This window comes from Lactuca sativa, chromosome 9, assembly GCF_002870075.4.
Source record: "Lactuca sativa cultivar Salinas chromosome 9, Lsat_Salinas_v11, whole genome shotgun sequence".
In the NCBI taxonomy this organism is placed as follows: domain Eukaryota; kingdom Viridiplantae; phylum Streptophyta; class Magnoliopsida; order Asterales; family Asteraceae; genus Lactuca; species Lactuca sativa.
Genome location: NC_056631.2, coordinates 159,809,829 through 159,881,917, shown reverse-complemented (window position 1 = coordinate 159,881,917; position 72,089 = coordinate 159,809,829). Strand labels below are relative to the sequence as shown.

At 35.8% G+C, this 72,089-nt stretch overlaps 2 protein-coding genes across 2 annotated transcripts; one reads left to right on the top strand and one right to left on the bottom strand.

Annotated features, from left to right (window-relative positions):
• The first annotated feature begins 21,066 nt into the window (after positions 1-21,066).
• Positions 21,067-26,368, top strand: LOC111888200 (enhancer of mRNA-decapping protein 4). Its single transcript, XM_023884343.3, has 11 exons — positions 21,067-22,104; positions 22,187-22,236; positions 22,308-22,464; positions 22,546-22,764; positions 22,873-23,001; positions 23,085-24,836; positions 24,915-25,034; positions 25,121-25,291; positions 25,382-25,546; positions 25,639-25,764; positions 25,837-26,368. The coding sequence occupies exons 1-11, from the start codon at positions 21,325-21,327 to the stop codon at positions 26,140-26,142; spliced, it is 3,975 nt and encodes a 1,324-aa protein (XP_023740111.1). The 5' UTR covers positions 21,067-21,324; the 3' UTR covers positions 26,143-26,368.
• Positions 26,369-48,202: 21,834 nt separating this feature from the next.
• Positions 48,203-48,640, bottom strand: LOC111888104 (chaperone protein dnaJ 11, chloroplastic). Its single transcript, XM_023884212.2, has one exon. It carries the CDS (start codon positions 48,638-48,640, stop codon positions 48,203-48,205), a length of 438 nt encoding a protein of 145 aa, XP_023739980.2.
• Between the last annotated feature and the right edge of the window lie 23,449 nt (positions 48,641-72,089).

The window sequence follows — 72,089 nt, the reverse complement described above, 5'->3', positions numbered from 1 at the left end:
AGCTTGTGGATAACCTGTCTTTTTACCCTTTTTACTTGGTATAGCCGGTTTGAGTCTCTCTCTCAGTCAAAGTCAACAGATTTGCCTCTTTTCTTGTTTAAGAGCACCATGGCAGAAATGGGATGTTCATTATGATTACTTTGTGCTATCTGTTTCAAACCCATTGTCATCTTCATCTTATCATCATATTCATCAACATCTTCGACTGTAACTTCATCTTCATGATTATCATCAGTTTTTTTTGTAACACCCCGAGTTCAGAAGAGCAGGTTCAGAGTTCTTGGTGTAATTAAGGAAGATCGACTCGACGAGTCTATGGATAGACTCGGCGAGTCGAGTTGCGATTTGGTCACGTGCTAAGTGACCGACTCGGCAAGTCGGCGGCTAGACTCGACGAGTCGGTGCTGGAATGAGAAACCCTATTTTCAGGGTTTGCACCATATTTAAGGAACCTTAAGCCCCACCCCCATCCTCTTTAGCACCCCCCCCCCCTTGATGTCCAGAAGCTTTCCCCATCGTTTCCAAACCCAAATTTGAGAGTGAGAGGGATTTAAGTGTGTTGTGGAGCTTGGAGAAGAAGGATACTTAAAGCAAGAGTTGGTGGGATCATAAAGGAGCGAAGTGGATTGGATTTCCTTGCTTGTTGGCATCAGATTAAAGGTAAAAAGCTGTTGCCTTGACTTTGTTGTGCCAAGATTGTTCATGAATGAAGTTTTAGGGCCAAATTGTCATATATGAGTCTCTTTTCGAGTATTGGGTTCAGATCTGTGGTTGCTACTACAGATCTAGACTGGTCTTGACTCATGAATCTAGAAAGTGATAGCTTTGGGGCTTGATTGAGAGTGTCCTTGCCTTAAACCTTCATTTTAGCTTGATTAGAGCTTGTTGAGCCTTGCATGCATGTAAAGTTGGAAACTTTACGTGTGGGTCTGGCCCTAGAAGTCCAGATCTATGTATTGGAAGCAATGGAATGGCATGTGATCGTCTGAATGAAGATATTATGTGCGGACTCGGCGAGTCTAGGAGATGACTCAGCGAGTCGGGCTAGATATCAGACTTGAGTCGCATAGTAACTTGGCGAGTCACATGGGTAGACTCGGCGAGATGTATGATGATGGGCAGGAACTCGATGAGTTGGAAGAACAACTCGACGAGTCTGTTGAAGATTGCTTGGGACTCGGCGAGTCTGTTCTTGGACTCGGTGAGTCTGTTCTTGGACTCGGCAAGTCTGGTCGTGGAACCCTAACCTTTTCTGGTTGAGCTGTGAATCAGTGAGTCAAGGGATGACTCGGTGAGTTGAGCAGGAAGGGACTTAGAGCTTGTTGGACTCAACGAGTCTTGGGGTAACTCAATGAGTTGACTCGGCGAGTAAGGTCAACCAGGAAGGTTGAATTTGACTGAGGACTTTGACTTTGACTTGGATGAAGGGTTGACCAGTTTGACTTTCAAGGGTATTTTGGTAATTATTGGTGTTTTTTGGTTTTGGTTATTTGGCATTGATCAGTGGTGGAGTTCGTGCTGGTGGTCGGAGCAGCGAGGTCTTATTTCTTCAAGTCGACAGTTGCAGGTGAGTTATCCTCACTAGATCGACAGGGTCTAAGGCACCAAAGCCGGCCCTTTATCGGATGAGAATTTGGGTAGTTGTTTGTTATGTTATTGCTTTGCTATGTCTGCATCCTGGTAGTTAGGATGGTATATGTTAGAGACCTGGTTAAGCTCGGTATCCTAATATATAGGGTGATGCTATGTTAGAAACTTGGTTAAGGTTGATATCCTGGTATATAGGATGATGTTATGTTAGTGATCGGTTAGGTCAGTATCCTAGTTAGAATGTTGCTATGTTATGTGATCTGTTAGATCGGTTGATTAGTTGTGAATTGCTATATGATTATATGTTTATGTGCACATGGTTGTTGGACTGGGGTTGGGTTGAGGCGGGTCCTGCTTTGTGCTGTAGGCCAACATACCCAGGGCGGACCGGTTAGACCGAAGGCCCGGCGAGCGGTCCAGATAGGCTGCAGGCCCCAAGGGTTATAAACGAACAGTGTAATAAAACATCTGTAATATCATATCATGTCAAAACCAAAGTAGAAATAACCCAAGGTGTTATCATAAAATAATATCAGAGTGTAATCCCAAAGATCTCATATGCGGAAAACCATAGTGTGATGCGTTGCGATCGAGCCAGCTCCTTTCCTTTAAACACGAAGTACCTGAAACCAAAACTGAAAACCGTAAGCACAAAGCTTAGTGAGTTCCCCCATCATACCACATACCATACAATCACATAGCATACATACTGTCGGGCAATTCTGGGGTGCCCGACCTACCCGTGTCAAGCCATTCTAGGGTGCTGACCTACCAGTGTCAAGCCATTCTGGGGTGCTGACCTACCCGTCGGTTCTAACAACCGACCCTCGGGGACTATTCCACCCCCTACTGCTACTATCACATATATCATAACATAAACATACTATCAGACATATCTGGGGTGCCTGAACTACCCTTCGGTCCTAACAACCGAACACGGGGACTGGTCCCCTCATACTACCTCTATCGCATATAACATAACAAGCCAGCATGCAAACATATCATCACATACTGTCAGACGTATCTGGGGTGTCTGACTACCCTTCGGTCCTAACAACCGAACTCGACTACTATCACATACAACATATCATGCTAGCATATAACATATCAGGTAGTAGCAAACCCAGATGATATCACAAAGACAATCATCTATCATACGTCTCCTACTGGTGGGTCGGCATTTTGGCCTTAGACCCACCGCTACTGGAAGGTAACTCACCTCACACTGCTGAAGTCCCGAAGACACAATCCCACACTTGCCGAAGTCCCGCAGACTCGACCCCAGCTGCTGGCTGACAGATTCCCAAACTATCAACACCAAAATAACACCTAATTAATAATTGGGTCTCAATACATAACCGTACATACATTCTTTGGGTAATTACTACATTACCCCTCGCTTGGCTTATTCAAGCCCAAGGCCCAATCCGTAGGCCCAAGGTCAATTAGGAATCAAAGCCAAACACATGGCCCAATTTTCCAAATTGGGCCTAGGCCTATACATGGTCTCATTTTGAGGCCCAACATCATATACTCATTAAGGCCCAAACTATGGCCCATCTATGGCCCAATTTTCTAAATTGGGCCCAAGCCCCTTACTTGGGCCTTACCCTAGGCCCATTAAATTGCTCTAGACCATTTGCTTGATCTTAGATAGCCCATTTGATATCCCAATCATTAAGGCCCAACAGAAAGGCCCAACCATAAACCCAAATGAAATTAGGGTTTCACATAAAATGATGATTAGGGTTAAGTTTCCTACTTAACCCATTAAGCACTTAATCCATTAAGTCCGATATTGCTTAGATTAGTCTTTGCCAATGATTATTATTTAATATCTCCAGTTATTAAATAATTCCCGTGTGTCCCGATTAATTCCCCCTAATTAGGGTTTCCAACCCAATACTAGTCCATTAATTAATTTGTTGGGCTTTTAAATCAATTAGGGCTTTATTGGGCCTATTAAGCCCACTAGAATATCATTAAGCTCATTAGGGTTTTTTTAGGGTCCATTAAGGTTTTATTGGGTCCAATAGAGTCCATTAAGCTTTATTGGGCCCATTAAGGTTTTAGTCCTTTGTCCAATCATCCAAACAAGTCCAAACACTATCAAAGCACACCGCCACCCGACACGGCGGCCGGTGGCGGCAGGAGGCGGCAGCCACCACCCTATGGTGGTGGTTTGAGTTTCTTTTCATTATTTTTCTTTTCGGTTACATTTTACAATGCTAACACCCCAAATAATCACACACATACACACACACACACTAATACAAGTACATAAACAACAACCTAATGGCGGCCGACGGTGGCGTGTGGTGGCAGCCACCATGGCTGGCGGCCATGGTGGGCATTCTTTTCCATTTTCCGACCAAGATAAACCACACAAAACACACACGTGACTGGGAGCACACACCCTCAATTTTTCTTCTAGCAAAACGAACCCAGCCACCCACCTAAGGTGAGTGGCGACGGCAGTGGCGTAACAGCGGCTCTATGGCGGTAGAGAAGGAGCAGCGGCAACGCTCATCGTCGAAGGGCAGCAGCATCAGCAACGTTCATCATGGCGGCGGTGCAAGGTGGCCTTGAGGAAGGCAGGAGGCTCATCGTCTTCAACAGCCGCCAACAGCGGGGCATCGGCTAGGGTTGCGATCTCGACAACCGAATCACGTCGGAGCAGCATCCTTGTCTTCGTCGGCCGCTAGAACGTAGCGGCGGCTTAATCCGGCTCCAATGGCGGCTATGAGGCTGATGACTAACACCGGTGACAACGGGGTCAGCTGATGGCGATAGCGAGATGGAGTCTCGATCGGTCGGCAAGGCAGGAGGTCGGGTAATTGCTTGGTGGCCGCTAGCTTGCCGAAGAACGGACCAGGTGGGGGAAAAAGGAACGACTGTCGGAGGTTGAAGATGAAGAGTATGAATGGAGGCGGCTGAAAGATGAAGGTTTAGGGTTTGCCGAGACATATAAACCCGCTCCATCTAAAAGTTTCCCATATTGACAATAACAGTCCCTCCCTTCATATTTTCTTTCAAAGCGGAGCTAATATTTACCATTCAAACCCTGAATACATAAATCTCTTTCATAATAAGTCTGGATTTTACACTTTTAACCCCAAATCTCTTAAAGTGTGACAATTAGCTCTATGAGACCATCATTTGATATATAATTATTTATTTTAGGGCTACTAATCGCTCATTAATTTATTTATTTAATTAATAAATAAACGGGTGTTACATAAACTATTAGCAATACCGTATCCCTGATAACGATGCTAGAGTATTAGGTGTATCATTTACACCCACAAATAAATAAATTTCACTACTTAGTTGCTCTAAAGGATAACACACGGAAGAAATGTCGAATCTACATAGGTACAACCTAATTCCTCTTTGCATGAGAAACATACTAGTCATAACGGAAATAATAAGACGAGGTTTTTGTTTTGAATAAAGTTGATAAAAATAAAATTGCAGTGAATAAAAATGCATAAAAATAAGCGAGACGAGGTTTTTGTTTTGAATAAAGCTAATAAAAATAAAATTGCAGTGAATAAAAATGCATAAAAATAAGCTTTAGAAAATTCAATAATAAAATATGTTTAAGTTTTTCTATGACTCTCCTAATTATGTAGTTAATCCATATATGGTTATTTAATAAACATTCTATTTAAGCTCGTACTAAAAAAATCTATTAGCATGCTCCAACAAAGTTTTCTTTTACCAAGTTATTTAACCAAAACAATTTTTTAAGTTAAGATAACTTTTTATCACCCTAATCAAATAAGCTCAATTAAATAAAAAAAATAACCATTAAGATCCATGTAAAATTTCTAGAAATATCCAATACTTCTCATAAGTTTGGAACTAGGGATAAGCATATGGACCGGGGAACCAGTCCCGAAACCGAAATCCGATGGAACCGGTCGGGCCGGGACCGATACTATATTTTTGTCAATTTTTGGACCCGGGACTCGGTAAGAACCGATCGTTGGAACAGGCCCAAAACCGGGAACCGGACCAGATAACTTTTTTGCCGTTTGGACTTCTGATTTGGACGTAAACCCCGAATCGACATAGATAAAAAAAACGATCTTTAAAAAAATCCCACAGTAGTAGGCATAAACCCCGAGTTGGCGACTCCAACTCTCCAAGTCACGAAGCCTGTTGCAATCTTTTAGTAGAGAAAGAAGAACTACTGCTATAGAGGTTCCCTATTATTGAAGTGTTTGTTTCCGGTTATTGATCGATTCCCACTTCCCAATAAGTTCTTCAGTTTTTTGAGTTTGAATTAAGAGTCTTAGAAATTTAGAGACGCATACATGATACATTTATGGTTTTGTCCACGTAAATATCAATATATAAAAATAAGTTAATTGAGAATCATAAATTTGTACTATCCGGGCAATGCAACCGGCATTAACTTAATAGATACGAATCTCATATCATTGAAATAAACTTGTTAGTGAGCATTGATGCTTATTAGATCAAAGAAAGTAATGGTTTAATTCTTATAATTATCACCTAATGTCACGAACCCTACCAATCGATCTTCAGTTCTTCATGTCGATCATCAAAATCTCAAAGGAATCCAAGCATCGATCATCCCTTATACGATTCCAAGCATCTCCAATGTTCCATCGTTCTTCATCATCAATTATCATCTTCTCAATTCTCAAGTCGACATCTTCATATTTTGCTTTAATGATTCGAAATATGGATGCTCATGAAGATCAAGTAAGATTATACATTTGTATTTCATGTTTTAAGTTCCATTTAGCAATGTACTTTGTACTTTATAGACGTACATGTGAGATTTTTGTTAGATTAGTTTATAGTATGAATGTAAGATTGTCAAAACTAAGAATTTGTTTAGTTATATAAGTAATGTGCTATATTGACAATGTAGGATTTGAATAGTTTACCAAATGTACCATCGTCAAGATACTGAAACTCGGATGTTCATGATGCCAAAAATAAAGATGGTAATCTGGCTAATTGGATTGGAAAAGACTTTGATGACCAAGTAAGATTAGCTCATTAGCAATATTTACTTTTTTAGCATTTTGTCCAAATTTTGAAAGTTGCATAACTTACTCAATTTAGCTTGTTTTGACCTGAATCTTTTTTCCTACATGTAGATTAGAATTTGTAGTTAAATTTAGACTATAAAAGCACTTGATTTGGTGAAAATTTGAATGAGTTACAATCCCCGCAAGGAATGGTGTCAAATCAGAATTTTTTTTATGTTATAGCAATTAAACGTAATCTGAATTTGTTGTTCAAATGTGTATAAATCACTCAATTTAACTCTTTTTTGACCTGAATCTTTTTCCTACATGTAGATTAGGTTTTGTAGTTAAGTTTAGACTATAAAAACGCTTGATTTAGTTAAATATTGAATGAGTTACAAGTCCCGCAAGGAAGGGTGTCAAATAAGAATTTTTTATGTTACAACAATTAAACGTAATATGACTTTGTTGTTCAAATGCGCATTTAACTTGTTTTGACCTGAATCTTTCTCCTACGTGTTGATTAGGTTTTGTAGTTAAGTTAGACTATAAAAACGTTTGATTTGGTTAAAAATTGAATGAGTTACAAGCCCCGCAAGGAAGGGTGTCAAATCAGAAAAAAAAATCAGCAATTAAACTTAATGTGACTTATTATATGTTTTATTTTGTGAATGTAGGATTATGGAGAAGATTCTAAAGAAGATTGTATAGAAGAAACACCGGCATGGAATGTTATACCAAGTGACGAATCAGACCAAGAAGAGGAGCCACAAGAACATCAACCTTCAAAAAAACAAAAATTTGCAACCCCACAAAGACGAAGACAACAAAAAAAAAACCAACACTGCCAAAAAAACCAACACAAGAAAAATACCCAACAAAACCAAAACCCAAAAACAAAAAAATGACTCATAGAAAACGAGGTGTTCATAGAATTTGTAAACGCCCTCAATGGTAGGTTGAAATTGCATTCAAGGCATAAAATTTCTCGTGATGTTTTGTCTTATTTAATGAAGAGGCAGAAGTTGTAAAAACATTTGAGCAACCCCAAAATAGCCATTTGCTTGACAACCGACACGTGACATCCTCGTGTCAAAAGATAAATTATATGGTTGTCACGGCCCACTTCATTACCGAAGATTTTGTCATGCACAAAAGGGTAGTCAACTTTAGAGAGGTTGATACTCACAAAGCTGAAGACATGGCCCGGGAGTTGCTAATTTGCATAAACGAGTGGGGATGAAGAATGTCATGACGATGACCGTTGATAATGCCAAGACAAATGAAGCGGCAATCAACATCATTGTGAAAGAACTGTCGGGTATTTACGAGAATGACAAACATTTTCACATTAGGTGTATGACTCATATCATAAACCTAGTTGTGAAAATAGGGTTAAAACATGAAGTTTATCATGTAAAAAGCATACAGGATGCGGTGAAATACATTAGAGCCTCCCCGCAACGGATCAAGACCTTTAAACAAGCCATGAAGGATGCGGCTGTAGAAAGTCAAAGGTTTTTGTGTGGTGAAACTCCAACAAGGTGGAACTCTACCTTTGAATTGCTAAGATCAGCATACGATGTGAAAGACGCATTTCTCGAATATAGTCATCAAGGTAAATAAAATCAAATATGTTTCAGCACTAAAAATTAGCAATATTTACTTTTGTTTATTGTTGCAGCAACATACATGAAACTTTGATTGTATTTTCTTTGTTCTTTTTTGATAAATCCAATGTTTCAGAAAAAGTGTGGAAAGGATACCATCGCATTCAGACTTTGAGATGATTAAAAAGATGATAGAGTTCCTTGAGAAGTTTAAGAAGAAAACTGAAAAAGTTTCATGTTCAACAAAGCCTATCTTCCATACGTATACCCAGGAGATCCTAGACATAGAGCAACATCTTAGGAAACATGAAACCAACCCGGATTTTTTGTTTATGGTACCAAATATGAAAGATAAATATGACAAATATTGGGGTGATTATGACACTATAAGTGATTATGTCTTCTTTGCGACATTGTTAGATCCTCAATGCAAGTCAAAGTTTATGAAAGTTGTTTTTACCCAGATGCTTAAAGCCAAGAACAAAGATAATAAGATGTCCATTGATGAGATAGAATCGAAAGCACGTGCTAAGGTTATTGATATCGAATGCAAATTGGACAAGTTTTTCAAGACATACTTGGAAAGGTCAAACATGACCTCATCATCTCAACAAGAAACTCCCAAAGAAGTTGTTAATTTTGATGACGAAAACAAATTCTTTGGAAGCTATATGACCTCAGGAAGTTTCCCCTCAACTTCATCAGAAAGTCAATTGCAACGATACTTAAACGAGGACACAATCGGATTTGACAAATGATATGATATCCTCACATGGTGGAAAAATAACGCGGTGCGGTTCCTGATCGTTGCTTGAATGGCAAGAGGTATCGACCTTCTTTTGCTCTAATTTTAATTTTTAATTTATAAATTCATGTCGTGTATTATACACTAATTTGTTTCTTAATAGATATTTTGGGGATGCAAATTTCCACCGTAGCATCCGAATCCACATTCAGTAACGGTCATCGAGTAATTACCGACTACCGTACTAATTTGTCCGCTGTGATTGTGGAGCCATTGATATGCACTCAAGATTGGCTAGTAGCTTGCCTATATGTGACTACGACGAAGTGCACAATGTGTTAGCTGACGATGACCTCGCTATTGGTAATACACTAATATATGTTACATCTTATTTTTAACATCTTATTAGTAATTGTTACATTTTATTAAGTAATAACATTTTTCTTTTGTATTATATATAGACATTGTGGATGCTATACATAACTTGAAGCTAACAGGGAAGAGATCGGGGAATTAGTTAAAATGTCAAACAGATGTTGGAATCCACATATTAGACTTTGTTTTTTTTTTTTGTTGGGGAAACTTGAAAGTATATTTTGAATGTTGAAAGTGTATTTTGAATGTTGGATAGTTAATAATGGTGCAATGGTTGTTTGAGAAAAGTGACTCATTTAAATTCTAGCATACCAAATACAAGATTGATCAAGTAAATTACAAAACATCAAACATATAATTAATTAATAATAATTATGTTCAAAATTACCTTGATGGTGCAGTGATCGAACTACTTTATAAGAAAAAAGGGTTAGAAACTTATAATACATGCAAAAGATCATTTATAAAGATAAATCATACTTCCATGTATAATCGAAGTACTTAATGATATCCCAGTTAGGGATTTAAATAACAAAATGACAATACTTGTGGCTATAAATGTTTTTTATAACGGGACACATAAGGTAGCTGAGATCACATGCTACATTGCATGAAATGTAGTAAGCTTAGTGCTGCAACATGTAAGAAAATATTAACTCATTCTTTCTTTCTTTTTTCTTTTTTTTTTAAGAAAAAAAACTAATAAAAATCCATATTTTTATAAAGAAACTATCAAGTCAACCTGTTGTTTGGCAAAGTTTTCAAAACATTAGAAACTGAGAATACATGCAAAAGATCATTTATAAAGATAAATCATAACCGTTTTGCATTCATGTTATTGATAAGTCAATTACGTCTTCAATTTTGACGTAAGTTATAGACAATCAACTTTTGACCTTCGAGCTTATAATCACATTCAATAATCGGGCATAAACCGAAACCGTAACCCAAAAATATGTTTCTATTTCTCAAAGACCAATTCCAAAATCGAAAACCCGGCAAAAACCGGACCCGGAACCGGAACCAGTAGAACTGTCGAGCCGGTTTGGTTCTTGATTTTGGCCGAATCCGGTTCCGGTTCGAGTCTGGGTCGGGCCGGTTCCAGCCGATTCGGTCCATTCACTCATGCCAATGTGATATTTGTTACTTATTACCACTTTATTAAAACAATTATAGACTTTAATAACTAATAAAGTAGAATGAATTGATACTAATTCAGATGATCAATCTAAATTGAACTACAATCAAACATTAATGAAGTACAAAATTGAAACCACTAGATAAAATCACAAATTAGAAACCAAATATAATGATTAATTGCATAAAAAGTATCTTTGTGGCAAAGTAAAAAAACCAAAACTATTGTTGCAAAAGTTCAAAAGGCAAAAGTTTACTATTCATATGTAGTTTGGTTTTTACTATTGTGTTGTTAATCACCTTTAATATGAAAAAAAAATATTGATACTTAGAACTTGTATAGGGACATAAACACAACAAGTCCTTCAAATATAACCGATGATGGATCAAAGTTACCCCAAATAAATTTGATCCAAATTGAAACTAGACATTCAAATGGGCGACATACGTCAAACCGCTTCATCTTTGGGATAAAAGTTTCAGCGAGCTAACAAAGTTTCACCTACGATATCTACTTTGCCATCGATTCAAAATTGTTCTTAGATTTTGGTGATGGATTCACGTTCTTATTGATCAATGATAATTCAACGATAATAAATGGTTCACGTTCATAGCAGTGATATCTTGCAGTTGTAATAATTCTTATTTAAAGATTATGAAAAACCATGCCCCGCAACCGAAACGGAGCTTATATCTAGTGAAGAAAGAAAATCACAAGATTTATAGTGAAACTAATCATTGATTATCTGTTGTGATTCCATTTATGGTCGTGCTTCCGTTTTGTGTGTGGAGGAGGAAGAAGAAAAACAATGATTTCATGTTGAGATGATATAAATGGGATTGAGCATTTGAAGATTCTTTTAGAATGCACGCCTATAAATTAATAATTACGTTATGGACACAAATATCATTTTCTTTTAAAATCTATTGATGTATCAAAAGGATATGTGAAATTATCGACTTCCTTACAAGATTATTTTATTAAAACAAGAAATTTCCCACTTCCCTTTTCATAGGGGAGATGTAACATTCAGTCTGGAGGTATATTTTATTTTTAATTTAAAGTTTGATTTTGGGGTCGCCACGACGTGGGGAAGATCACCACGGCGTGGCAAGGTACTTTTGGTCGCGGGTCACTTTTGACTCGCCATGACGTGGCAAGTAAGGCCAAGCGTGGCCGCCTCTAACGTCCTAAACCCTAATTTTTTTGGGTTTTACACCCTATTTAAAGGAATGATGAGGTTATGGTTTGCTCACCCTCAACCTTCACCACCCTCTTTAGTCCAGAAGAAACCCTAATTCCTTTCCTCTATTGTTGAAGCTTTCTTGAGTGAATTTAAGAGACTTTGAAGGAAAAAACAAGGAGTAAACCAAGGATCAGGAATAAAGCCCTATCCACCTTCCTAACTCGAATTTGGACCCTTGTAAGTGTTCAAGGCTTCACCTTTTTCATGATAAGATGTTAGATCTTGAAATATGTCCCATTTTTTTCTTAATATTGTTAGTTGGGGTGGTAAAAGTTCATAAAGGTTGCAACTTTATGCATATCTGGATCATTTGGAGTAATTCATGGTTTAGATCTAAAGTTTGGATGGTTGTTTGATCCATACATAAGATTTTGGTCATAAACCCCCATTTTGACTAAGTTGAGTCCAAGACATGCAGTGGACATTGTTAGGTGCATTTTATGCACCGATTTTGCACCTTTATTCCACACCATTTCATTGCATTTAGGCTTAATTCCATGCATTTTACATGCTTTTGGGATATTCCATGGTTTTATTTCACTCGCATAGTTTTATGATATTTTAAGGACTCATGGAGGTGGGATCTCACTTAGAAGGTAATTAGAAGGTGTGAATAAGATTCCATGACCTTCAGATCATGGAGGTAGAAGTTGCAGAAAATTGAAGAATCCCCGTAGTCAGAGATTTCCACAACCGTGGAAATTTAGCCTTTCATTTCCACGGGTCATGGAAACGAGCCTGTTCCAGCAGCATACTTTGAAGCCTTGTCCAATTCAAACATCTAACTTTCTTTATTTCGACAGGCCGTGGAAATGCCAGTGTAATTTACACGGGCCATGGGAACGTGGACGTTGGTTTAGTGGCAGTTTCTCATCTTTTCTAAAAGGAAGTAACCGACTTCTATTTTCAGTATGTCGATTTTGGGAGTACTTGGGGCGAATTTACGGAGACTTGTGAAGTTGATTAACACTTGGGAACATTTTATTTCATTTTGTAATCATTTTAGTTTCATTTTCTAGACTTGTGATCTTGTTCTAGTCATGTGTGGCTAGAACCCTAGATTCTCTAACTTTATGTTTTGACTCTTTAGTTGTGATTTCAATCATATGACTTGATGTTTGCTTTCAATTTCTATCTAGTGAATTTGATTTTGTTTCAATTGAATGTTTGATTCTAATTGTGATTCTTATTGGCCATTTGAATTAGGTTTAAATCAATCAAGTTATCTAAATTGCAAAATCTGTAATTGTTTTGTAAATTAGACACGTAACAAGCACTAAATTGATTTCCATTGAATGAATTTAGTGTAAGTCTTATTCACGTACTCTTACGCTCTCGAGCCTATGAGGAGTATTGGGTGTTGTTGGGAACATTCACATAAACCTTATTGCAACCTTTTGATTTCTATCTAAGAGCTCGTATATACTTAAATTAGAATGTTAGGTTATTTTCAAAGAGCTTGTTTTGAATTTGACAACTTGGTGTATGGGAAGTGTTAGAGCTTGTTAACACTTTCAAGTACCAACTTAGGTAGAATTAGATAAATATCATGTCATCTTGGAATCACATTGCTAAGTCATCATACATAGAGTTGGAGTCCTCACAAATCATGAATTTGTTTCATTTAATCGATCATTTACTTATTGCTTTATTCTTTTGTTTAAATCATTGCATATATATATATATATATATATATATATATATATATATATATATATATATATATATATATATATATATATATAAACCCCACACTTTTGTGATCATTTTTGTACCTTATGCAAAAAGGTATAAGAATTTATTCTGTGTCTCTTAGATCGAACCTACTTACCTTGTATTACATTTTTAGTGCAAAGTAGCAGTGTTTGTGGAGTTATTTTGTACCCCTTTATTTTTTAGGCTTGACACGCCGAACAAATTGGCGTCGTTACCGGGGACACGGTGTTACTAATTGTTTATGCCTATATATTTTCGTACATGTCACACCCTGAACCAGACGGTGGAAACGTCCGAGGGCTGCCGTGACTTAATTGAATACCATAACATTGAATATATATGAAGCATAACATCATTCGTCACCATGCATTAATATAGTACAACTGATAAGGTTTACACTGAGTACAATGTTTTAGCATTACATTCCCAAAAATAAATTGTTTGGTACATAGATAAACAAACGACAAGCCATCACTGAGTACGTTTTCCTTTGGTTCACTTGTTACCTGAGAATACAAGTATTTTGAAAAACGTCAACATATGAAATGTTGGTGAGTTCATAAGCGGTATTTGAAAAGCAACGTTTTGTATTATTTTGAAAACCACCAGGAAATCCGATATTTTCTGAAAAGAGTTTCTAAAAAAAAAGTTTGTGAAGATCCATAAGTATGCTTGTTGGTTTCTATAGTTGTAAAAAGTGTTCATTAAACTTGTGTACATTTCGAAATTGTATGTATTGAAAAACCCTAGGAAAACCCGATGTTTTCCTAATACTTTGAATTCCATGTAGTTGTAGAACCATCGCGGCGTGTGAAGTCATTGATTCCAGGCGACGTCGGATTATAGCGCATGGTGAATTGCTATAAACACGCGTTACACAAACGACTAGTTTACAACTATACTAACGATCCCGTAGGCGTCGTCCGTACTATTCACGTAATCCAACCGCCCTGACTTCTTGTAGTCCCACATCCGAAGAGAAAGAGGGCACGAAGACCTCGATAACTCCGTTAGTCGGCTGGGAAAAAAAAGAGTGCGAAGGGCCCTTGACCCGACTCGCATTTTAATAACCGACTTTACTAGCAGTACCAAAGGACCCTTGGGGACCAATAGTATAAAAGCCATTGAAAGTCCTTTTACGTTGTGTTGGATCATGTAAGACTCAACAACTCGTAAGGTTGAAGTCTTCGGGCCTAAAGATCAAGCCATTGGGCTAGCTAGGCCCAACAAACAAGATTTTACACTTTGGGGCCCAAAGATGGTGCGTCGACGTCTGTGCACTCTCACGTGTGTATTGAATTCCCAAATTTTCCGTGTACGAATCGAGTTGTCGTCGTGTTAGTAGTTTCGGGTTTGTTATTGATTCGAGACCGAATCAATTCGTTAGATAACGATTTTTGGTGTTGATGTGTATTGTAATTCGTCGGTAGTCGCAGTGCCAATATTTGATCACAACGGATGTATCGAATTAGCATTGAAATTTTTCTGTTTTCAACCCCTCTTTATTTTGTAAATTTACTTTTTCAACCCTTTGCATAAATAAATTTCCGGTTTAGTCCTTAAACTATTTTTCTTGGCATTTTAACATCAAAACTTATTGGAATTGATATTTTTCAGCACATTTTTAGTTGAAAACAGTTTTAGTCCCTGAAAATACAGTTTTCTCGGTTGAAACCTTCCTTTTTTCGCAATTTTACACTTTTGGCCCAAATTGGAAAATTTTTGCAACTTTGGTCCTTTTTAATTATGAAAAGCATTTTTAACCTTAGAAAAGGACTTGGGACACTAGTAGTCCACTGTTTTACAGAAAAACACAGTTTTGGCCCTTCAAAACAGAAAATTTCGCATATTGGGCCTTATTGGGCCAAAAATGTCATTTTTAGCCCATTAAGCTTGAAATTTATATTTTTAACCCTCCAAAAGAGTATATTTCCAAAAAATACTTCATTGAAACTGTTTTGACTCTTCTCATCCATCAGAATACGTAATATGTCATTTTGGGCCCTTTAACTTTATTTTTTTTTTTTTAACATTTTGTGTCCAAAAAATGAGTTTTTAGCCCAAAGGAGATGTTATTAAGCCACTTAGCAATTTTTCTTGGAATACTTTGTATGTAATAATAAAGTTTATACTAGTATCATTTAACATAAAATATATCTCGATTTTTAGGAGTTTATGGCTAGATCCAACATCATAAACACACAAAAACACACATATAAGCATAGAAATCATACAAGACATACGAAACACATATAGATCTACACTTTCACTTGTATTCCCCCCCCCCCCCCCCAAAAAAAAAAAAAAAAACTTATAAAACAGAAAAATAGGGAGTATGAAGCTCACCTTAGGGTGTAGTTTCGGTTTTTGAAGAAAAGATGGAAGAAAACTTGGTGATTTTTGGCCCTAGCTCCCCTTGATGAAGATCTCGAGTTTATGGAGTTTTCTAGGAGTATGATCACCAAAGAAACTTGTTTAGAATAAGTGATCTTATATGAGAAGGGAGTTTTGTAACTTAGACATGGAAAAACTTACCAAAGGATGATGATTATCTTGTAAAATCCTCTTGAACACAAGAAAAATTTCGAGATTTTGAATGGAGAGGAAGAGAGAAGTCTTGAGTGATTTAGATAGATTTTTGTGAGATGTGTATGTGTGTGTGTAAACTCTCGGCCAAAGGAAAGGAAAAAGAGAGAAAAGAGAAGTGAGTGAAGTGATATGTGCATGGAAACATGTGTTTGTGCATGGAGATCCATGAGAGAATAAAGAGGTGGCAATGAAAGTCAAACCTTCTTCATTTCTTCTTGGATTTGGGCCTTGGGCTGAGAATTTTGAAGGAAAAGGAAAATTTGGGCTTTTATGCCCTCTAGCCCATGTAGAAGTTAGGTTGGATGAGTTTTAACCTAAAAGAAATATAATATGATTTTTACACTTTGTTGGACTAGTTTAGGTTATTCATGGTTCAAAACTCTTAACTTATTTCATTCTAGGCCCAATATGGCCCATAATGTTGAAATAAATTAATGTGGGTCCAATTAGAGCCCAATTAAGGGTTCTAAGCCCATGATAGTCAAATTGGAAGCTTATTGGTCCATTGAGTCCAATAAGGAAGTCCTAGTCCAAAATGGACCTAAACAAGAACTTCTAGGGTTTCCAATTGCTTGTTGACTATTTGTAGTATTTGTATGATGTATTTGATTGAAGTTTTTGATGTCATAATAATAGGTATCACACATGCTCTTAAGTTTTTGATTCAACATTTTACTTAGGTATAGTGATTATAAGACACAAAATTTCTAGTTGTGACAGTACAGGTACACCATTGCCAATTGACTCGGAGATAAAGAAGACTGTAAAGAGGTTACGGAAGCAAGCTAAGTTTTACAAGTGGCAACCGGGTTCAGGTACTTCTTCATCATCTACCCCTCCGGTCATCAACATTTTGGAGGACATACCCCTCTCAAGTGTGACAGGAACCGAAACAAAAACCCTCTCACCCTTACCTCAACAATCCTCATCTAGAAATACTACTCCACCCTCTTCAACTACTCACAACGTCCCAGACTCCGCACCCATATAAACCTCAATTCCTACTTCTACCATGGGAGACCAAGGAAGAAATGTAGGTAACCCACCCGAGCAAACCCTTCGTCAATGGGCGAGACAAGAGGTTACTTAACAAAATCTTTGCATCACATATCCTAAAACCACAATCACCATCGTCTCATCCCCAAAAATATTTTATTTCTATCCCAATTTCAATATTTTTTACATCTCATATAGAAAAATTATTCTATGTCTGTTTTTGATCCAATCCAAGGCAACCTAATCTTCTGAAAACAGTTAAGTTGGTAAGTGAGTCGTATGCCTTGAGATTAGACTTACTCGTTTTTCATTAAAATCTGAAAGCAGTCCAATCACACACGATCACGTCTCCCGGAGCTACTCGTGCCAAACAGAAGATGATGAGGTTGTCAACATTGAATCATAATAATAGGTATAACTTAGCCCTTGGACTTGAATTTGAACTTATGACATCGGGACTGACTGTTAACTAATTTGACTGGTGTAAGTGGTTTGAAACATGAGAGTAAGATCATAATTTGTTCCATATGCTAACCCAATACCGGAACAAGTGTTGTAACTTTTGATTTTGTTGAGGTGTGTTAGGGAGTGGCTAAAATTCTTGTTTTTAATGTTATATATCTTTGTGGGTTTAATGCCAAGTTATCTCAAGGCACGACATATATATTCTCAACTATGCTGCAAAAATAAGGTTAATTGGGTTAGATCTCTTTCAAGCTTGTCTTGGTTATTTCATCAGTCTTCAAAAGTTTGTGCGTTTGATTTTTGCTCGCTTCTTTTCTTCCTCCCAATTTGTACTTTTGTTTTTTTCTTTCTTGGGGACAATAAAGGTTTAAGCTTGGGGAGATTTGTTAGGTGCATTTTAGGCACCTATTTTGCAGCTTTATTCCACACCATTGCATTGCATTTAGGCTTAACTCCATGCATTTTACATGTTTTCGGGATATTCCATGATTTTATTTCACTCGCACACTTTTATGATATTTCAGGGACTCTTGGATGTGGGATCTCACTTAGGGAGGTAACTAGAAGGTGCAGACAAGATTCCACGACTATGTAACAAGCACTAAACTGATTTCCATTGAATGAATTTAGTGTAAATCTTATTCGCATACTCTTACGCTCCCGAATCTGTGAGGAGTATTGAGTGTTGTTGGGAACATTAACATAAACCTTATTGCAACCTTTTGATTTTTATCTAAGAGTTTGTTTAGACTTAAATTAGGAGGTTAGGTTATTTTCAAAGAGCTTGTTTTGAATTGACAACTTGGTGAATGAGAAGTGTTAGAGCTTGTTAACACTTTCAAGTACCAACTTAGGTAGAATTGGATAAATATCATGTCATCTTGGAATCGCATTGCTAAGTCATCATACATAGAGTTGGAGTCCTCACATATCATGAATTTGTTTCATTTAATCGATCATTTACAATTGCTTTATTCTTTTTTTAAATCATTGCATATAAAACCCCCACTTTTGTGATCATATTTGCACCTTATGCAAAAAGGTATAAGAATTTGTTTCGTGTCTTTGTGGATCGAACCTGCTTACCTTGTATTACATTTTTAGTGCAAAGTAGAAGCGTTTGTGGAGTCATTTTGTACCAATTTATTTGTAGGGCTTGACACGCCTAACAAACATGCATGTCTAAAAAACACTAATATTTAAGTTGGTTTTAGTGTTATAAGCCCTTCTGGAGCATTTGGATATGACACTTGAGGAATTAAGTGCTTCTTGGTTAAGCCCATGCCATTATTATGCCTTTTGGACCTAAGACTTGAGATATAGATCTCTAGAGGGTCTCAAGGGATAAAGGTGGAAACTTTATCCATTTGGACAATAGAAATGATCAGATTTGGAAATTGGAACCTTTTGAGATTGGAGGATTTGGCTTAACCCATTAATACACTTTGAACCTAGTGCCACGATGTGGCTTAGGTTGCCACGGTGTGGCGATTGGGGAAAACACATATGTTTTGTCGTGTAAGGGCCATGACGTTCGTGGCCAAGGGTGGCCACGACGCGGAGAGTCAACTTTGACTTTTAACTTGCGTTGACTTTTGGTCAAACCCTTAGTTTTAGAAGGAAAGCTAAGGGTGTACTCTGTATGTCTGTATAGGTGGTTTATAACACATGTATTCCCGACGGTAGGAGCAGTAGCAGTTGATAATCGTTTGTTAGTGAGTCTTATAATAGTGTTTGGCGGGTCGAAAGCACCAATGCCGACCCATTGATTACTGTTTATAGGATGCTAGTTGTTTGTGTGACTCTTGCATGTATTGTTTGTGTTTTATGTATACCGAGAGGGGCCTGATGCCATGCAAGGCCTAATGAATGTGTTGGGTGGGGCCCATCGCAAGTTATTGACAGATTTGTACCGGGTGGGGACCGATGAATGTCAGACGAGGCCTATTGTACGTATGGTATGTGGTATTTTGGGGAACTCACTAAGCTTTATGCTTATGGTTTAAGTTTACTTGCAGTTACTTCTGGTTTGAAGGGGAAGGGTTCGACCTGATCGCAACACATCCACCATCCACCCGTGTTCAATATTTTTATGATTTTGGGATTGTACTCTGATAAATACTTTCACATTAACATACTTTTGATAACTTGATATGAATACTTGATGGTGTTTGGTTGAATTAAAAACGAAATTTTTACTCTTGATTTTTGGTTGTTATAGACGCATGCGAGCTTTTGCTTACTATGTTCTAGTCACAAAAAAGGAAAATAATATTAGTCATCATTTTATCGTTTTGTCTGTATGTTTTCTAAGGGGACCAAACTTGCTACATACAAAAGTCTAGGGACCTAACCTACACACATGGAAGTATATAAAAGTTGAAAGGGTGGAAATTATTGTTGTTCAAATTTGAGGGGGTAAAAGTGATATTTTACAAATTAAAATGTGGAAAATGCCATTATACAAAGTAAATGGTAGAAAAAATATCGTTTTACAAAATAAGGGCGAGGAAATTACCAATGTACGAAATTATAGGGACTAAATCTGCAAACATAATAAACTTTTGTGACCAAAATATGAAATAAGAAAGTAGCTTTGTGGCAAAAGTCTAAAAACCAAAACTACTGTGACAAAAGTTAAAAAGAAAAAACTTTACTATTCATACATAGGTTGGTTTTTGTGTTAATCTCTTTTAATATGACAAAAATCGGTACTCATAACCTGCATAGAAACATAAACAAAAGTTCTTTGTATGTAATCGATGATTTAATCAAAGTAACCCCGAATGAGATTAATGCAAATTGAACCAGTTTAAAGGGGCGATATACGTCAAACTACTTCATCTTTAGGATAAAAGCTCCAAAGAGTTAACAAATATTCACCAACGATTTCTCCTTTGCCATCGACCAAAAATTATTTTAAGATTTTTGTGATGGATTCACGTTCTTGTTGTTCAAGGATAATTCAACGACAATAAATGGCTCTTGTTGATGGGGTTGCTGATAAATGTATATGCTCGTTAGTAATCCATTTGTTGTAGTGTAGTTTGATACAAACAATATTTGAGATCCAAGAAACTTTATAGGAGATATCTTGGGATTCCGATTTAAAGATCATGAAAAATATGGCCTGCCACCGGTAATATGCCCATATCCGATGAAGGAAAACAAAATGACATGAGTTGTGATGAAACTAATCGTTTGATTATACGTTATGATTCTATTTGTGGTTGTGTTTCCCTTTTTGTGTGTGGTAGAAAAAGAAAAAAAACTATGATTTCATGTTGGGATGAAAAAAATAGAACCGGAAGATTCTTGCCGACCTTTGAATTATTAATTACACTATCGACTATCGATACAATTGCCAATTTCTTTTAAAATCTATAGATGTGTTAAAAAGAGTGATGGAATTATCAATTCCCTTATAAACAAAGGTGATTATTTTATTACAAGTATTTCAATATCCCAAAACTTTAATGGTTAAAGTGACTTGGTTTGTAAATTACAACGAGTTGATAATTGTTAGGACTTAGGACTATTAACTAAAGGACTAAAAGTGTATTTGTCAATAGTTCCGATCAAGAGAAAATTATTAAGAAATAAACCTTCTTCTTCCTCTTCTTCTTCATGGGCCTGGTCTCCCAAAAGTCGTACCGTCAACCTCCCATAATCTCACTCAACAACAGCGCACACATAGAAGAGAGTGTTCAACCAAATCCAATCCATTTCCCCTTTCGATTGACATCAAAATCCCTAAACCCCTCTTCCAATTTCGTATTCAGATCTGAATCTGCACATTTTCATTCGATTTAAGAACAAACTTTTACTGGGTGTGGTGATTCATGGCTTCCCCTGGAAACCAGAACCAACAACCAGGCGGAGGACCATTCGATGTTCAAAGATTCTTCAACCCTTCTTCTTCCCCACCACCAATCACAACAAACCCTAATACCACCTTCCAAAACCCTAACATCCCTTATCCTCCACCGTCCTCAGCCGCCTCGTATCCTCCACCCACCGTCAGCGGCGCGCTTTACTCATACTCTCCTCAAACCAACCCTCTTTACCACCCTCAATTCCATATCCCATCACCCCCTTTTCAACCGGACAACCCCATGCCTTCCTCTAACTTACAACACCAGCGATCCGTTCCTTATCCTACACCCCCTCTCCAACCCCCTAGCCCTAATAACAACCCTAACCCTAACCATGGTGCCCGATTGATGGCTCTTTTAAGCGCTCCGCCACCAACCACCATCGATACCTCGTCACAATCACCCATGCCTATGCCTCAACCTACTAATCCTATGCTTCCGTCATCGTTGGTTCCTACATTGCATTCTGGTTCCGGTCCATTGCGGATGCCTAGCAGTAAACTCCCAAAGGGTCGTCATTTGAGCGGTGATCGTGTTTTATATGATATAGATGTTAGGTTGCCGGGAGAGGTTCAACCTCAACTTGAGGTCACTCCCATTACTAAGTATGGGTCTGATCCTGGTCTCGTCGTGGGTCGTCAGATTGCTGTTAACAAGACCTATATATGTTATGGTTTGAAACTGGGAGCAATCAGGGTTCTTAATATAAACACCGCTTTAAGATCACTGCTTAAAGGTCTTGCTCAGGTTTGTTACTCTCTTTTCTAGTTTAGTATAATCCTACTTCCAATATGTTCATTGATCCAATTAAACAATCTGTCCTTCTCAGAGGGTTACAGATATGGTTTTCTTCGCCGAGGATGTTCATCTTCTAGCTAGGTAAGAACTTTCTTAATGCGCATAACTTCTTTTGTTCTATGTTTGGGTTATAACAAGACTATCTTATCCAGTGCTAGTATAGATGGACGTGTTTATGTGTGGAAGATTACAGAGGGCACAGATGAAGAGGATAAGCCACAGATCACCGGGAAGATAGTTGTTGCCATTCAGATTGTAGGAGAAGGTGAATCTGTTCATCCCAGAGTTTGTTGGCACTGTCACAAACAAGTAAATCCTTTTCCCATCTTGCTTATGTGCTTTCACAGATTACAAAAAACTTAACTTGATGCATGATTTCATGTGTTGCAGGAAGTTCTTGTTGTAGGAATTGGAAAACGTGTGTTGCGAATTGATACTACAAAGGTCGGGAGAGGTGAAGTGTACTCTGCAGAAGAACCTCTCAAATGCCCTGTTGATAAATTGATTAATGGAGTTCAGTTTGTTGGTAGTCATGATGGAGAAGTGACTGATTTATCAATGTGTCAATGGATGACTACCCGTTTGGTTTCTGCTTCAGTAGATGGAACTGTTAGTTAACATCTCAACATTCATTTTCATAATTTCATTCCCTTGACATATACATATTACATAATCACAACTAAACAAGTCATTTTTCTTTAAAATTTTGTTAAACAGATAAAGATTTGGGATGATCGCAAGTCCTCTCCAATTGCAGTTTTGAGGCCTCATGATGGTCTACCTGTCAACTCTGTCACATTCTTAACTGCTCCTCAACGCCCAGATCACATCATACTTATCACAGGGGTAATAATTTCTGACCAAAGTTTCAAACTTTTTCCTTTTCTTTGACATGTTTTATTCATTCTGATATCTGGATACAATCACAGGGTCCATTGAATCGAGAAATAAAAATATGGGCTTCTGACAGTGAAGAAGGATGGTTGCTTCCAAGTGATGCTGACTCATGGCATTGTTCACAGACATTGGAATTGAAGAGTTCATCCGAGGCTAGAGTTGAAAATGCATTCTTTAATCAAGTGGTTGCATTATCTCAAGCAGGACTTCTCTTACTAGCAAATGCAAAGAAAAATGCTATTTATGTTGTCCACTTGGAATATGGTCTCAATCCAGAAGCTACTCACATGGATTACATTGCAGAGTTTACAGTAACAATGCCAATATTAAGCTTCACAGGTACTAGTGATTTGTTACCTCATGGAGAACAAATTGTTCAGGTTTACTGTGTCCAAACACAAGCCATTCAGCAATATGCTTTGGACATGTCTCAATGCTTACCCCCTCCAGTCGATAGTGTTGCTGCTTCTGTTGCATATGAGAGATCAGATTCAACTGTTTCACGTGATGCAATTGCACCAAATGCTGAAGTGTTAACTGGTTTGGAAGCTTCAGCTTCTGGAAATAAGACTGAAATACCCCTCCCTGTTTCTGTATCAAACTCTGATGGGAGTTCTATTTTGAGACAACCCTCAACTTCTTCTTTACCTGAAGTTCCTCTTTCAGTTGAACCACCTCCTGTTGCATCAAGTCCTACTTTGTCAAGAAAACTTTCAGATTTGAAAAGTCCAGTCAGCATCCATGATGAGCCAAAAGTTATTGAATACTCAGTGGATGCTGCTCATTCAAACATATCTAATGACTCGATAATTGATGAAAGTAAAGATGGTGGGAAGTTTAAGCATCCAACTCATTTGGTAACTCCTGCTGAATTAATGGCGACATTGTCCTCTGAAATAAGTCATGTTTCTGAGCAAAAGAATGACGTGGATGCAAACATACAGGATGTGATTCTAAACCCTGATTCACAAAATGCTGAGGTGGAAGTCCAGGTTGTTGGTGAAACTGGAAAAAGTCAAAACCTTGAACCTGAGCTTCATGCTTTTGCTTCAGAGCAAATGGAGAAATCTTTTTCATCACAGGCATCAGATTTTCGGCGTGTGGAAACATACTTTGATAATCCTGGAGAAAGTCAAACAGTTGGTCAAGGTCAAACTTCAGGTGGACTTGAAGAAGTTGGTCAAGATGCAAAAATTGATCTTTCAGGACAAAGTGAGACAGTGATAGTGACACCTCCCCAAGTGACTTCATCTTCTGGAAAAGGAAAAAAACAAAAGGGAAAGAATGTTCAAGGATCAAACTCAAGTCCATTAAATGTTTATAATTCAACAGATTCTTCTAATGATCCAGGAATCAGTTCTTCAAGTGTTCCCTCTGTTGAAGCCATACTTTCACAACTTAATTCCATGCAAGAAACCATCACTCAGGTGTTACTCAACCAAAAGGAAATCCAAAAACAGACTCCAGGAATGGTGACATCATCAATCACAAAAGAAGGTAGAAAAATCGAGGCATCCATAGGAAAAAGCATGGAGAAAACTTATAAGACTAATTATGATGCTCTTTGGGTCAAAACACAAGAAGAGTTTGCAAAACAGGAAAAGTCAAACCGAGATCGAAGTCAACAAATCTCAGCTTTGGTTACAAATGGCTACAAGGAGTTACTTGTAACATGGGAGAAAATGTTGAAGAAAGAAACATCTGCACTTGTGACAGCTGTTGTTCGTGCAGTTTCTCCAGTTATTGAGAAAACAGTCGCTTCAGCCATCACAGAGGCTTTTCAGGTGACAGACATTAAAGGTTTTTCTTTTTTAAAACATTTCAAATTATAGAAATCTGATTAAAAAAACTTCAACTTTCAGAGAGGCGTTGCTGATAAATCTGTAAACCAACTTGAGAAATCTGTTAATTCTAAACTTGAAGCTACTGTTGCAAGACAAATCCAAACTCAGTTTCAAACTTCTGGCAAACAAGCATTACAGGTATGACTTATGAGAGCTAATTTGTTGTTGATATAGTTTTAAAGATATTAAAATAGATCTTTTTTTTTTCTTTTCTTATATTACAGGAAGCACTTAAGTCAAGTATGGAGGGTTCTGTAGTCCCTGCTTTTGAGATGTCTTGCAAGGCGATGTTTGATCAAGTTGATGCATCTTTTCAAAAGGGAATGCTGGAACACACAGCTGCAGCTCTTCAGCAAACTGAGTCAACTCATTCTCCTTTAGCACTTGCCTTGAGGGTAAAAACTAAAAACTTAAAAGTCATGAACTTTCTTTTTTGTTCTTTCTGTAATCGTTATTTACTATTTTACCCTTTTGATTGTTGACAGGACGCGATAAATTCAGCATCCTCCATGACTCAAACATTAAGTGGTGAACTGGCTGATGGTCAAAGGAAGTTGGTAGCTCTTGCACTTGCAGGGGCAAATTCGGAATCAGTGAATCCTTTGATCTCCCAAATCAGCAATGGACCTTTAGGCAGTTTCCATGATAAGGTTAGTTTTAGTTTACCTCTTTTGTTATCTTTTTAAATTGTTTATATATATATGTATATAATATCTGAATTATTCAATAATACAAAAAATAGATGGAAGCACCATTGGATCCAACAAAAGAGCTTTCTAGATTGGTATATGAACACAAATATGAGGAGGCTTTCACTTCTGCTCTTCAAAGAAGTGATGTTTGGATTGTGTCATGGTTATGCACTCAGGTATATCATATATGTTTAATTATATCTGAAAAATGATTTTTCTAATATTTGATTGTTGGGAATTACTACCAGGTTGACTTACAGGGGTTATTAGCAAGGAATCCTTTGCCATTGAGTCAAGGGGTACTTTTGTCATTGGTGCAACAGTTGGCATGTGATATTGGGAATGAGACATCAAAGAAACTTGCATGGATGATGGATGTGGTTGTAGCCATAAAGCCATCAGATGGGATGATAGCAATGCATGTTAGACCAATATTTGAACAAGTTTGCTCCATTTTAAACCATCAACTAAGTCTCCCCACAACTTCAGTTTCAGAGCTTTCAAGCATACGTGTTGTTGTCAGGCTTATCAACTCCACACTCAGGACCCTGTAAGTAAAATTCCATTTATATATTCGTACAAAGTTTTAGAATTTTGTAATGAAATGGGTTGTTTTCTTCTTCTTTCTATATTATGGATGGATGTTTGTTTGTTTGTTTGTTTTAGGTTGTGTTGATGCAAAATTTGTACATTTGTTTTTTTATGTAATGAATCTTTATTGTAGAGGTTGTTTGTACTTTGTATGTGGTGGTGTTTTATTCAATCCAAAGTTTTGAGAAATCTTATTCTTTTGTTTGTTTTATGGTGTTTTGGGGTTTAATAACTTAGTGTTCTTTAACAAAAGTTGAAAATTGTTAAGTTTGGTTTAAGCTTTTTAATGATTACAATGATAGTAGTCTAAAAGTCTATGTTTAGCTAGCATTAACAAAATTAAGGAAAAATCTTAATCCTGTAAAACATGATTTGTGTTTATGTTTTGGAACATTTGTCTAACTTTTCTTTTTTACAAAAAGTTGCTTCTTAAATTTGTTTTGTTGTAAGTAGACATCTCCACAGAAAAATGTCATGAGTGCTGTGTTTTAAATTTAAGAAAAAATAATGTAGATGTTTAAAATAGTAAATGTAGTTTTATAATGAGATTCTCAAGTTTAATATAAAATTGACTATCCTATTTTCTGATAAATAGGTAATAAGTTCAAACTACAAGAAAAATAAATGTATACCATTTTTTTTGCAAGGACATGATTATGAATAAATTGACTATCCTATTATGAATTTTTCATATATAATTCAAACAAAATTTTATTTTTATTTACAAGAGATAATAACTTAAAATGATAACATATTTTTTTGATTTGTACACGTTTAGTCACTAATTTTTTTATTTATATTTGCCCATTTAACTTGTTTTTTTGTCCGTATTTTACATTTATGACCGATTGGTGTGAGTTTTGCCGGTTTCCGACGGTCTTTGCATCTTTGGCGAGACTTTGGGCATCTTCTCTGGCGAGTCTCCGAAAATATCATAACATATACACAACTAAAGTTTCGATTTTCAGATGAAAAACTCAAAAACACACACATATCACACTAGAGTTCGATTTTCAAATAAAAACACAAGAACACACACATATACACACATCAAATCTAGGTATTTGAAATTGATCGAGCATCTTGTTCTTGTTTGAATTTTGAAAGCATGTGTGAGTTCTTGAACAAAAATCATGTGTGTTCTTCAACAAAAATCGATGTGTGTGTTCATCTTCTTTCCAGAAATCAAATGATCTTCAAGGTTTGTAGATCTTCATCGTGTTCCTCTTCTTTCCAGAAATCAAACGATTTCCAAAAGTGTTCGTGTGTATATGTTCATGCTCGAACATTTGTTCTAGGTTGGAGGTTGAAGACAATGAACATCATATCTGGAACAACACTCACCACCTTTCAATCCCTATCAAACACCATCAACTGAAAATCATAAACCCTAGAACTCAATTATAATGGTGGCTTGGAGGTTTAAGACGATGAACAATGATATGATGTATATGTATGTGTGTGTTCATCACAAATCTGATATATGTATTGGAGTTCTTGAGTTAATGAGAAAAAGAGAAGAAAGAGAGCGAATGAGAGAACAGAAACCTTGAACGTTGGAGTCTCGCCGGAGAAGATAACTGAAACCTCGCATGACCTGTCAAATACGTCGGAAACTAGCTAAACCTATGATTGCAGGTTATAAGGATGTTTTTTGAACAGTTCAAACAAATTCAATTGAAAAATATGGAAAAAAAACTCGTGATTAAATGTCTACAAATCAAAAAATAAGTTACACTTCTAAGTAATTATCTCTTACAACAATTATAAGTCAAGCACTTGCACATGTGTGTAGAAATGTTTATGAAAGTGATTATATAACATAATAACCAACTATAATAAAATAAGCTATATAAATTATTTTTTACAATGTTTTAGTTGTTTGAAATTGTAATATTTATTCTTCGAGTATTTAATAAATTTTGATAATTTAAAAGGACAAGAAAAAATTATTTTGTAGAGAAAACATAAAGCTATAGTGATATGAGAGTAGCCAAGCCATATTTCAAATTATAGAAGTGAAATCTTCAAAATTGAAGAGTTCTAATATTTTTGTCGAGTTTAAACAAAAGTCTCAAATTTTATTTTGTTAACAAAAAAGTTCCAATTACCGGATAAAAAAAATTCAAATCAGTCATTTTTTACAATAAATTATTTTTTACCCGGTTATCTCCAGAAAGGTCACATTATTTGCATAGTTTATGATAAGTCCCATTTTTTTTTTTTTTTTTTTTTTTTATTTCGATTCTTTTACCTTTTCATTAAAAATCTGGAATTTTGTTGTTTGAATTTATGAATATGAATAAATGTCATTAAGCTCCATAAAACTATTGAGTAAAGTCTTTTATAACCAATTATTTGCCATAAAACAATGATGTTATCATTATTTTGAACTCATCATCGTCCATATAATTCATTTTCCATACAAATTTATGTTATAAGTATTATAAAATATTCAAATTATATGTTGAACACCTTAGTACAAATGTAACGTCCCGATTTCCATAGCAAAATTTTTATTTTTATTTATTCAGTTAAATCGGAGTTTACTTAAATTATGCAGAAAACATGACGTCAATGCGCGCGTGTACACTCAAGTCTTACCCTTCTCACGATCCGAAGAAGTACTCGAAAACATTTATAATCAACTGAGTAAACACAAAGCTTAGTGAGTTCCCCAAAATATCCTATATCAGAATACATACACATGCATACATACAACGACTCACGACCTTTCATAGATCCACCGATTGACTCACGGCCTTTCGTCGATCCACCAATAATATGTGTATTTAGACTTACGACCTACCTGACATTTTGTTATCAACATGCGGGTGTATAGGCTCTCGACCTGTCATCGTTCTACCGTCAACCCTTATTCTAACTGTAATGAATAACAACATTTGCACACATAGAGACTACACTTTCGGCTCTACTAGTGCAGGAACATAGAGACTATACTTTATACTATACTACTATACTAGCTTCAAGTACACAAACATAAAGCATATAAAGAATATACTTTCGACTCTACTCTACTAGCTCTTATATGCTAACATACATGGACATACATTGTAATACATAGTATACTGAGGTAACTCACCTGGATAGTTACTCTGGCGATTAACATTTATCTGAGCAATCCAACTGGCAAGCAACGCACCTAACAAGTATTAACCTATAATACTATAACTTATTAACCTCTATGACAATCTGGTGATAAAAATTAGATCATTCACTAATCCCAATGAACACTTCAAGATTTATCAAATAAGGAACAACTAGGTAAGATCATATCGGAAGTAGGGTCAGTTTGGTATACAAAGTATACTGTTTGTAAATCCCACTTTAAACACCTCACTAAATCTAGCCTGTACATCATTTTCAAAAGTATATCAACCCGTATTATGACTGGAATCACTGATAAATCTTATTTATACATTCATAATAACGCCGATGAAGATAAATATAAGTTACACTTAAAGCATAGTAAGTGCAACTTAACTTACAGAGATTTTTGGCAAAAAATCGGAAAGACGCGGGCAAAACTTTGACCCGAAAGGTTCTATTTTCCGGGATCTCTGATGCCTCAGAACCTTGCCAGAATGAAATTCCTCATAACCCCGAAAAATCTTGTAAATATCGGAACTAGAGAGAGAGAGAGAGAGAGAGAGAGAGAGAGAGAGAGAGAGAGATGTAAGAAGTTTGGTGTATGGAATGGATGGGGATTTGAGCACATATTTATAGGACATCAGTGGGCGCGGCGCGCCTCAGATCAAGGCACGTTGCACCTATCGCTAGCATGTCTGGTTTGGGTTGGTGCTACATGTTGTCGAACCGTTGGGCCACGTCACCATGTCCCCCGTCGTCTTCGACATTGCCACGTGTCCTCCTATCATGGTTCCATGTCGACTGGTCAGGTAGAGAGTCTGGATCTCATTTGGCCACGTGGCGCACTCCGGTGCTGCCATGTCATTACAACAAACATTTTCCTGAAATCTCAAAAGGTCATAACTTTCGCATACAAGCTCCGCTTTTGACATTCTTTATATCCCCAGAATCATCTCGACGTGCACTAAAACTTTCTTTTAGACCTCAAAAGCTAATTCTTACTATATTTTAAGTTCATATTTTTATAGAGATTAGACTGTTAAAGTCCATGCGAAAATCATAACTTTTTCATACGAATTCTATTCTGGACTGTCTATAAGGAATTCATTTTTATGAGATCTTCAACTCTCATTGACATTTTTTTGGCTAACAATCAACTGATCTAAATTTTGATTGTACTATGTTGCATCGAAACTTTGAAAAATCATAACCTCCTCAAACGAAGTCAGATTTAGGCGTTTTTTATATCTACGAAAATCGTATTGATGCCTATTACATGATTATGATGATTATTTTGGCTAAAATTAAATATATTTCTACTTAGGATTTTATAACCAAACGATTATATTAAATTCTACTGGGTGTTACAACAATCTTACCTAAAAGTAGTAAATGAAAACCAAGTGATATGTTCATATAAGAAACCATTGACTCATAGAGTTCAAAATGATGCTAACATCATTATTTTATCGCAAATGTTTACAAAAGACTTTAATCATTAGTTTTATGGAGCCCGATGACATTTATTTATATTCACATTTTCAAACAAGAAATTTCTAGATTATTAATGAAAGGGTAAAAGAGTTGAACTAAAAAAAATCGAGACTTTTTCATTAAATGTGCCAAATAACGAGATTTTTCAGGAGGTAACTAGGTAAAAAATAGTTTACCTGTAAAAAAGGCTGATTTGAAATTTTTATATGATAATCGGGACTTTTTTGGTAATAAATAAAATTTGGGACTTTTGCCTGAATTGGACCAAAATATTAGGACTTTTCTGGAGATTTCTTATATATAGGAGATGGTTCAATGAAAGACATGAACCCAAAAACCTAGAAAATCATAAAAATACATAGAAAAAATACTACAAGATATTTATTATTATTATTATTATTATTATTATTATTATTATTTACGTTAGAAACATAAAGATAACATACATATCTCTATATTCGTTGAAAAAAATTTGAAAAAAAATCATTTTTTGTTTTTAGTGAATATATATATATATATATATATATATATATATATATATATATATATATGTGTGTGTGTGTGTGTGTGTGAGAGAGAGAGAGAGAGAGAGAGAGAGAGAGAGAGAGATTTTTACATTTCTAAAAGAAAAAAATAGATATCTCAAAATATTTTTTTCTAGCTATTTCTATTGATTTTCTAGGGTTTCAAGGGTTCATATGTTTTCTGTTAATCCCCTATGTGTGTGTGTGTGTGTGTATATATATATATATATATATATATATATATATATATATATATATATATATATATCAAATCCCTCTTTCTCTCAGTTTTTGCTTGTTAAATAAAATTGTTTCTTTATTGGATTGGTTTTGATCGGATTGTTTCATTATCATAAAGAAAGGAGAGTGGCTCGGATATACCGTTTAGCCAAGCCTGAAAAATGGATTAAATATAAATGAGTTAAAAAATATTTTTTTAAAGACATGATCTCTATATGTAGGAGGGAACTGAAGTGACTCCTATTTCAAGTATTTGATCTCCTGTCTCAATAAACCATGGGTTGACATTGGTGCTTTCGACCTGTCAAACATAGTGAGGAAACTCACCTCAAACCGCTGACCATCAGATAAATGCTCGGACTGTTGATCCGGATAATCCCCACGCTAAAACATCAAATAAAACCCCAATTAAGAATTGGGCCATAAACTATAACTAGATATCTGATTCATTTGTCCAATTCACAGGATAAAAGACCATTTTAACCTTTTCTCACTTGGCACAATAAGTAAGGCCCAACCCAATGACTCCAAAAGCTCAATATGACCCAAATTCCTAAATGACACCTAAATCCCATTATGGGTCCAAATCCAAGAAGGCCCAAAGCCTAACAATGTCCTAAATTCAGAAAGACTAGTGGCCCAACAAGACCCAAAACCCTAGTAGTCCAAATACAGATCAAATTGCAGAAGTCAATGATAGCTGAGTACTCCCGACATACTCAGACTTAGGCCTAACGTAATCCCTCCTTGGCCAGTAAGCACAATGTACGAGCTGCGTACGTCCAACGTACGCCATAGTCACACCAACTCTCCATTAAGAGCTTAAACGGTTAAGACACTAGGCAAAATTCTCATATTTGATCCTAAATGATGTCTTAACACGTAAATTCGGCAAATTTACACCCTTTCATGGCTTAATGGGACCCAAGACTTAAAAAGAACCATAATAATAACCCTAACTCATGCATGGTCCAAAATAACTCATCAAGATTGCATTTTCAAGTACACCAAAGCTTCACCACCAACCTTCACTTCCTTCAAAGGATCCAAAAACACCACAAGATCACAAAAATGGCTCATAAACACTCAAATGAAGGCTAGATTTTCGTTCTTAGGGTTTGGAGAGGTGGAGGCTAGACATAAGAACCACCCAAAGCAACATAACTTGTTTAAGTAACGCTCAAACCCTAAAAATTAGGGTTTATCCTAGCCGAGCGTATACCCCGCGTACTCCCACATATGCCCATTGTATGTGGGTTTCCTCCGCAACCAGACTGCGACCCAGTACGCGCAGTGTACTCATAGCGTACGCCTAGCGTACTCGGCCACAGACTAAAACCACCAAACTTTCGAAGGCCATAACTTCTTCGTTCTAAGTCCGATTTCGACGTTCTTTATATCCATAGAAAGATGATGAGGAGCTCTACAATTCTATCTAATCTCTTTCTCCTTAAGCTTCCCGAGCTTAAATCCAAAATTCATAAAAGGCTCGTACTATCACTTTACGGTTATACCCTTGGGCTCCCAAAACACAGACCAAACTCTCGGATCACCTAATCTACATTATTACATCCAAGGGGTCTAAATCTCTCCTTCCTCAATGCCCATACCCTTATGATAACTGATCTTCGGGTTACGGCCCCGAATTAGGAAACGATTCAGAACATAGTGCTATATATATATATATATATATTATTATTATTATTATTATTATTATTATTTTCAAAAAATATGAAAATCTTTTTGGAAAAATACATATTCTTGACAGAATGCGTTTTCATTCTTAAAAGAATATGTGTTTTTTTTTGGGGAATAAGACATTCCTAAAGGAATATCAATTGGAAATACATAAATCTAAAAAAAAACAAAGAATAATCTACTAAAAGCTAAAACCAATCTTAGATAATCAATTTCATTCCTGACGAAATTACAAAAAACTAAGCTACATTTATGACGGAATACATCATGGTCATTGTATATTTCAAAAAACTTGAAAGAATTACATAAAAAATTCTAAAGAATATACTAAATATCTAACCATTCTCAAAATAATACATTGATTCTTGAAAGAATATACTTCCAAAAGAATACATTTATTCGTGAAAGAATTACATAAAAAATTCTAAAGATTGAAGATAGAATCATTACTCAACAAGAATGAAATTGCCTTTAGTCATGTTCATATTCCATTCTTATAGAGTCATTTCTTCTATTTATTCTTATAAGGGTAAATTTGTCCAAGATTGGACCCGGTGACAATCATTTTGAAGAATCTACATGGATATGATGTAATAATATTAGAAACCGTATGTTTTTTTTTAATGTTAGTCAGTAAAAAAGATTAAAGATACATTGGACCCAATGACAACCATTTTCCTATCATGGGCGTTTTTCTATTTTAGACTCAACTACAATCAGGGTTGTCCTTTATGATCTCAGTCGTGGCATTTATGTGTTTCTTGGATTGATTGTTGTAATTGCTGCAATAACATTCACAAAATCAAATCATCACAACATATATTTTACTAAACCCAAAATGAAAACCTTGTTTAAGGATAAAAAATCAAACGCTTGGAGGGCATTATCTACAGACTCTGGGATTCTCCAAGGTAAAGCATGTTTGGTTTTTATTCAAAAATAGTCTAATTTTCGTGACAGAATTGACGTAATGAACAACATAAACATTTTATAATTTGAATAAACTAAAACCATTTAAACCCACCAAGGATCATTTTTCAAAACTTAGAAAGATTACGAAAACCATAAAAAGTTAAGTGTTACAACCTTTAAAGACTTTGATTCTCATGCGAGATTGGATGTAGATGAAGTGTGACATTAAGCTCTAAAACAAGCTCTCTATAATGTATCCACTAAAGCAAGAGTATAACCACTAAAAATGTTAGTCTTCATTTGTAAAATGTTGTTCTTAAGCCATTAAGACATATATTAAAATATGCTTAAATAGAAGCAACATTGGAGACTTCATTTCTAGAGCCAAATGCAAGAATAAAAATACAGGAAGAGTGCCCAAATTCTCGGCAATTTGGCAGCCCAAAGAGAGTGGAAAGAGTGAAATAAAACTTAGCCAAAACTAATGTCTCATACCTTTCTTTTATGTACAAAAGCATGGTCAAAAGGCAAGACAATAGAGTAGAAGGTAAGGCTTTCTTATAAGCACGATATAGTGAATAAACAAATGAAAAATCATGTCCCTCCCATGTAGAGAGTAACCTATGATTTTGGCACGCCAAGGAGACAAGTTTCAAGTGCTATTTACTTTATTCACAACTAGCTAGTTATATGGAAACTTAATGGTTACTCAAAGTGATCAAAATGTTGTACACAACATTAATATTCATACCATATGATATTAAGTTAGTTTTGTTCTCTTTTATTATTATTTTCTAAAAACAATAATTCTCAATATGTTGGAAAATATTATTTTCATAAAATAATGTTTTCTCAATTAAATACAAGTGTTGGTATTTATTAATAATCAAAATTACTATAATAAATAATCAATTAGTAGTAACTTGGTATAAGGTGCGACCCTATAAGATCATAAGTTATTAGAAATATCATTCTGTAATGACTCTTGGGCAGACAAGATCTTTTAATGTCCTACTTGCACAAGACTTATCATAGATTGATATAGAAATTAATGATCATCTAACAACATTTCACTGCCACTAGTAACACATAACGAAGAATGTCATTCATCATTATCCAATTCCCAAAAGATCAAATCTTCAATTGATGTATAAGGTAAGTTTATTAGTTATCTCTTTGTTATAAACATCCTATTGAACATGAGACTTGGATCACAATCAATCTCATTTGGTGTTCAAATTAGGGTACCGCGATAAATGTCTAACTCTCAACACATAAGAGGAACAAATACCATCTTGACTACATAAGCCTCTTGTATACTTCACATAATACCTAAAAATGACTTTTATAACTGCCCGTTTAAGGATCCACATCTGACCATATCTAAGCACAACGTTCCCTACACTTAAGACCCACTATGTATCTCAGGTGTTAAGGATACAAAGATAGTACCTTTTAATCAAGTATCACTCATAACAACAATATATGAGGTGATCTTGACGTGGGATCGTTCAGTACTAGTTCTCTAAAAAATACCTATGAATCTTGGTTACAATTACTTGCTTACTTTCATCTGGTGAGAGTCAAACAATCCAATTCATATTAGTCTTACTTCATAATTGCTTCCACAATTATAACCGACTTTGAAATTTTAGAATAATGATATTATTCATGGATTAAACATGTTAATATAGAAAACAACAAATATTGATGTGATAATCACATCCCAATATATAAAAAAAAATATAATAGTCGTTGTGTTAATGCTCCAATATCAAATACTAAATTCACATCAAAATCTCATTTCGATAATAATGAAGTCCTATAGCTGAAGTGTGACCACTCATACTTATCTTAAAGGAAATAACTTTATTAATGGGCCCGACTAAATTTAATTTGGGTGAATCCTATGAATACTATCATGTCCATAGTTGACTTTACTCTAAGTATAGTTAAATATCTTGGAGAATATGATTGTTGTTATGATGTGATATATAATCTCTTAGCTTGATTATGTATACTCTCAAAGTTACAAAATATTTTTAGGTTATCCCTGAATGGAAGGCTTCAACTTAGTTTTTCAATGATCTAGTTCATCCAATCATATTTGATTTCAACTTTTGAAGTAGCAGTGTATTCTTATTTAGTAAATTGTGCAGCTATGTTTTGCTTGGGACTCATTCCAACAAAACTTACTCTTTATTCTGTAATGAAATCATAATCCATTTATAATTCATTATTGTTTTGAAGTTAGCATCTTATGTAGCTCTTTACATAAAGATCCCTTTTTAAACTGATTATTTCATATACATTCTCTTAGTTCTTCTTAAGTACTCTTAGAATGTCCTTATAGTCATCTAATGACTTACCAATGTATCCAATTGGTATCTTATGATATGTTCACAACATAAACATATACCTAGTCTTGTGTATAATATGTCATAAATGATGGATTCATTTGCCAAGAAAACTGAATATAAAACATTTTATCTAGATCAAACCTAGGTGCTAGGTACTTTTGAGGCTAGCTTAAAGTTAGTTCCATATGGCAATGCCAAGAATCCTCCAAAGGAATCTTGTATCTTGATCTCTTTCAAGACATTGTCAATATATGCATAAACATTTTAAAACTTTAACATTCATATTTATCTATCTCCATAGATTTTACATTCCAATAATGTATCTTGTCATTCATAAGTCTTTCATCTTAGAAACATATTCCAAGTCAAGGTGAAAATCCTGACGTGGTTAGTAAACACAAATATTATCTTCATTTTGATATGAAAGTACACCTTGTATTTATCTATTAAAATGATGATTCAAACCTTGATTTTGTTAGAATAACATGGATTAATAAAACCTTCAGGCTAAACTATATAGATATCTTCACGTAGATGTCTATTAAGGAAATCGGTCTTTCTTGAAATCTATTTGCCATATTTCATATTAAAAATATATGGTTAAGGTAAATAATTGTTGGATTAGGTGTCTAAGCCAATAACTATATTTGGTATGTATTTGACCCAATACTAGCATGGTCCTTTTGGGTTGCCTTTACCAAAGCAACTTGACTGGATGAATTATCGAGAAAGAGGTTAACTATGATTTATTAATATATCATGTGAATAATATATTAAAAGAGAAATCATATTGTTTAATTAATATTGGTCAAGAATTAATTTAGAATTAATTTAGAATTAATTTTGTGGTCAAAATAGATTAATTAAATCAAGGGGACTGATATTATAATTATATGATAATTGCAAAATGGGCTTAATATACCTATGGATAGGGGTGGAAGAAATCTTATCGATAGCCCATAAGGATTTTGTCCATGATAAGGATTCTGGAAGGATCTTATGGGCTGCTTAGAGCCTAAGCAACCTGATTAGGTCTTTGACTGAAACCCTAGTTCTTCAGCTATATAAGGGACCCCTTGGCATCATATTTTCGGCGACCAGAAACCCTAGAAGGATCTTAGAGCCAATTTTGAGCCTCCTCCTCTCTCTCATATTCTCGAACTTGCTTCTTGGTGTTTGTGATCGATTAGAGGTATAAAACTTGTGATACTAAAACTCTCAAAGGTTAAAGATCAAGCTACATTTGAAAGGTAACATGTTAACTTTGTTTTAGTTATGATTTTCGATTATATGTATTGTAGTTTAGGGTTTAAAAGCTTTGGATGATTATTGCATGTACAATTAGAAAAATTAGATCCAAAGCTTTAGGGTTTGCATGTGCACCATAGGGTTGTTGTTATGCTCAAAACTCATCAGTGGTATCAGAGCCTAGGTTGTTTTTCTATTGTATTTGATGCTATGCTTAATTATTCAAAGCAAAAAGTTTTTCGATTTTGCATCTGCATAGTGACCACGACGTGGCAGCGAGTCAGGATGCAAATTTCGAGTTTTTTGCCCTAATTTGATTTGGATAATTACCATATGTTATTTTGCTAATAAATTTCCGATTTTTTATTATGGTAATTGATATCCTAATCAAACTAGAAGATAATTGTCAATTAATAAGATAATTAAAAGTTTATATGAGAAAATTAATTATTTGTATTTTTGATTTGAATTATCTTTCCTTAAAGAAAGATTAGGTCGAATTTTGTGATAAATATTAATTATATGATTATTTTATTATTTTTCAAATTTGATGTAAAAGATATTTTGAAAAGTTTCAAAATTTGCCCTCAAGTTTTGGAATTTAAATTTTAATTAAAAATTTTTAATTTTGAAATATTTAAATTCTAAACCCTAGAGTTTTACAAGTTTAAAATTCAACTCTTATATTATTATAATATTAAAAGATTAATAATTATATATATGTATAAGACGAGTCAGTCTTAGCGTTAGTAGACCTCATTCACGAAGCTGTTCTATAAGGGGTGTTTAAGGAAGCGACCTATAATATGACCGCCATTGGGTATCCACTCTTACCCACCACAGTCTTGACTAGTGGAGGGTCGTTAGACGAATAGGTAGGATATGACAACTGATTCCTCATTAATAAGTATAATGATCTATAAAGTAACTAAGTGTTTTTATAAATTCCCAATCTTAGTTACTTTAGGAAAAATGTGAAAATGTATGCTATTCCTTGAAATTACACTTTGCACCTTGCCCAGTCGTTAGTGGAGCGTGTGTGGTTAACCGATACACTAATTTGGGACTAGCAAGGGTGGAAAAGGGTAGCTCGATTTTTATAATAGATCAATGGAGCGTGTTTGGTTAATCGGCACATTGATTATGTGATAAATGAAATCGAGAGTACCAAGCACATTTGCATGGTTATTCATATCTTGTTTGTGATCCTCGGTATCCTAGTCACAAATTTGAAGGGCATAATCGAGATTTAAACCAACCATTGAAAAGTTCAATGAATCTCAAAAGAAACTAGGAATTTCAATTCATTTAAAACTTAAAATCTTTTTCGTTTTTCATGGTGGAAATTGGTAAATTGTCATTTACCTACCTTCAAATTATTTGCAATTAGATTAAGACATCCCTCTTCTGAATTGTAAATAATTGTGTTGGGTCCCAACCCTAATTTTTCATTTAGGTGTTAAATTGGGGATTCTTATCTAATCTAAACTTTATCTCTTTTCTTTTTCGGACGTCTACTTCAAACAACAACACTTCTGGTTCAACCCCTTCTGGCTTATTCTTACTCATGAACTTGTGTGGGAGGGTGATATTTGATGGATTCAATTTTAATGATTGGATTCGCAACATTCGCATGGTCACCCGTTACGAGGACAAAGAGTATGTTCTCGACAAGGAGCTGAATGAGATTGAACACAACACTGCTACTCCCGAGGAAATTGCTGCGTACGAAATTCATGAGAGGGATGCTATGAAGGTTCATTGCATCATGCTCGCAACAATGACTGCTGAACTCCAAAAGTCCTACGAGGACTACTATCCATTCGAGATGCACCAAGATTTAATGGAAAGGTACCATCAAAGTGCTAGGTAGGAAAGGTACGAGATCATCGTTGCGATGATTACTACCAAAATGAAGGATGATGAGTCCATCACGGCCCACTTGCAGAAAATGCAAAGGTTTGTGGACCGCTTGCTGAATTTGAATGTCAACTTTGATGAGGAGCTGGCCATATATATCATTCTACACTTGTTGCCTCCTTGTTACGACCACTTTCGTATGACCTATCATATGAACAAGGAGGAGGTCACTCTGAGCAAGCTTCAAGGCCTCCTAAGGACCGGTGAGAGTAGTCTAAAAGGCAAATCTATTGCATCTACTCCTACTGCTACTTCCCTTGTCTTGGCTATTGGTCAAGGGAAAGAGAAGAAGAGGAAGTCTCCTTCTAAGAGCCACAAGGGAAAGTCCCATGATGGATCATCTTCTAGTGGGACCAAAGTTGGCTATGTTGTTCCCTGTACCAACCCAAAGGAAGCAGAGTGCTTCTACTGCCATGAGAAAGGGCATTAGAAATGAAGCTGCCCGAAGTATCTGCAAGATATCAAGGATGGGAAGATAAAGCCCACCTTCGCAGGTATTTACACTATTCAATCTAATAACTCATCGCATTATATGTCTTGGGTCCTCGATACAGGATGTGGTTTTCACATTTGTTCTGATTTGTAGGGTCTAAGAAGAAGTAGGCATGTGGAGCATGGGAAGATAAACTTGATCATGGGGAATAGGAAAGCGTCGTCTGTCACCAAGATTGGAGTTTACTCTTTAGTGCTTAGTAGTGGGTTAGGTTTAGATTTGAATAATTGTTAGTACTCGTCAGAAATAACATGAAAGATTATTTATTTTCATGGTTTGTATAAACAAGGTTTTAGATTTTCGTTTAATAATGAAATTGGTTCTATTAATGCTTTCTTGAATGGTACTTTCATTTTTGAAGCATTGCCTTGTAATGGAATATATGAAATCGTGATGGTTGTAGACAACTTAGGAAATCATGTGTTGCACATCGATTCGTCCAATGGTTTGGACAAAGCATGCTTGTGGCATTGTCGTCTTGGACATGTCAACAAGAAGTGCATAGCCTAACTCTAAAAGGATGGAGTCTTGGAGTCATTTGACCTTAGGTCCGATGACACGTGCGAATCTTGTTTACTTGGAAAGATGACCAAGTCACCCTTCACTGGAACTTGTGAAAGGGGTGAGGGTTTATTGGATCTCATACATACCGATGGATGTGGGCCCTTTAGATCCACAACGAGGGATGCAAACCGCTTCTATGTGACTTTTACCGATAATTATAGCAGATATGGATATATCTACTTAATCAAGCATAAGTTAGAAAGATTTGAAAGGTTCAAAGAGTTTAAGGAAGAAATGGAGAATCACCTGGGCAGGAAGATAAAGCTGCTCCGATCCGATCAAGGTGGTGAGTATCTTAGTACCAAGCTCCACAACTACCTCAAGGAATGCGGAATTGTTTCGCAATTGACACCATCTAGGACACCACAATAGAATAGTGTGGCTGAGAGGCGCAGTCGAACCTTGTTGGACATGGTTCGTTCCATGATAAGTCGAGCTTCGTTACCTATCTCATTCTGGGGGTATGCCTTAGAGACTGCCGCCCACATCCTTAATCTAGTCCCAACTAAGAAGGTTGCCAAAACACCTCATGAGATGTGGACAGGAAAAGTTCCCTCGTTGACACATATCAAGGTTTGGGGATGCGAGGCTTTCTTAATACGAGAGACTCATAAAAAGCTCGAGCCTCGTAGTGAGCGGTGTATTTTCATCGGCTATCTATATAAGTCCTTTGGATATCTCTTCTATAGACCGAGTGACAATGTTGTCTTCGTTGCGAGGATAAGAGTTTTCCGAAAGAGAGAAGTCATATGCCAAGAGGACAGTGGGAGGCAAATTGATCCTGAAGAGCTTCAAGAATCAAGCGATGAAGGAACCTCTAACACCGGCGCTCAACCCAAGGAGGAAACTCTTGTTGAACCAATTGACGAGTCGTTACCTCTTAGACGTTCCGGTAGAGTTAGTGTTCCACCCGTATTATATGGTTTCCATATAACTGCTGAGGTTGATACGTTTATTAGTGATAATACACTATTAAATTTGGATGAACCTAATACAAGGAAGCCATGGCAGACCCGAAGTCTGAAAAATGGAAAGAGGCTATGGACAACGAGATTCAATCCATGTATGACAATCAAGTTTGGAACTTGGTTGACAATGTACCAGGTCATAAGACGGTCGGGTGTAAGTGGATCTCCAAGAAGAAGACCAGCATGGATGGGAAAGTACACACATATAAGGCGTGATTGGTTGTGAAGGGCTTTACTCAAACTTCCTGAATTGACTATGATGAGACCTTCTCACTAGTAGCGAATATTAAATCTATAAGGGTTATGCTAGCCATAGCTGCATTTGATGATTATGAAATATGTCAGATGGATGTCTAAACCACTTTCCTAAATGGAAAGTTGGTTAAAGATGTTAACATGAGTCAACCAGAGGGTTTTGTCGATGCAAAGTACCCTAATAAAGTGTGTAAGCTTGATAAATCCATTTATGGATTGAAATAAGCGTCTCGCAGATGGAATCTTTGTTTCGATGAGAAATTCAAAGAGTTTGGTTTTTCGAGAAGCGAGGATGAGTCCTACGTATATGTCAAAGCCAATGGGAGTATAGTTAGCTTTCTCGTATTATATGTAGATGACATAGTGCTGATAGGAAACAACGTCCCAACCTTGCAGGAGGTTAAGTCCTGGCTAGGGAAGTGTTTTGCTATGAAGGACCTCGGAGAAGGTGCTTATATTCTAGGGATAAGGATATTGAGAAATAGGAGTAAAAGACTAACAGGACTTATTCAAAGTACTTACTTGGATAAAGTGTTGAAACTTTTCAGCATGGAGAATTCCAAGAAAGGGGAGTTACCAATCCAAAGCAATACCAAGTTGAGTAAGAATCAAAGCCCGACTACCGAAGCCGAGATAGAAGAAATGAGTCAACTACCTTATGATTTTGCTGTTTGGTCGATCATGTATGCTATGATGTGTACTCGCCCTGATGTGGCCTTCGCTTTGAGCATGGTCAACAGATATCAAGGGAAACCTGGTAGAGCACATTGGACTGTAGTAAAGAACATTCTTAAGTACCTACGAAGGACTAAGGAATGGTTCCTTATCCTCGGTGGGAGTGATGACTTGAGAGTGCAAGGGTATAGTGACGCCAGCTTTCAGACCGACCGAGATAATTTCTGCTCTCATTCAGGCTGGGTCTTTACCCTGAATGGAGGAGCAGTGACTTAGAAAAGTTCTAAGCAGGAGACCGTAGCTAATTCAACATGCGAATCAGAGTACACAGCAGCGAGTAAAGCGTCAAAGGAGGCAATATGGCTAAAGAACTTCATCGGATACCTTGGAGTTGTGCCGACCATAAACGAGCTTATAGAAATTTTCTATGACAACGAGGGTGCGGTTGCCTTAACCAAGGAACCGAGGGATCATGGTAGATCCAAGCACATCGACATAAAATATTACTTTATTAGACATCAGGTAGAAGAGGGACTCCTCGTAGTGAAGAGGGTATCGTCAGAGGATAACCCAATAGATCCCCTTACGAAGGGACTGAGTAGGGTTAAGCATTTGCTACATGCTAAGTGTATTGGGCTGAAGGATGATGTTAGTTTAAGTGATTATATAGCTTTTGGAAACTTGTAATAGATAAATTGTAATTAACATTTGATGATTAAATAAAGGAGTTTTATTTATAAGTAAAGTTACTATATTGTGTTAATTGTTTACTATTGTTTCACTTTGCATGTTTTGACTTCCTAAATAATAAGATTATTTAAACTATCCACATTCGATCATACATTGGAAGTAAGTATGAAAGAAGACTGTCATGAATTGGCTTCTAGATTGTCTAAGCGTTTAGACATGGCAAAGGTTTGTTGCAACGTTCATGAGTGCTCCTGAAATAAGATTTGAGTATTGGATTAAACCCACGCTCACATGAATCACTTCATGGAATTTAATCACGAGTGATTGTGAGACGATAATATCATATAATCTTTAAACCTAGATATATGAGTTGTTGTTTACGAGTTGCTTGTGCATTGATAATGCATAAACGCATCAATAACTTGATGTTATAAAACGTATTGTTGTGTACGATTTGATGAATAAATAGTACAAACATATAAGTTGAAGTTTATCTGTTCCTTTTATCCTAAGAGGTTAAAAGCGATATCTTAGGCCCCTTGATGATTTGGTTTGACTTATGTGTCGGGCCCGGTCAGGACTAAGTTGATGTGTTCAATTAAGTTTTATGTCAAACAAATCGGAAATCGGGAAACAAAATTTTGGGCAATAAGTATGACTATGTTCCATGTATTTTGTCCACACGATATCTTGAGAATGGAGGACTATACGATCCCTTATCTAAAGGACGTGTCAGAGTTCGACAACAGCTTTCTAGAGCTACGATTGCTAATCAGATTTTGAATTCGTACTTGCATTTATAGTTATTAGACTTATCGAAGTGGGAGACTGTTGGATTAGGTGTCTAAGACCATAACTATATTTGGTATGTACTTGACTCGATAGTAGCATGGTCCTTTTAGGATGCCTTCACCAAAGCAACTTGACTAGATGAATTACGGAGAAAGAGGTTAATTATGAGTTATTAATATATTATGTGAATAATATATTAAAAGAGAAATCATATTGTTTAATTAATATTAGTCAAGAATTAATTTAGAATTAATTTTGTGGTTAAAAGAGATTAATGAAATCAAGGGGACTGATATTGTAATTATGTGATAATTGCAAAATGGGCTGGAGATCCCTATGGATGGGGGTGGCGAAATCTTATGGATAAAACATAAGGAATTTGTCCATGATAAGGATTCTGGAAGGATCTTATGGGCTGCTTAGAGCCTAAGCAACCAGATTAGGTCTTTGATTGAAACCGTAGTTCTTCAGCTATATAAGGGACCCCTTGGCATCATATTTTCGGCGAACAAAAACCCTAGAAGGATCTTAGAGCTGATTTTGATCCTCCTCCTCCTCCTCTTCCTCTCTCTCTCTCTCTCTCTCATATTCTCCAAGTTGCTTCTTGGTGTTTGTGATTGATTAGAGGTATTACACTTGTGATACTAAAGCTCTCAAAGGTTAAAGATCAAGCTACAATTGAAAGGTAACATCCTAACTTTGTTTTAGTTATGATTTTCGATATATGTATGCTAGTTTAGGGTTTACATGCTTTGGATGATTATTACATGTACAATTAGAAAAACTAGATCCAAAGCTTTAGGGTTTGCATGTGCACCATAGGATTGTTGTTATGCTCAAAACCCATCAATAATATCCTTGTTGATCTAATCATAGCTATATATGAAAAAGTTTGATCATAGTCAATGTCATGAGTATGATAAGGATCACTGTCAATGAAACGAGTATGAGGAAATCCTTATATATATATATATATATATATATATATATATATATATATATATATATATATATATATATATATATATATATGTATTGTTTCTAAAAGAATCTCTTACTGCTTCTAACCTTGCTATAGAGAGGAAGATTAATCAAACCCATACTTGATTATTAGACATGGATTACATCTCCGTGTTTATGACTCTTAGTCATTAATCTGATTCGAGATCTGAAATAACATTTTGGTTGTTGATGGATTTGTCGGAAATCATCAAGTAAATTCCTCAATGAGAGATTCCACATTTCTCAAGTCATAGATGATTTCTGCCAATAATGTAAACAATTTGTGTTTATGAATAGCTATTATTCATGTTTAACAATTTCTTGTTAAAACTAGTGCCAACATTAGCTACATCAAGCTATGGTTCTTGAGCTGCTTCAAGTTACACGTGCATCCCACTTGCCTAGTCATTAGAATCTTGCTTTCTGTTAACTCAACTTTCAGATGAATAATAGAACTTATTCTAGGTGGGTTTGTATATAATTATCTAAATAACCTTTTAGATTATTCTACAAATATGTATTTAGTAGATTTTAGGATAATAAGCTTTAGTCTAACAACATATACTTCCAATCCTCAAAACATTAAGTAGTATAAGGAAGGACCCTTTCCATACAAAATCTTATAAAGTGTTTTTATCTACTTATTAAATGGTGTTTGTATTCAAGATACAATTAATAGTGATTGAAGTATAATCCTAAGAGAATAAAGGTGAATATTTCTACCGATTTAAAAGTAAACGATATCAAGTAAAGTTTAATTCATCCTTTATTATAAGGCTTTAGATGGTATTACTGGATTGTATCTCAAATTTATATTTGAAAACTTCAACCAAGATTTTACAATTATGTTTTAACATGTAAAATATAATTACAACGACTATAGTTGTTAACAAAGTTTATTTGATATTTATTGCTAGATCTTAGACATTCATTAGAAATGAAGTCATACATCACAAAGTATAGTTCCTTAATAATTATTTTCTGTACAGTTTAATGAAAACATCATTAGGAATCTTTCATATATAAATAAAATCCACATATGTCAAATAAACTACATTATTTGCCTTCAAAGATCCCTTTCTTGAAGTTAGAATATGTGTATTTCATTTATATATATGTGACACATGTTTTCATGACATGAACTATTACGAGACATGTAATGACCTAAGAACCTCATACTATGAGTTAAAGTATGTGTTTGGTATAGCTATGGCTTGAGGTGAGCTTAAAACAATGAACTGATGATAATTTAGTGATACAATACATGGATTCTTGTATTTATTATGTTGTATCGGAAAATAAGTAGAGTTGAACCAGGAAATTATGAGAGAAAATAATAGTTCACTCTGAAACAGTTTCGTGGATATAAAGTTTTTCAAAAATAGAGTCCATATGAGAAAGCTACGACTATTTGAAGTTGAGATGAAAGTAGGTTGCTATTTTGAGAAATTCAATGAAAGTCAAAGTTAACTTTTGATCATCACAACGTGAGGGTATAATACTCATGACGTGACAATGAGTGGGTCAGCATTGCACGTGTCAACCAGAGAGTGACACGTGGCGAAACAGAATCTATTCAAGCTTCACGACGTAACAGTAGATGTGTCATGACGTCAAATGAGACATGTCAACAGGACACTTAGCAAGAGAGGGTAATACGTGGCGAAATTGGTGTTCATCCGATTGTCACGGTGTGACACATATATGGTCACGACGTGACCACTGTAGGGTATAAATATATGACTCGTAAGTCATTTGAATGGTTATTGACATACACGATCGGGAAAGAGGCTCGGGAGGTGTTCCGGGAAATCATTACCGCTGTAACATACTAGTATACGAGAGTACGTGAGTCGATTTACGGGATCAATAGAGGTATATTTTATCCTGTTTTACGTAAATACGTTTATGTGATACTAGTAAAGAGTCGTTAGTCCCAAGTATATGTTACGGGATTTCGAGATATGGTGCTATTACGAACCTGGTAAATTGTTAAATGTTAAACCGGTCATTATGAGTTAAATGCCCTAATTTATCATGTTTCTTAGCTCTGCTTATGCCTCCACCACTTATAATTTTTCAACAAAAATTACATATAAATCTCTTTGTTTCCTTTATCATTAAAGGCTAGACTAGAGTTATATGTTCTCATGTTTTATCCAACTCCGTTCTTACATTTGATTGATCGGAAGATTGGGATTGATATTGATGTTGTGTTTCCATTGGTATTTTGACTTTAGATTCCAATATTGAACGATATTATAAAGTCATAGATTAACTTCAAAATCAGAAACACAGGAACAATGTAACATAAGTCTATAATAAAAAAAAATTACAATCCAACATAGCCGAAACAAAACTGAAATTAAAATTAAGAAATCAAATTGAGTAAGCAAACAAAAATTGAACTTGCCATGATTATGTATTGAACTTAAATTGAAAAACTAAGCAGAAGATTTCACTATTTCAGTACTTGTTCTTGAACTCAAAAAGACAAACACGTGATCGATGCTTACTGGTGGCATGTGGTTGTTGAAGACGCCGCATGTGGGTTGTGGTTGTGGAGGACGAGGTAATGGTCGACAGCAATATAAGACTTGGGAGACGCGATCTATTATTGATTACGTCTATCATAGAATTCGGCGTGCTGCTCCTGCTGCGTAACATTGAGTCCAACTGTGTCGTAGGCCATAGTAGTGGGCAAAAACATTGGTCCATACTCTATATTTTGGCCCAAACTTTAGTCCAACACCTATCTTCCCCGCTTTTGCCCGGTTCAGTGCACCGGTTCAACCGGATGTTCACGAAACCAGCCGGATTTTAGCATAAAACCATAACTTATTAAACCGGTCACTCATCCAATAAATCACATGTAGTTGCAACTCATTCATTGGATGAGTGAGTATGTAAATCTTAAGAACAATCATATTTTAATTCTTAACAAAGTTGCATTAACATAATCAACTATATTAACACCGATCAGAAAGCACGCAATAAAAAAGGTATATCTCATATAATTTACATGGTCTTTTCTGCTCAATTTTTCAATAATTGTTTCGTATCTTAAAAAAGAAAATCTACCAACACTGATCAGTCTCCCATCGCCGGGAGGTGTACACACCCCGCCTCTTTCCGCCGGCCGTGAACGACCCCGAACGCCGTCCTAATCCCGTGTTCAACTTCATATCATACATCGCTCGCTCCGCAGGATCATATAACGTGGCATAAGCATTGTGAATCTCGATAAAGTTTCCATTGTGATCATGTTGCTTCAGATCCGAAGTATCAGGATGGTAAATCTTCGCTAAACTGCGATATGCAGCCTTGATCTCGATAGGCGTGGCGTTACGTTTGACTCTTAGGACTTCGTATAAACTGGAACATCTTCTGCACGTCGAATCAACGACCTGGTCTGCCTCTGTTGCATGAAGCAAGGCCTTACAAGTACAACCCTTGTGACATCGGAAATGCACTTTTCCGGTTGAAACAACCGGTGATAACCGCGCATCATTCATGAATCCGAGAGACGTTCCTCTGATCGGGGTAGTGAGGCTGCCAATCATACCGACGGAGATCACTTTACTGATAGAAATCGAAGAATAGTGTAGGGTTTTAGGGTTCAGAGTTTCAAGAATGGTTTGAATCAATTTAAGACTTTCGCAGGGTGTTGTTATTTATACAAAAGGACAACGGTCAGCAGCGGGTCTCTTTCTCACTTTCTGGTTGCGTGCTGTGGGACTTGATGGAGTCGCCAGCCGTTTCTTCCGGCTGTATGTTTAGGGTTGTTGTTTCTAGAAGATTGTGACAGTACCAGTGAGCCGAGCCGCGTAAAAGAGCCAGGCTTTCGACGTGGGTCCATAGCTTTTGGTGCACCAGAATAGGTAAGTTCTTCTAGAAAGCGTGAAGACTTTCTTTCACTTTTTAATAAAAGATGCTTAGAAGTCAACTTCATTTTTCCCATTTTTTCAGCTAAGTTCCAACATGGTAATGTTTTTGATATTTTCCTATCGGTGTGCACTTGAATATATATACTGTGACCAAGACCAAACCATAGTCACAATCAACTAAATTGTTTTCTACGAAACGAGGTGCATCAAAAAGTTGAACTTTATGGGATTTGAACTTAAGAATATTTTATTTTAATAGTGTTTAAATACTAAGGACCACTAATGCACTTTGAAGGTGGTACACAAATTCAACTATTTATCAAATTAAAACCCCAAATGGGAATAAACCAACCTATATTCACTAAGTATATACAAAGTATGGTATTTCTAGAACTTTTGATAAAGCAGAATTCGGTAAATGTATACAATGGTATCGCCAATGATTTGTGTTTATTCAGACTTCGATAAAATATGAGATTTTTCAGCTGTAAAGCTCTTAAAAAACAATAGTAGACAAATCCAAGTTAGTGACTAGAATGATATGGTCACTGTAGAGGAGTAGTTACTAAAATGATTTAGTAACCAAAGTTTTGGTGTTTACTTTTCGTCACTAGGTCGGTCAATAAAATTATTATAGACCAAAATGTATAAGTGGTCACTAAATAGTAACTAAAGTATATAGTGAGTGGTCACTATATGAGACGATTCATTATATCACTAACTGTAGTCGTTATTCAATAAACGTTGTCACTATTTTATCCGATTGTATAGTGACCATAAGGCTGTGGGGAGTAGTCACCACCAACCCAACGGAAAAGTAGTACAACCTCTGCACCACATCACCTTCACCACTAACTCACTCAACGTAGGAAATGGTTACCACTAACAACATTTACTTTTTTATTTTTTTTAACATTATATTAAATAAATAACATAATTTATAAAATACATAACTTTTTTTTTTTTTTTATCTTTTATGACTAAATTAGATAAAAACAAAATTTAAAATATAATAAAATATTTTATATTAATTAAAACCACGTTACATAATTTAAAAAATAGAAAATTAAACCTAAATTACTAGAAAAACATAAAAACACATAGAAAATTAAAACTAAAATACTAAAAAAACATAAAAATAACTTAGAAAATTAAACCTAAATTACTAAAAAAACATCGTATCTAGTTGCGATATTGGTCGAGAACTTCTTGTTGAATTTTCAAAAACACCCTTAAATTTTTTGGGTCGAGATTTGGTTGTGGCACCGTGTTTATGATTTGAAGATTGGTGAGTGTCAAAACTCGCCGGCGTTGTTCCTCCGTAGAATCAATTTTTTTTTCTAAAAAATGAAGAGTTTTCTCGATTTTCTCCGCTAGTACGTCCTCGTTGGTTGACTTTCCGCTAGACGAAGCCCCCTTTCTCGCTTTGTCCCTTCCCGGTGGTTGACGAAGATGGACGTCCGATGGACCCTCCCCCTCGCTGGCGTCAAACCCATTATTGAGGTCGAGGTTAGCACCGATGTCCGACTCAGACGTTCTCGACCTTTTGTTGGAATCGATGGTAGATCACGAATGCATCGTTTTCGGATAAATGACCCATTTTGGGCCATTGCGACAAACTTCCCACACTTTTTGGTTGCCAAAAGGTTTACCATTGTTGGTAATTTTGTATTGGTGCAACGCCGTTGATAAAATGTCGAAATCGTTGCTACCACTTCGATGCATATTTTTTAGATTGTCAAATACACCGTTAAATTTGGTACAAGCCGCTCTAAGGTCACGCCATTTAGCATTGACCGAGTTGTATGTTCGGCTCGTTTGCCTTCCTAATAACGCGTGGAAGTGGTCTAAAACACAATTCCAAAAGCTTTGACCCGATTGTGCGTTGCCGACACTCCCATCTTGTGATATGAAAATCCAAGCTTTAGCTAAAGCTGCCTCTTCCTCCTCGGTCCATTGGGTATTTTTCTTTTTTGTTGAATCTTTTGATTTTTTTTGCCTTCTACGACTTGGTTGTGTTTCTTGAACCCGTTCGTCGTCGTCTTCAACGTCGAGGTTTACAGGTTGAGATTGAGATAATGGAACTTGAGATGGCTGTGAAGTTTGTTGACGTTGGGAAGTTTGGGGCTAAAATTGCAGAGGAGGTTGTTGTTGAAAGACTTGAAATTGGGATTGAACAAATTGTGGTGGTTTAATATTGGTAGTAGTGTGAGTGGTATGAAAGATTGGTGAATAGAGGTTGTTGTGCAACGGGGGATGATAACAATTGCATATAGCCAATATTTGCTAGCAGAACATTTGGAGTGTTTGGGGTGTTCGGGGTAGGTGGGGTATTTTGGTTTGGATCCATGGAAGAAAGAATAATTTTTTGGTAGTGTATATGTTTGTGTTAAAAAATTGTGGTGTGTGTGTTTGAAATGAAAAAAAGGTTGACATATATAGAGAAGGTATGGTAAATAATTAATTATTATTATTATTATTATTTTTACAAACGGTCAAATACAACAACGATCAAAAAGTGGAGTAGCCAATCAAATCGCATGTCTTCTCTCATCTCCGTGAAGACGCCAAGCCCAACCTACCGGAGTTGGGGGCGGTGTTCACGCGTCTTGTAGGCTGACACGTCGGCCTCCACGTGTGTTCCAGCCTCCCACTCCGGTAGCCTAATAAAAAACTAATTGGTTTTGGTTACCGTATTAATGACTATTGCAACAAAAAGTATGGTCAATACTTATTTATTGTTAAAGACCCAAAAAACATCATCACTAATTAGGGGATCATGTGAAAAGACGATAAGGCTATCAAGTGTGGTCACAACCAATCAGACTTAAGGGCGGTGTTCACGTGTGGATAAAGATGCCACATTGGATCTCACACATGCTGATCCAAATAGCCTAACAGCTAGCTTGAATTGCTATAAATTAAAACCTATTTAATTTTACACTGATAACAAGAATATTCACGACAACTTCACTTCAAACCTCCGCTAAACAAGTTTTTCAAAAAAAAAATATATATTGAAGAAGTTTTAATATAGTAAAAATCTTAAAACCCATCGACATATGACAATTCTTGTCTAAACTTATTAACAAGATGCATGACTTCTTAGTCTATCCTCGATGGACGTATTTGTAACCACCTCGATGGATGCACCTGCAACCTCCGTAATAAGACTAGAGGGAGTGGACACGGTTTCAACCGCGGTTCCGTCACATCACCATCCCCTCATTGCGGTTTCTACCACACATTCTCTCTCTTCACCCAAATACTACCGCATTCCCCATTCTCTCTCTCCTTTCTCAACCAATCATTTTCTTTATTTTCTTCTTTCTTTTTTCCCTCCTAACCATTCTCTCACTCTCTTGCTGTGGTATCTGAAGAGAATTGTTATTGAGATTTAGAATGTAATCATGATTGTATGAATGAAAAGTAAGAACATAGAAAGTAAATATTAATCAGATCTTATATTGATGAAGAACTGATTACAAAATAAGCAGAGAGAAATTGCGAATGATTAATGAATCACTCGTGCATTCGATTTCTCTACTTCTAACCTCAGTCCCTAATTATAGGAAACCTGAGTGTACAAAAAATATACTAAGTCCTGAACTATACGCTTCGCACAAATGAAGACTTAGTAAAATAACTAACATGCGAAACTAAAGAAACAAACATTTTGACTTTTACAACATCTAGTCTCTACAATCTCCCCCTTTGTAAACAGTCGAAACTATTCAGTTTGTGAGATGCTGAATAGCTGAGTGCATTGTTCTTCTAATTTCTGAATACCAAATGATTATCTTTTTAAGCTCTTTCCTGTCTCCATCATTATTCTTCATGCAATTATTCATACGAACAATGAAATTCGTATATTGCGAAGTGGTGTATCTTTCAATCTCTGAGACTTTGAACAAAAACTTCTTAGGCTTCCCCTTCGTATCTTTTCCTGCGAAAACCATGCCAAAAGGTTTAAGGCATATTTCTCCATCCGCATACTTCTTTAACTCTGTTTGAGGCAAGGTTAATTCCCAAGAAACTGTAACTTTTCTTCCAAGACCTGATGCAAGTTCTTCATCAGTCAATGCCAAGCAATCATAGTAGTTATCTATGAATATCTTGATATGTGCGAAACCGAATCTGAACACATCAGTATCATATCCTTTCAGCTTGTTTTCTTCCATGTCTTTAAGAATAGATGCCACTTGAATGAGATCATTTAGATTCATCAAGGGAAAATTAGCTATGGTCAAATCAAATGCCTTGTTGTCTGCATGAACCACGAAATATCGAAAGTTTTGAAGCATGTTCTCGAACATAACATCCTTCTTCATTGTCAGAACTTTCTTGATTTTCATTAAAGACCAAACTTCCTCTTGATCCTTCGCAAGTACAACATGAAATATGATATTCAAGTAAGTGTATTCATCAGCATTTTCAAAATTTTCACTTATCTTGTACTGCGTCGTAATAAACATCATTTTGTTTATTGGAAAATCAAGTTGGCTTCTGTCTGAGTTTGCAACATCATAACTCCTTCTAGGCTTTTTCTCAAACTCGTACAAATGACTCCCCAAAACTTTATATTCAATGGTTTCATATGAGTACAACTTCGCAGGATCACCCTTGTTCATTGTTGGTGGGTCATTTGCTCTTTGCCTCATAATACTTTGTACTTGTCTTAATCTTTCCATTTCAGCTTCTGCCTCTGCTTTCTTTTCTTCTTTTGATTTTTCATAGGCCACCCCTTTTCCTTCTCCAATATCCCCAGTTTGAGGTTTCGCACTTGAACTTCTTCCTTCTTTTGAACCAATTGTAATTCCTTTAGTAATTGGTTTTGTTGTAGTTACTATTGAAGAAATTGGCTTTGTGAGCACTGACAAAGATGTTTTAAGTTGGGTAGAAATAAGCTTTCCTACTGTTTTCACATCTTCTTTTATATCCTTTTCTTTCTCCCCCTTGCACCCCTATGAAAACAGGTGGGGCATTCTTCAGTAATATGGAAGTAAAGCTCGTGATTGGAGCCAATGCCTTCTGAATAGCTTGCTCCAAAGTGTTGACTTTAAGAGTTAAGAATTCAGGAGTAAGGATGGATTGGTGAGAAGATTGTGAAACAAAAGTTTTTAATTCAGTCACCAACTGAATTAGTTTATCAAACTGCTCCTTGTTTTCCTTATGTTTGGCTTCGATAATTTGAGCAGATGGTTGATAATCAGTGACAATTTTGTTAAGAGCTTCAGCAACCACATCAACCCTCTTTTGCACCTCCAAATTTTGAGAATTAAGATCTTTAAGCTCTTTTTCAATCTCCTACTTGAACTCTTCAACTTTAAAATTAACATCTTCTCGAACCTTTTTGACATCCTGTACAAAAAGAACATGGCGTTCTTTTGTAACATTTTTCAATTCATTAACAACACCATCAAATGATTTTCCATGAGCTTGAATGCGAAGCTCATTGTTCTTGTCAGAATGATCAACTTTGTCAGTTATTCGTTTCTCAGCAGCTTTAATCATTGACTCGACCTCTAAACTCGAAATGGAAGACTTAGTGCTCGAATCGGCTTGTGATTGAATAATAGCATTTAACTTTTGATTCAGAATTTTGAATTGCTTTCCTGACATAAGCATATGATCAGGTATCTCCTCATCCTCTGAATCAAAGTGTATGGCTTCAAACATTCCTCCAAAACCTCCTCCTTCGGTTTCTTCATCAGACGGAGCTTGCGAAGGTATAGGTTGTGATATTTCAGGTGAGTGAGATGGAAACAAGGTAGTAAATGGATGTTTTAAAGGATGATCAAATATGGATGATGTGGTTGTATGTGTATTTGAAAGAGAAAATGGTGGTAATGAAGTAGATAAGATAATTTGCTCTGTGAGTTCAATATTCGTGATAGGTGTCCCCGTATTAGATACGTTAACAACCTTATCAAAAATAAGTTCTTCCTCATGAACCGAGTTGTTTGTAACAACTTCAAGTGGAATGGATGTGGTAGTGGAAATTTGCGAAGTAATTGGAAGAGAAACATTTACCATTGTGGAAAGGGAAACAGGTGGAGTCTCTGGAACCACTTCATCATCTGATGATTCATTATGAATAATCATCTTTCGTTTCTTGTAGAGCTTTTGAGTAATATGCTTCGCAACCTCTTGAGCTCTTCTTCTCTTTGAACCAGGAGAAACAGGAGCCGGAATGTCTCTAAACATAGCCCCTTACTACTCACCTCAGTTTTGCGAATAGTAGGAGAAGTAGTCGTCATATGTGATGACTTGCGAAACTTCTTTAATACCCCTGATTTTGTTGGTATAGTCTCCTTCTTTGTTTTAGGAGAAAGCTCATCTTTCTCAACCGCTTCAGCCTTCGACACTTTGGAAGATTCATGTTTGTCTTTCTTTGGAGTTTTCTTCTTTTTCTTTGAGGACTCAGCACTGACTTCAAGCAACACTCCAGTTCGCACATTAGGATCAAACGTTTTCATGTAGCGAACTAACACCTTGTGAGTAGAGGATACTTTGTGAAACATTGCATCAGGAATTCTTGCAACACTTGTGAAGATATTTTCATCATCTTCAACAACTTTTGGAAACTGGTATAAAGAAAATTCTGCAACTTCTCCTTCTTCAGGAACTTGAATGCCTTCTTTTGCGTATATCTTTTCCAAAATCAAACTCCAGTACCTTGCACAAGAAATCCCTTTATCAACACTGGTGTTTTCTAAGCTTTTGTTAAACTCCTTCCAAAGCTGAGTTCCATAATCGACACTTAAGTCATAGTAAAGACCCATAACCATTGCATAAACCTCCATTCGTCCCCTGTCTAGACCGACACTCCTTCCGGTCAAACATCTTAGAAAGATACCAAATAAGAAATTCCAAATACATGGTAAGCTTGATTTCCTGAAATCACTTATCTTTTCAAGAGTGGGTTAATGTCCCATCTCATTGAACATGAAGATAATCTGTGAATTGGTGGGTTTAAAGAACGGTGGGCTATGAGGAATGTCCAGGAAGTCAATGAACATGTTCTTGGGAAGACGAAACCTCTTGTTATTCACCAGATTGAAAGTGATAACATCAGTTGCATAGTTGTATGACGCAGTTGATGCCGCCATTGACAACCAATTCATAGAAACAGGAAAAGAACTGAACATAGCAGTTGATAAGGGTGACCTTTTCAGTGCAACAACCAGCATCTTCAATTCTTCTAGGTAGGATGAAACATTAGGATCAACTTGGTAGTTTGTACTTTGAATCTTCATAAGAGACTGTGAAACAACTTCGTCGGTGTTGGATTGAGTAGCAGCCATTGTTAGGGTTTGAAGAAGATGAAGAATCAGAGAATTTGGGAATTTTGGTGTTTGATCGCGTAACCGTATAACACACACTCTTGAACCCCCTTTTATACGTAACCCTGATTGATTTGAATTTGAAGCGGGATGCATTTAATGATATCCGACGTGGCACCTTGAAAATCGAACCATTACTGCAAAAAGTTAGCGATGTTTCAAAAAGCAGCTGTCACGTCGCCTAGAAAACTGGGCAGAATACCATACATCATGTATACACAGCCTGTCAATATTCCCTTGATTGAATTGTAACCGTTAGAACCCTTCGCATGGAGGCAAGGCTCTTTCACTTTTGGGATGAAAAGCGAAGTCATATGCCAGACTTGCGAAATCTTCAGTCTGAGTTGGTATTACTTAGAACCTCAACGATTTCGTGAGTGCAGTGTTCCAAAGAAATAAGATAAGAAGCAAGTAAATTTTTTTTTTGGAATTCTGTGATGTCAAAAATGCAATTTGACACAAGGCAGTTAAACCCCAGGCAAAGGTTGCTTCGTTAATCATCAAGAGAGATGATCAACAACTTGTGTATGTTCCCGTGAATTACAATCGAATACTCTTTGATAAGTATCAAAGGGCTTCTTTTAAAAGTGATTCTTGGGTTGGTTTAAAATTTCGTTACATATCAACCTAAACATAAGGTGAGAAATTGTAACAGAAATTACTTGTATGACCAGTGTAGTCAATGACAAGTTAGCTTTGAAAATATTTATCATGACCAGGACATTCAAATGAAACTCACATGGAAATCATATTAAAAAAAAAATATGTACTGGATCTTGTTGGGTAACAAACAACGTGGGTTGCGAATGTTTGATCAAGACCACGCATGCGAATTGAATATGATTTGGAGTTTCGAATTTTGGTACTGAAACAAAAGTTTCGTCAATATCTGGAACAATGTTCCCCGCCAATTTCTTAAGTTGTAAGATGTTTGGGTTTCACCTTCATCACGGACTCATGATGTCAAATCATTAACACAAAATTTTTGTATATCTAGGTCTCGATGGGTTTGATCAGAGACCTCTCGGACATACGTCTTTGTGTGTGATTTGTATTAAGAATTTTGTGATGAAAAAGATTGGTTATAAGATCGAATGTACCTCTGTTATTTATGGACCAAACAGAAAACTCTTTACTCATATGAGAAGAGTAAGGTAGCTCTATTAACTAATGCGAATATAAGCCTAATTGGGAAGAAATTTTCATGAGATAATTTCATGAAGGCTTTCGTTTCTCACACATAGAGTCATATGAGACTTGGGTCAACATGCTGCACCATGCTTCTAGGGACATCCTAACTAGTACAAAGTTGAAAGAAATGATACCTTCCCATAGAAACATATAAATATGACCTCTTCGCATTTTGCTCTTGACTAAAACAAAAAAACACACAAAACTTAAAGAACAAAGTTAAAAAAATATATTTGTGGTTTTTGAAGTTTTAAAAAATAAAAACATAACAAAATAAAATCTTTTTGGATTTTTGGATTTTCGAAAATAAGAACAAAACAAAAGAAAATATTTTTGATTTTTCAAGTTTTTCGCAAAAAAAAAATGAAATTAAATGTAACCTTATTTACCAGATGTGTGAATGCGAAGCAATGCGAAGCCTCTTAACGCACAGTAACTTCTGAATGATTTTGACTCAGAGCTACTGAATGGACCTTTCATTCTTGAGTTATTGATTTTGAAACTGAATTCACATCGATCATCCCCAAACCTACTAAAATTCTTACAAATGATTTTTCATCAAGAGGTTTAGTAAAAATATCAGCAAGTTGTTCAGTTGTTTTAACAAAATGTATTTTAATATTCCCATCTTCCACATGATCTTTGATAAAATGATATCGAAGAGCAATGTGTTTTGTCTTTGAGTATTGTACTGGATTATGACAAATGCGAATTGCACTTTGAGAATCACAATACAAGGGAATCTTTTTCATATTTATCACATAATCACGAAGTTGACTCTGAATCCAAATGATTTGCGAAGTGCAAGCAGCAGCTGAAATGTATTCAGCCTCAGCAGTTGATATAGCAACACAAGTTTGCTTCTTCGACTGCCAACTCACCAATTTTCCATCCAATAGTTGACACCCACCACTTGTACTTTTTCTATCCAAAGTACATCCTCCTAGATCAGAATCTGAAAAAGCTTGAATGAAGAAACCCGATTTTGAAGGATACCAAAGTCCTAACAAAATTGTCCCCTTAAGATAGCGAAAAATATTTTTCACTGCAGTTAAATGAGGTTCTCTAGGATTAGCTTGATACCTAGCACAATTACATACCGAAAACATAATATCAGGTCTGCTTGCAGTCAAGTACAACAAAGACCCTATCATGCTTTGATAAAGAGTTAAATCAACAGCAGGAGTATCTAATGAAGGAGTTAGTCTTGTTCCCACTGCCATAGGTACTCTCAGCTTCGTGCTGTTGGTCATTCCAAACTTTTCAAGCAGGTTCTTTGTGTATTTTTCTTGATTGATTAAAATTCCATCCCTGTTCTGTCTTATATTTAAACCAAGAAAATTATTAATTTTTTCCATCATACTCATTTCAAATTGACTCTTCATTAGATTTTCAAATTGAATTGACAATGTTGGGTCAGTTGAGCCAAAAATAATATCATCAATATAAATTTGAATAAGCATGAGATGATTCCCAACTTTCTTGCAAAACAATGTGGGGTCAACTGATCCTTGTTTAAATTTAGATTGTTTCAAAAAAATTGTAAGTGTTGCGTACCAGGCTCTTGGTGCTTGTTTTAACCCATAAGCTTCTTTGTCTAGGATGTAAACATGATCAGGATGTTCCTCATTTATAAATCCTGGTGGTTGTTCAACATAAACTGTTTCTTCTAGTTCTCCATTTAAGAATGCACACTTAACATCCATTTGAAAAACTTCAAAGTCTTTGTGAGCTGCATAAGCTAAAAATATGCGAACTACTTCGAGTCTTGCAACAGGAGAAAATGTTTCTTCATAATCTATTCCTTCTTGTTGCGAATAGCCTTTAACAACTAGTCTAGCTTTATTACGAATAATATTGCCATCTTTGTCGGTTTTATTTTTAAAAATCCATTTTAATCCGACAATTGAAACATCAGAAGGTTTAGGAATTAATCTCCAAACCTTATTTCGTTCAAATTCATCCAGTTCAGATTGCATAGCAACAACCCAATCTGAGTGTTCCATAGCATCCTTTACTGTCTTTGGCTCTATTTTCGAAATAAAAACATTAAACATACACAATTCTTGGTTCGCATTCAGTACCTCATTTTTCGCACGAATTTGAGCTCTTGTCAACACACCATCTTGTGGATTCCCAATCACCTGTTCTTTGGGATGATTCCTTGTCCATTTCTCAAGTGGTGGAAAATCAGGATTAAATTCCAATGGTGCATCTTCGTACATTTCTTCATTTTCAGATCCTGCAACAGAAAAATTATCATTTAATTCATGAAATTCATCATTTTCTTCAAGATTAATTGTCGCTGTTGCATCATGCTCCCCCTCACATGATGTTCATCTTGATGTTCCCCCTCAAAATGATGTTCCTGTTGAAATTGCGAATGTTCCCCTTCAACTTGATGATTCATATTTTCATTCTCCACCTCGAAAGTTTGCTCTCTCTGTACATTGGTGATCGTATGCTCCCCCTCCATACGAACTTCAGGCACACTTTCGCAACATATTGACGTTTTAGTTATTGTTGAATCATCAGTATGTTTTGAGGATTCTGATGTTTGATTATCAGGAACATAAACTTCCGCATCAATTGCCCTGTCAGGAGTTCCAAAAATTAAGTCATAATCAAAATCATTTATTTCGGAATTTTCAATTTGAGTATCTGAATCAACAAGACTTGATTTATGTTCAAATTTACTATCCGTTTGTTTAAGATAGTAATCATCAAAAGTTAATTTGAAAGTTTCTTCAACTTTTCTTGTTCGCTTGTTTAACACCCTGTATGCAACTGAATTTTGCGAATATCCTAAGAATATGCCTTCATAAGCTTTAGCTTGGAACTTGGTCAAATTATCTTTTAGATTCATTATAAAACACCTGCAACCAAAAACATGGAAAAATTTTACATTAGGTTTTCGATTGTTGAGTATTTCATATGGAGTGACATTGAATCTTCGATGAATGAATGATCGATTCTGAGTAAAACATGCAGTCGATACTGCTTCAGTCCAAAGATATTGAGGTAAGTTCGCATATGTTAACATGGTTCTGGCTGCTTCACATAAAGACCTATTTCTTCTTTCAACAACACCATTTTGTTGTGGGGTATATGGTGATGAGAAATTATGGGAAATGCCTTTGCCTGTAAGAAAGAAATCCAGTGTTTGATTTTTAAACTCTAAACCATTGTCACTTTTAATTCTGCGAACACTCTTTTTAAGACTAATCTCAATCTTTTTGATAAAATCAATCATCGTCTGAGCAACTTCAGATTTTAACCTGAGAAAAAATACCTATGTGAATCGAGAAAAATCATCAACAATAACTAAAATGTACCGCTTTTTATTAATTGTAGCAACAGTCGACGGTCCACATAAGTCGATGTGAAGTAGTTCCAATGGTTCCACGATCTTTGAATCTATCACAATTGGATGACCATTTCTATGTTGTTTTCCTTGTTCGCAAGCTGCACACAAAGTAAAATTGTCAAATTTTAGTATACGTAAACCTCGAACCGAATCTTCAGTGACAAGTTTATTAATATTGCGAAAATTCAAATGCGACAATCTTCTATGCCAGAGCCAGCTAACATCATTAGAGAACTTTGATAGTAAACACACGGCAGGTTTGCCCACAATTGGTTTGATATCTAGTGTAAACATGTCTCCATATCTTTTGGATTTGAGAAGTACTTCATTTGTCTTTGTGTTTGAAATGATACTTCCTTCTTCATTAAACACAACCTGATTTCCAGTACCCACAACAAGTTGCGAAACACTAATCAAGTTATGTTGAAGACCTTCAACATAAGCAACCATGTTAACTGTGAATTGTCCATTTGTGACTTTTCCATATCCTTTCACTTGACACTTGTGATTATTTCCAAATTTGACTACTCCAGCATTCTCCAAACTTCTATAATCTCGCAAGTTTTCCTTTCTTCCAGTCATGTGACGAGAGCAACCACTATCAATATACCATTTCGCATCATATTGCTCGTCACATATCACCTGCATTTATTGAAAAAATTTAGGAACCCAAAACTTATTGGGTCCTTCATTAGTAGTTTTGAACAAATTCTTTGAATTTAAAAACCATGTTTTCACTTTGTCTGAGACACTATCCATTAAATCAACATCATCAGATCTAGATATTGAAATATAGTTGTTCAATAGTTTTGGATTTCCATTGACTTTCATCTCATCCTTCACAACATTCGCAACTTTCATAACTGGTTTCCATTTTTATACCGGGACTTGCGAATCATGAGATGATGAACTACCAGTAGTAGACTTATTGACGAACTTGTCAAATGCAGTCTTTATCTGTTGCTCTGAAAACTTCCCATTTTGATATTGTTTTCCTTTCCCTTCAAGCCAATTGTTGATCGTATATACATCAGATTTTCCTTTTGTATACGAAACTTTGGTCGGTTTTGAAATTGAAGGATTTGGAAAATTTGGTTGTTTAGGTGAAAATTTTGGTTTTGCTTGAGTTTTGACATTCAAAGTTGATGAATTATTCGTTAATTGCCAACATTGTGAAACTTATGTTCATTCACAAATTTTTGCGAAGTCTCAAATTTTCTAATGTTGTCATATTTCCGAAAAAATTTATCATTATTTTTCTTTGGAATTTTGTCAACAGAATATATTGGTTTGTGAAAACTTGTATCCTTTTGAAATTTTGATGATTTTGTCTTTGAAATTTGTTCTTTTTCAACTTTTGGTTTATCATTAGACACAACTTGCCAAAAGATTGCTTTTCTTGCTTTTCTTTTTGAAACATTATTTTCTGTTGAATATTTTCCAACCATCAATTTGAATTCATGAGAATTTAGTTTCACTTCCATCTTTGGTTTTTCATCTCTTTCAAAAACTTTGTTTCCTTTTTCATGTTTAACCATCCATTTTTGTGATGATTTTTGACCTTGAAAAACATAAGAATTTTGAGTCAAATTGTTTTCTACTGTATTTTGATTTGCAAAGAAACCTTCAGTAGTTGACCTTTGATTATCATTTTCAACCATTTTGTTGAATTCAAGTTTAATTTTCTCAACATTTCCAGTTGTGACAAAGACTTGATTTGGATAGATTGTGTTATTTGTACATGTAAAATTTGGATAAACCACAGTGTTAGTTTCCAAATAATGTGCACCTTTGTCATTAAGAATTTTGTCGAATTCTTTTGTATCATCAAACACTTGATTAACAACAACTCTTTGAGGTGTTTCTTGTGAATCCTTCACTTCTTCTTTGTTTTCATCAGTGTCATCAGTCTTTCAACTTTCAACTTCCACATTATCAAAGTCACAATGTTGCGAAGTAGAGGGTTTATCATATTCATCCTTTACTATTGAATCAACTATAATTTCTTTATCTTTGACCTTATATGTTATATTAATGATTGACAATTTAGAACAATCGACCTCTTCTTCCTCTTCGATCTCACTGATTTCACTCACATTATCCGAATTGTCATCGACATCAACATAATTGAGTTGAGAATCAAGAGTTGAATTTTCAGTTTTCTTTAAGATTTTCACTTGTTCATTATTTGTTAAACTTTCATTGACAATATCAACCAACTCATCAGCATTCAAGAATTCATCAATTTTGACAATACCATATGCGAATCTATCATCAGGTATTTTGTGCTTCTGTACTAGCGGACACAATTTACATTTTCCATTTGTAGTTCAAGTTTATCTACTCTGCTTCGTTTTATTTCTAATTCTCTTCTTGTCTCAACTAGTTGCAATTTTAGATTTTGTGCTTCTGTACTAGCAGACACAATAACATAATCAAAATAAGCAACAATATCATCAAATGAAGTTATTTCAGTATCATAAGCAGATAAAGGAATATTAAATGATTCAAGAATAGTACGTACCTTGGTGCTCATTGGAGATTTATCAGTGGACTTGGACACAAAGCATTGTCCAGAAACTTCCTCTTCGCAATTATCTTCATAGCTTGCGAACATTGCTCCATGAGTTGGATGCCTCATTTCTTCATCATTAGGTCCTGAAGACCAGATCTGATAAGTTCCACTTTCTTCTTCATCAGACTCTCCTTTTGCAACTAATGACAAGCCTTTTTCCTTCGCACGCACTTCCTCAAGCTTTTCTGAGTAGTAGGCTTCATCTTTGATTTTGCTTTTCTTTTCCTCTTTCTTTCTCAGCATACAATCAGCTGCGAAGTGATTTGCCCCATTGTAGTAATGACAATAAATTCCAGAATCACCTTTTAGTTTCTTCTCTTCCTTCGCATCTTTCTTCTTTTCTTCAACCTTTTCTAGTTTCTTCTTTTCCTCACCTCCAACTTTTATGAAACCACTCTTTGCATCATTTGGCTTTCCTTTTGGATTGAAAGGCTTTTTGAAAAATTTCTTAACTCTGTTGTTTGAATAGAATGCAACTACTTCATCATCAGAGTTCATTAAGAAACCTTCATTGTCTGATTCTTCTGTTTCACCAGTATCGATTTCTGAAATCTTTGAAACCAAAGCCAAAGGTCCTCCTAGACTCTGTTTTGATTCTTCAAACATTTCTGTAACTTCACTTTCGTATGTTTTCAGCTGGTTGTAGAGATCATTCAAGCTGGTTGTATCAAAACTCTGTTGGTTCTTTATCATCATGCTCACACTACGTCATTCTTTGCGAAGACCCATGATGAATGTTAGATTGAATTCCATGAGAGACCTTGTGATTCCATACCTATTGCAACGATAAACAAGCTCATTCAGACGATCATAGTAGTTTTCAAGAGTTTCAGCATCCTTTTGTCTGAATTCCTTAAGTTCAACAAGACATTGCTTAACAGAATTGATCTTCGTCTTTTCGCTACCTTGATACTTCTCTTTTAGTGTGATCCAAATGTCCTTAGCTGTTTTACAACTACGAATGTAATTGTAAACTACATGAGGCAAAGCACCTCTTAGTTCTCTCATACACCTTTTCTTTTTTTGCTTCATGCGATTCTCTTGATTAGCAACTTCATCTGAAGAAGCAGATTGTCCAATTGGTTGAACATTATCAGGAAGTTGACCTTTTCCACTGATACAATTCCAGAGCTCTTCATCGATTCCATTTAAGTAATCCTCCATCCTATCAGCCCACTGATCATAATATTCAGGGATTAACATTGGAATTTTGGTTGAAGAACCAAGTAAGTGAGAGAAAGAAGTTATGGTGTTCATGTTGAAGTTCTCCATTGATGAACACGAGAAATTTTTAGAAAGCTTGAAAAACTTGATGTATTTGTGAATTGATCAAACGAATTGATCACAGATTGCTAATCGATCACTCGACTAAACAATTCAAATGCAGAATCGATTCAAATCTGAAGATCAAGAGAGATTTTCAGAACCAAAATGCGCGGAAAATTTTGAGTAAAGTTATTACTCAAAAAGCAAATGATTCTAAAACGAAAATCAGATCAATGCAGTTTGAAATCCTGCTCTGATACCAATTGAAGAGAATTGTTATTGAGATTTAGAATGCAATCATGATTGTATGAATGAAAAGTAAGAACACAGAAAGTAAATATTAATCAGATCTTATATTGATGAAGAACTGATTACAAAATAAGCAGAGAGAAATTACGAATGATTAATGAATCACTCGTGCATTCGATTTCTCTACTTCTAACCTCAGTCCCTATTTATAGGAAACCTGAGTGTACAAAAAATATACTAAGTCCTGAACTATACGCTTCGCACAAATGAAGACTTAGTAAAATAACTAACATGCGAAACTAAAGAAACAAACATTTCGACTTTTACAACATCTAGTCTCTACAATACCAAATTGATGAAATGAGAAAAAAAAATAAGTTGGCATCTATGTGGCATAAGAGGGAGTACGGTTTCAGTGGCACCACTCCCTCCAGCCTAATAGTTCACATAGTAAAAACAAATTTAAATACAACATAAAAAATTTAAATAAAATTCTTTTTATTCCATAATAAATTTATTAATCTTGAAATTTTATAGTATTAATAAATTTTTAAAACATACCACAAAACCCATAATCAATATTGTGCCCTCAAACATCAGATGAAATGTGTGTCTAAAAGCCAAGATTTATTGTATTTGATGTTTATTGGTTCTTGATACTCACTTGGAATTTAACTTGACCATCATCCACGCCATCATTCAACAACATGTTGAACGAATATGAAAATGTCATTAATTTTAAATTTAATATTTATGGAGTAATCTTGAATTTTTCTCATATTTTCTTTACAAACGTTATCATAGAAATTTGTTCTAGAAAATATGAGCTACCTTTTAAAAGATTATCAAAAAATATTATACACATGATTAGTTAATTACAGTAAAAACATACTTGACACATGATTAATTTATTACAGCATAAAAACTTTTCACTATAGCAAAATTTATTTGACAAATTTTTAATGTTATTGATTTTGAGCCTATAAATGTTACCTACAGCATATCTTGCCTTTTTGTTAACTAGTTTTCAAATGTTATAGAACCATATGATAACAAAAATCTTCTCATAACACATAAGTGTGGTGCCACACTGCCACGGTCTACGTAGACGTCAAGTTAGCTTTGTCACACACCTTTAAATTTGTCATTTTCATGGTATGGATTGTCACATTTGCCATGATATTTTTTAAAATTAATTAATTTAGAAAAAAATAAACATTTCAAACATATAATTTTTTTAAAACTAAAATTTCAAAATAATAATTAGGATTTATAAGTCAAGGGTTGATTCTGTAATTTTAGAAACTATTTATTTAGACAGAATTTAGGATGGGAGTATTTTTGTTAGTAGACCAAACCTTAGGGACCTTGTATGTTAAATCTGGAAAATTTTGTTGTCTTCTACTCTTCTTCATCGTTTAAACCCATACACTGTACACAGCCAAAATTTCTTCCATTTTTGACCTGCAATTTCAAAACAAAAATTAAATCCTCATTTTCTTTCAATTTTCCCCAAACCATACACTCTCTCTCATCAGGACAAATCTACCGAGTTGTTGAGCCGAGCTCGGCATGCCGAGGGCTCGGCCGGTGTTCGCTGAGGTAGCCGAAGTGCTTGCCTCAAGACCACACCCACCAGCCTAATAGAAAATATTGTTCATCAAACCAGGAACAACATGAAAGTACATACCTTTGTCAATCATATACCACCATTTCTCCCATTTATAACTGGGCAACTTAAAAATATATGGCACTAAGACATATTCATTTAGCAATTTGCGCAAAACAAAGATTAGATCAAAACACATATTATATGACTACTCAAATAAAACACCTACTAGATAAATATGATATGGCCCAACAATCCAAAGGGCATAAAGAAGAATTAATTCATCATCAATATTCCTCTTTTTTAAAATATTTCGAATTTAACCTGTAAACGTCATCATCATAAAGGTCATCCACAATGGAAGTTGTATGAGAGTTTAATAAAATAAATGTGAATATAATATAGAGGAGAGAGAGTTTGGAGTTGAATGGCCATGGAACATGGAACGGTGCAATAGAATTGTAATGAAAATTTATGAATTTTTTAAAAATTAAAGTGAATGTATATATTTTCTTTCCTACTTGCCATTCCATATAATTTTTTGTGAGTTTAATCCATTGGAGATGACCTAAGAAATCATCCATCCATTAAAGGTAGGTTTGACTTAATCGCCTAGTGGTATAATTATAGTGGTGTAGATTATGATGGTATGTGCGGAATTAGAAAAGATCTAGTGAATCATCATGTAAACTCAATAACACAAGGAATAAATAAATCTGTGTAAGCTTATATTAGATCTAGAAATGATATACAAATGAGTTTGTATAAATTTCTCTCTCTAGTCTAACACTCCAAAATGATTATTCTAAATATGAGTGTCACTCACTTCCTATTTATAGGAAAGACAACTTATTTACACATCAATAAGGGTAAGCTACATCCAAGCGTGACTTTGCACCCTAACAGCTACTCGCAGAAGTCCTTTGGGTATCTCTTCTACAGACCGAGTGATAATGTTGTCTTCGTTGCGAGGAGATGGGTTTTCCAAGAGAGAGAACTCATATGCCAAGATGACAGTGAGAGAAAAATTGACCTTGAAGAGTTTCAAGAGTTAGGTGATGAAGGAACCTCAACCACTAGCGCTCAACCCAAGGAAGAAACTCCTGTTGAACCGATTGACGAGTCCGTACCTCTGAGACGTTCCAGTAGATTTAGTGTTCTACCTATGTTACATGGGTTTCATACAACAACTGAAGGTGATACGTTTATCAGTAATAGTACATTGATAAATTTGGATGAACCTAATAACTACAAGGAAGCCATAGCAAGCCCTGAGTATGCAAAATGGAAAGAGGCTATGGACAACGAGATTCAGTCCATGTATGATAATCAAGTATGGAACTTGGTTGACAATGTGCCAAGTCGCAAGACATTCGGGTGCAAATGGATCTTCAAGAAGAAGACCGACATGGATGGGAAAGTACACACATATAAGGCGCAGCTGGTTGTGAAGGACTTTCCTCAAACTCATGGAGTTGACTATGATGAGACCTTCTCACCAGTAGCGAAGATTAAATCTATAAGGGTTATGTTAGCCATAGCTGCATTTCATGATTATGAAATATGGCAAATGGATGTCAAAACCGCTTTCCTTAATGGAAAGTTGGTTGAAGATGTTTACATGTGTTAGCCAGAGGGTTTTGTCAATGCAAAGTACCCTAATAGAGTGTGTAAGCTTGAAAAATCCATTTATGGATTAAAACAAGTATCTCGCAGATGGAATCTTTTTTTTGATGAGAAAGTCAAAGAGTTTGGGTTTTCGAGAAGCGAGGATGAATCCTGTGTATATGTCAAAGCTAGTGGGAGTATATTTAGCTTTCTGGTATTGTATGTGGATGACATATTGCTCATAGGAAACGAAATCCCAACCTTGCAGGAGGTGAAGTCCTTGATTAGGAAGTGTTTCGCTATGAAGGACCTTGGGGAAGCTGCTTACATTCTAGGGATAAGGATATTGAAAAACAGGAGTAAAAGACTAATAGGACTTAGTCAAAGTACCTACTTCGATAAGGTGCTGAAACGTTTCAACATGGAGAATTCCAAGAAAGGTGACTTACTTATCCAGAGAAACACCAAACTGAGCAAGACTCAGAGTCCGAGAACTGATGAAAAGATAGTGGATATGAGTCAAGTACCGTATGCCTCCGCTGTTGGATCAATCATGTACGCTATGACGTGTACTCGTCCTGATGTGGCTTTTGCCTTGAGCATGGTTAGTTGATATCAAGGAAACCCTAGTAGAGCTCACTGGACTGCAGTAAAGAAGATTCTTAAGTACCTGCGGAGGACTAAGGACTGGGTCCTTACCCTTGGTGTGAGTGATGACTTGAGAGTGATAGGGTATTGTGAACCCGATTTTCAGACAGGCAGAGATAATTTGCGCTCTTAGTAGGGCTGGGTGTTTACCCTAAATTGAGGAGCAGTAACATGGAAAAGTTCCAAGCAAGAGACTGTAGCTGATTCAACGTGTGAATCAGAGTACATAGCAGCGAGCGAAGCATCAAAGGAGGCAATATGGTTGAAAAACTTCATCGGAGAGCTTGGAGTTGTACCATCCATAAAGGAGCCTGTGGATATTTTCTGCGATAATGAAGGAGCAGTCGCCTTAACCAAGGAACCGAGAGATCATGGAAGATGCAGGAATATCGACAAAAATACTACTTCATAAGACATCGAGTAGAAGAAGGACTCCTCGTAGTAAAGAAGGTATCGCCAGAGGATAACCCAACATATTCCCTTACAAAGGGACTGAGTAGGGTTAAGCACATGCAGCATGCTAAGAGTATCGGGCTGAAGGATGATATTAGTTTTAGTGATTAGATAAATATTTAGAAACTTGTAATAGCTAAAATGTAATTGACATTTGTTGATTGAATAAAAGGAGTTTTATTTATAAGTAAAGTTACTATCTTGTGTCAATTGTTTACTATTGTTTCACTTTTGCAGGTTTTGACTTCCGGAATAATAAGATTATTCAAACTATCCACAGTCGATCATACTTTGGAAGTAGTTTATGAGGCTAGACTGTCATGAATTGGCTTGTAGATTGTCTAAGGTGTTAGACATAGCGAAAGTTTGCTACAACATTCATAAGTGCTCTTGAAATAAGATTTGAGTATTAGATTAAACCCACGCTCACATGAATCACTTCCTGGAACTTATCACGAGTGATTGTGAGACGATAATATCATATAGTCTTCAAACCAACACATATGAGTTGTTGACTACGAGTTGGTTGTGCATTGATGGTATGAAAACGCATCAGTAACTTGATGTTATAAAACGTATTGTTGTGCATGATTTAACGAGTAGTTAGTATAAGCATATAAGTTGAATTTTATCTGTTCCTTTTATCCTAAGAGGATTAAAAGCGATATCTTGGGCCCCTCGATGATTTTGTTTTGGCTTATGTGTTAGGCCCGGTCAGGACTCAATTGATGTGTTCAATTAAGTTCTATGTCAAACAAATCAAAAATCGGGAAACAAACTATTGGACAATGAGTATGACTTTATTCCGTGTCTTTGTCCACACGATATCTTTTAGAATAGAGGATTATACAATCCATTATCTAAAGGACGTGTCACTGACTGGGTCAGAGTTCGACAACGGCTTTTGAGAGCTACGATTGCTACTTGGATTTTGAAGTTGCATTGGAAGTTATAGTTATTAGACTTATCCAAGTGGGAGATTGATGGATTAGGTGTCTAAGCCCATAACTATAAGTGGCATGTACTTGACCCGATAGTAGCATGGTCCTTTTAGGTTGCCTTCACCAGAGCAATTTGGTAGGATGGACTTTTGAGGAAGAGGTTATTTGTGATTTATTAATATATTATAAGTATAATATATTAATTGAGAAATCATATTTAATTAGTATTGATCAAGAATTGATTTGGAATTAATTTAATGATCAAAAGAGACTGATTAAATTTACGGGGACTGATTAAGTAAATCAGTAATACTTATAGTATGGGCTAATGATCCATGGTTGATTAGGATGGGCTAAACCTATATGATAGTCCATGAAGGTTTAAACCCAAAGGGCCTAAGAAATATGAAGGGTCATGGTGAATTAGGGTTTGCATGGATGAAACCCTAGTCTTTGCCACACTATAAAAGCAACCCCTTAACCCCTAAAATTGGCGCCATGCATTCTTGAGAAGAACCATAATCGATTTTAGTGCTATTTAGCCTCTCCTCATAAGCCTCCTCTTGCATTTGGTGTTTGTGACACATTAGAGGCATCACATTTGAGGTGTTAAAGCTTTTAAAGGCCAAGAACTACAAACTACATCAAGAGGTATTCATCTAACTTGGTTTTATGTTGTATATCTTCAATTTCATGCTAGTTAGGGTGTATGCTTTGGAAAATTGAAATTGAATGTATAATTATAGAAAACTTAGATTCAAAGCATCTAGGGTTGCATGTGCACCATAGGAGTGTTATAGTGCTCAAAACCCAACACAAGCCACATTCCAGGACCCTACATTCTCCATATCCTCCTTCAGCTTGATCTTTGCCTCCCATACTACTTCAATAGTGCTGCTTTTAACCTCAAAAATCACCTATTCAGTCTCTAGCGCATGCTCCTCCTCTTTCTCCACTTTCTCCTTGCTCAGTTTCTACAACCTCTGCAAAAGCTCCATTTTTATCCCATCTTGCTCCTTCAAGGCATGTTCTAGTCAATCAAGCCTAACCTTTAGATCTTTGGTGGATCAAGAAACACGATCAGCAGCCGGTAAAAGACTATGGTAAGTAAATTGAAGTCAAATAGGAAAAGGCACAAATATACCTATAGATTGATAGAAAGAGATCAACTTCCCTAGCGCCTCGTCCACTCCAAGGTTCTACAAATCCAAGGTCTTAACCGACTTCCTCTTTTGGGTTCCTGGAGTCTTGACAGGCATATCTATAGAGGTTCTCTTCAGGGGAAGAGAAGATGAGCTCTTCTCCTTCTTGACCACAAGTTGGCCACCGAACATGGCGGAGTTGATATCAACAAGGGTGAACCAAGCACTAGAGTGTGTAGCCTTGGATCCTAACTATAACAAAGGAAATGAATAAGTTTAGGATCCTTCATAAAAAATAAAAAATAGACAGAAAAAAGATCTTACCTATCGACATGGGGGCAGTAGCAGATGAACTCTCCTAAAAGTTGGGTTGTTCGAACCTGAAGGATCTTTCAATTTCAGGCAAAGTAAGGAAACTCTCATTCTTCTCCTCAGTATCTTCAACAGCAGGGATGATATCCTCGAACTTGAAAGTTGCACAAATAAAACAAGGAAGTATGAATTTCATATCCTCAATGAAATAAAATCCTACCCTTTCTAAGCCAATTTCTTGCCAGAGATCACAGTCGGAGATGGATTCACGTTTCACAAAGAAATATTTCTTTCCAAGAAACATCATTTTGTTTCAATTTCAAAATAAGATGTGATTTATTCGTTTTGACTTTGAACAGGAAACAAGAAG

What these genes read in the sequence shown, in the direction of transcription:
- LOC111888200 (XM_023884343.3), top strand. Translation starts at nt 21,325, where the DNA reads ATGGCTTCCCCTGGAAACCAGAACCAACAACCAGGCGGAGGACCATTC. An exon ending in GTTGGCACTGTCACAAACAA is followed by an intron (nt 22,465 to 22,545) that starts GTAAATCCTTTT and finishes CATGTGTTGCAG; the next exon opens with GAAGTTCTTGTTGTAGGAAT. An exon ending in TGTCATGGTTATGCACTCAG is followed by an intron (nt 25,765 to 25,836) that starts GTATATCATATA and finishes AATTACTACCAG; the next exon opens with GTTGACTTACAGGGGTTATT.
- LOC111888104 (XM_023884212.2), bottom strand. Translation starts at nt 48,640, where the DNA reads ATGAATGATGCGCGGTTATCACCGGTTGTTTCAACCGGAAAAGTGCAT.